The sequence below is a fragment of the Pinus tabuliformis genome, chromosome 3_1 (assembly GCF_031772625.1).
Source record: "Pinus tabuliformis cultivar Carrire ecotype Pingquan chromosome 3_1, CPIR1, whole genome shotgun sequence".
Taxonomy (NCBI): Eukaryota; Viridiplantae; Streptophyta; class Pinopsida; order Pinales; family Pinaceae; genus Pinus; species Pinus tabuliformis.
In genome coordinates, this window is record NC_142301.1 from 252,447,048 (window position 1) to 252,519,136 (window position 72,089).

The 72,089-nt window shown below is 39.4% G+C and overlaps 1 protein-coding gene and 1 pseudogene across 1 annotated transcript; one reads left to right on the forward strand and one right to left on the reverse strand.

The window, feature by feature from the left end:
- Positions 1-26,870: 26,870 nt before the first annotated feature.
- On the forward strand, positions 26,871-56,177 carry LOC149186744 (double-stranded RNA-binding protein 2-like; annotated as a pseudogene).
- A 2,581-nt stretch (positions 56,178-58,758) lies between these two features.
- Positions 58,759-62,067, reverse strand: LOC149186745 (uncharacterized). Its single transcript, XM_089409434.1, has one exon. The coding sequence runs from the start codon at positions 62,065-62,067 to the stop codon at positions 58,759-58,761; it is 3,309 nt and encodes a 1,102-aa protein (XP_089265560.1).
- Between the last annotated feature and the right edge of the window lie 10,022 nt (positions 62,068-72,089).

Genomic DNA, 72,089 nt, shown 5'->3' on the forward strand with positions numbered 1-72,089 from the left:
AACACATCGGCAAAAGATGACAAAAAACTGATATATTTGGCCTTTACCTTCAGTGGCAATGTTTTGGACAGCTTTACCATCTTCGGATGCTCGGTTGTTCCAATGTTCACCTCTTCGACTCCCTTCTCTGTTGGCTGCAATTTTGGTTTGCGGGCTACGTCATCATGATCAAAGAGTTCTTCCAAAGGTATCAAGCCTTTAGGAATCACATTATCCTTGAGCTGCAACACGTCCATTTGATTGATCTGCACATCATCTTTGCCATCATCATGTTCGACATCAATTGAGGTATCTTTGAACTTACCTTTGTTTTGCAGAAAATCATCAATCTCTCCATCATCTTGAAAAACTTTCCAATATCCTGAATTGAGGTTGCTGCTCTCCACGGAAATTAGGATTCTGGATCTGCGGTTCAGGCTTATCAAGTGTCAACCTTTCAATCATCTTTTCTACCTTATGGAGCACCTGATCTGAGGTAGAAGCTTCTTCCTTTATTGAGACTTTCTTCTCAGCTTTCATTCTAGCTCTCTTGTTATTCAAATTTGCCTCAACACTAACAGCGATTTTCTGCATTTCTTCTAAGGTAGCTGGATCTCTCTCTCTTAATTGATAAGCCATGTCTGGATCAAAACCATCTGGAAACTTAAGCAAAGCTGACCTTCTGGTTGGCTTTAAATCATCAGGAATTGCATTATAAACTGCATTGAATATAGTACAATAGTCTTGCACGGACTCACTAGCATTCCGCTTGATATTGGTATATTCAGAAGTGATCTGAAGAGGATCTTTCTTGACTTCCCAATGATCCAAGAACTGTCTATGAAGCTCTTCTAATGTGGGAATACTTCTGGCTGTTAAAGCTCTGAACCATTTTCTCACCTCACCTGCGAAAGTCTGCACGAATAATCTCATGGTAACATTTTATGCATCAATCTCATGAAGCTCAAAGAAATCCGCCATCTTATCCACATGTTGCTGTGTCGTGGTACTTTGAGGAGTGCCATCAAACAAAGGATTTTTACTTTGATAATCTGCAGGCATGTCACCCAAAACTTGAGGCAGCGCAAGTGGTGCAAACCGAGCAACCATTGCTCTTGGTGGATTTGGTCTGGGGGATGTTGGGGGAGAGGGTGCAGCTGATGTGTGAGGTGTATGTGGAGGTGAAGCAATTTTGGATGTAGAAGGAGTAGATGGAGGTGAATTTACAACAGACTTTTGATCAACAATATTAGGCTGCAGGGGAAGGGTGGAAATGAAAGGAGGTTCGGTAGGGATTTTCGAAGTGGATGCCGTTACGGAAGATCCGAGAGATGCAGATGCGGCTTCTAGGAAATTAGCGATATTTGAAGCGTGAATTTCACTTTGGAGGTGCTTCAAAATAAAATTCTCAATTGATTTATTATTTATTTCAACTTCAAGAGCTGCAACAAAGTCAGGATTTGGAACTATAGAACCAAGAGCACTTTTGGATTTGGTTTCAAACAATGACAATTCAAATTTTTCATCAAAATCAAGCTCTTCAAGATACTTAAAAATTGCAGGACATGAACGAGATTTAAACACGGGAGTCACAGAGCTCTCTTGGCGAACAATTCTTGAAATCAGATTGGGATTTTCGTAGAAAGGAGGAGGATTTGAATCTGTATTAGCTCGGTATATCTCTTTGAAGCCAACATGTTATTTTCAAGAAATCAAAGGGACATAAACAACTTGTTCAGCCTTTCAAATTCTAAACTTATCATCCAAAAGCTTAGAATTCTTAAAGGTACTTGGGCGATTTACAGGCATAGTGTCACAATTACAAGGTAGACCGGAGATTGACTGAAGCAGTGTTTATCTACTTGCGCTAATGCAAAGCAAAAGAGTTTCGAAGGCTTCCTGACATAACTTTAGGCTCCGTATGTAGCTTAGAAAACCAATGAAATCAACAAGCAACCATTTTCTTCCCTAGTATGGTCGCCACTATGTTAGAGCCTAGATTTGTCTCAGGCTGAAAAGACAAGGTTCTAGGTCCACATCAAACCATGCTCAACCTCGTAGCCAGCCCTACGAGGACAGGAGAGAGCTCTCTCTGGGTTGATCTCGGCAAAAGACAAGCGATGGGGCTCGAGATGACTGAAATAAAAGCTAATCTTAGGCTAGGTATGAAGTACAAGGGTTTGATTTGAGTTTTTGGGGGTTTTTTGCTGGAAACAGGGAAAGGCAAATTGGGCTCGGGGATGAGGCACAGTTTCTGCAGAGTTCTGATTGGGGCAAGGAAGGCAATCATTTTGATGCTTTAAGGTGAGTGAATGGGTATATTAGATTGGTGAGGATCTAAGGAGAGCAAGAGAGTCTCAAGAATTCTCCTTAAACAGATGAAAACATGGAAATTTAAACAAATTCAAAGGCAGAGCATAGCAACTAATGGATTCTACCTTAATCACTCATTTGTTCAAATTCAGAAGAAAAGAGAGGAAATGATACACATAACACTAATGAACTTACAATTACTTAGAGAAGCACACCATCAAAACATAAAGCCACATGGATCCCAAACAGTGCTGCAAAACCCTGGTCTTTCCTTTGCCAAAATTGCAGAGATAGAATGTACAATGAAGTGCTTAGCAATCCCAAAAGTCCAACCCTGAAAATGACTTAGGAATTACATGATATAGGCAAGCCAAACCTATTTCCTTGCCTCTAGTGGTCGAGCTCATCATTTTAGGAGCTGTTTCAACCAATTCTAAACAAAGCACTAAAATCTAGGCAGTCAAAACAACTTGCCTTTATAAGGTAGGAAACTGATTCATTCATTAAATGTTCACTTTTTAGTGAATGAATCCTCTAGAAAAAGTAAATAAGTGCCAAAATTACATCATGTTTATCCAATTACATCAAGATAGATCAAAAATTACATCACAAAGAAAAACTAGCCAAACTGGCCGAATATCTGAGCTGGAAGGTGAAAAATTGGGCAAAAAGCCTCTGTGCGCCGCGCCAATTTCTCTGTGCGTCGTGCCACTTTGAGACTGCGTTTGAGGCACTTTCTGAAGTAAAAATTGAGCCCAAGTGTGCTTTTTGGAAAGACCTACCTATCTACTTTCCAACCCAAGTGGAATTTCTAAATTTGGTGCCCATTTGCCCCTTCAAAACTTCAATCTCCCAAGACTGCTTCCTGTGTGTCAAAATAGGGGTAGAGAGGTCATTTTTTGAGCATTTTTGACCTCCTGGGGACTCAAAACTTGCCCAAACTTCTTGGCCATGCACCAGCAGTCATGATTTTCCATGAAAAATCCAAAAATATAATTTTTTTTCCATTTTGAGCTTCCTATCATAAGCGCGTGCCACGTGGCACGACGCACAGGGAGGAAAACCCTTTTTTTGTACAAAAAAATTCCAAAATGTCAAAAATGCCCCAAATTTCTTAAAATTTAGGTTGGATCTTCTTCATTAAGTGTTATGCTGGGCTAAAGAGGCTTCGGCCAATATATAAATATGATCAAGCTCCCTTTGCCTCTTTTGCTTCCTTATTGCTTCCTCAATTTTGCCTTTAAATGCCTGATTCGTGCCTTGCAGACCTTGTTCCGTGCCATGTAGTGGAAAGCCATGTGTCTCAACAATGCATAGTCCTTATCAACCTTTTCCAATAGCCTCTCTAAGTGCATGTTAACTCTCTCGAGATTAGCCTCCTGATCCTCATTATTCTCTTGCTCCAATGACGTGAACTCAATTCTTCTCCTTTGTGCAGCTTGGCGATGCTCGCAAATGTTCTGTAACTACATGATTGCTTGCTGATCTTCAAGCTGTTTGTTCCTCTGCTCCAAATATCTCATGGTCCACTTAGCTCTCTCCAAATCAAGAGATAAGGCTTGGATATCTGTTTGCTGCTCCTGGATGATCTCCCTAAGTTTGGCACTTTGTGGGCCCATATCTGTATCATCATCATGAATGAGTATGAAGTCGGTCTCTCTTTCACCTGAAGGCTCACCTGAATTCCCCCTCATCCTGCATTGGCCTCTTGCCTTTGTCCGGTACTGGTGATGCTGATGGAGAAAGCGAGGCCCCTTCCATCCCGGGTGGAGATAACACTTGCTTTGCCGCTGCAAACAAATGTCCAGTGCCTCTCTGATATGTGATGAATACTGGCACACTAGCGGTCTCATGGCACTCATACTGATGAGAAGGTTCACCTTCATGCTTAACCTCTGCTAATCCCTGCAAAGCTTTGAAGAAGTCATGAGAGATGAAATCATCCCAAGTGATGCCTTGTAGTCCAAGATGATGAACCACCAAAATCTTAACAAGAGCAATATAATAGACACTGTTAAGTTGCTGCTGAGGTGTTTTTTGTTGCACAAGGGTGGTCATCCTCTCTATGTTCCGACAAAAGAAATACAGAATGTTCATCATCCGTACCCTGGTGAAATGCATGAGCAACCTGATATGATAAGCATAGAGATGAGAGAACCGTCCCTCACAGCTGAAATATTTCATGATCAACTTCATTAGTGGAGCATATTCATCTTTCAGATATCAGAATGGGAAGACTCCCTTGAGCTGCCTCAAGAAACCGGTTTTAATGTATGGCTCATAATGCTGCCGGTCAATCTTCTTCTTCTTGTGCCATGGTTCTCCAATGTTCGGTATGTCGGTTGCTAATGAGACAGATTCTGGTGTAAGCGTGAAGGTGACACCAGCTAAGATAGCTTGATCTCCATGTAAGTGCAGCACAAAAAGATGAGCTAGTTCATGATGAAATTGAACACTAGCCACCTTTTGACAAAACTCATAGCATGATTGATGCTGAAAACAAAACATGGCAAGAGGGCAGGCCTGCAATTCTATAAGGGTGATTGGTTCTTCTCTTACATGTCTGCCACTTTTATGAGGCCTCCAGGGTGCCTATTCTTCCAAGGGTGAGTCACTTTGGGTTTCCACTTCATAGTTCGATGAATGCTCAAATGCCATTACTGTTGTTTTTCAACTGCCTTAGAGAAAAATATACTGCTGTATGAAAACTGTTTTGACTGCTCTTTAGAGTGCAAAGTCTGCCAACAAAGGGAAAAAACAAATGAAATAGGGACTGTTAGGAAGGGGAAATAATAGTGAGGAATGGGAATTATTGGGAGAAATTTAATAGGGAAATATGGGAGAGGGTTTGATGGATTTATGTATGGGAATAGGGTTTAGGGTTTGGAATTGTTGTATAGGGTTTGAGGTGTGAGGTTGGAGGATTTGGGACAAATCATGTAGGAGAAGGGAATAATGAACTTAGGTGATAGGGAATTAGGGATTGGTGAAGACAAGGGAACAATGGGAAGGAGAAATGATTTTGGTGGAAAAACAGTGAGTTTTGAAACCTTGACAGCAAGTTTGCTTATGTTTATAGAAGGAGGGTTTGATATATATGTTCACCCATTTTCATCCATAAACCACCATCACTAATCACAACATTGGATGAAATATCAAAATAGCAACACTACCTGGCAAATCCACACAAGTTATGAGCAAATTGGTGAAATTTGAAACAATTTCGGGCTTTCAGGTGTATGCGCCGCATCACATATCTAGTGCACCGCGCCGTTTCAGTGTGCTGTGCCTATGTAAATTTACACTGGGCAATTTCTCCCAGTGCGCTGCCCTCCTCCAGTGCATTGCGCCACCTGTTGTATGCGCTGCGCCGGCCAAGATTCCTCCGATTTCATCCAAGTTACTCACTTGCTCATCTAATTTACTTTGAAATGCTTCCCTTTGACCTTGGCATGTAAAATGACATTGATCCTCATGGAATTATCTTTATAAAGACACGGAGACATGGATTTGATTTTTGATTTTCCAAAACCCATTTTTATAATGTTTTGAAATTGGCACTTTTTCACAATTAATACAATTTTGTCTTTTTGTTTCCTCCTTTTCTTTTTGGTTGAAATGATGAAATTCTTGGCACTTTTTTGCATGAATAGCTGACATGGAATTTGGCAAAGGAGACTAGGGTTGTGCCTGAAGAATTCAAGAACTATTTTTTTTTGAAAATTATTACAAAAAACGAAATGTTGACTTATCTTCAAAACATAGTTTTGAAGAAAAGTCATAATCCATCCATATGACGATGAAAATATTTGAAATGAAAACTTATTAAGAACTTTCCTCTAGCATGCTGGCTTTATTGGACATTGTGAAGACACAGTTTGTGAAACCCTAGACCTAGTGACTGAAAATAACTCTTGCTGATCAAAAAACACAAAAACTTGATTTTGATGAACAGACCTGAGCCAGCAGTGCAAAGCACGAGGGGAATGAATGACAAAAGCCCTTCCGACAGATTTATGGCATGCTCCTAACGGAATGCAACTGATCAAGCGAGATGGGACACCTAAAAATGAAATGAAAAAAGAGTTTTGATCTCTGACGGAGGGATGACCAGACCGACTCTAACAAGAAGAACAAAAAGCAGCTTTGAAGACCAAGCCAATAGAAGCCACATATATGATAAAGGTGATAAATTCAAAAAGTAGAGAAGAATTAGAAGAAATAAACATTTTTGACATAACAACTACCATCTTAGAGATTAAGAAGGTATTACAAAAGAAAAATTTGATCAACCAATTAGAAACAAAATGTCAAACCCTAGATATTTCTGTCAAAAGGTTTCATTCAAAGTTTAATATCTTGAATTAGAAAGGACTACTAGGATTGGTAGGTCTGAATGATAGATTGATCAAATTAGAAGATTATTGCAAGGAATTATATAATATTGCAGTGGACATAGCTAAATTTGTAGGAGTCAAAGGGCAGATAATAGGGAAGGCCTTTCTTGAAACCTTGGAGTTTGATTTGACCATAAATCATGAAATTAGACATTTATTCCTCACCAAGCCAAATTTTGAGAGGTAAATAGAAGTGGACGAAACATTTAGAAAGATGATGAATGTGGAAATCCCAAGTGAATAAATATGGGATCAATTGTGTGAAACAATTTAGTAATTTCTGATTCTAATAACATGACAACTCATCAGTGTTTTTAGGCTAGATCATCAACAGATTGGCAAAGGATAGAGCCACCTCTTCAACAGTTTCTCAGTTCCTATTTTTGTAATTTTGTACTATTTTAGTATGCTATTCCAAAAAGATCGTAGATATTTTTCAAATTTTGTATAAATAACTCCTCCTTTGAGTTATTATGGGTTTAACCCTTGTTGAAGCTATCAAGTAGATTTGTACTAAGCTGGAGCAATTTTTTTGGAATAATAAAGGATTCTAGATTAATCTCATATGGTTTGTTTCTCAGTCAGTAATATTTCATGTTGTTCATTCATTATGTTTTCTTCATATAAATTAAGTCTTTTAAAGTTATCAGATCCAAAATTTAATTGAGTTTCAGTCTCATTTTGAATCCTTTGTCAAATTGTGTTTATAAAAAGAGAATAATTTACAGAACTGTTTGTTATTGTAAGTTCCTCTTTAATTATAAATTACATTAGATATCTATAACAATTTAATTATATTTTGTTGATTAAGAAAACATGGCTTTCTTATTTTTTTCTTATAATTGGTTAAGTATTTAGTTTGAATATTGAATGAATTATACGTCTTCATGTTCTACCTTTCTACCCCATTAAAATCAAATTAACTATATACAGTTAAAGAACAACCTTTTATTTTACTTGGAAATCTATCTACGTTTAAAAGCACCTATTTATAAATTGTTCACTGGTCACCCAACCATTCAAAACAACAAAATATTATAGATGCTTTGACATAACTAATTGACCCATAGTTATCTCAAAGGACAACATCAGATTGGGCCGTTGCCAAGGAGCGAAGGATTGAAATATTTATTTTCCCCGGGGCAACGATTTTTCTCTTTTCCTTTAAGGTGAATAAAGGATTAGATATAGGTAAAAAACTTTCACCTGGTGATTCCACTGTTTCAAGCTGGTTCCTTTTAAGCATACTAGATCACACTCTGATTATGAGATTTTTAACACTCTACCATATCTAGAGAGAATTATTAGGGGAGCCTATTTAAGGAGAAGACGTCAAATATCTTCTTCTTCTTCAACATTACACCCTGTAGTTATATCATCAATAGATCCTTTTTCAATTATTCCATCTAATCCTGATTGGACTGAACTACCTCCTAAGGTCTTTGAACTCCATTCAAAATGAGTAGATCTTTCATCAACCTTTTTAATTCAGTCACTTGAGTGATATCAAGTGCTATCCATTCCTATAAAATCTTCTTCATCTGAGGAAGAGCTGGGTTTACATTTACATGAATTCAATTCTACAGATTTCATCTCTCTGACTCCTTATTCTGTGCCATCAACTTCTACTAATCTTGAAGAGACATTCTATGTTTAAATCTTTTGTTTGAAAATAAGGAAGAATTTCCATCTGGAGTTCAGAAGTTGGTTATTAAAACCCCTTTTAAATCTTCAAGGAGGTCTCCTTCTTCTCTCTTTCCTCCACACACTAGTACCCTTACTGATTCTTCTTCTTCACCTTCATCTTCATCATCTTCCTCTTCTTCATCATCATCTACTCAATCACCCCAGACTCCACCTTCCACTATGGATTTTCAACCCATTGTACAAGCAAGATATGCTACTTTAGTCCTTCCTCAACACTTAGCTAATTTTCCTGATGGATATCTAATCCATTTACCAAGGTTCAATGGTGAAACTGGTCCTTCAATAGAAGATCATGTAGCTGCTTTCCTAGATTTTGCTGATAATATGAACACAAAACATGGAAATGTTTATATGTTTATTTGTGTAATCCTTAGAAGGAAATGTTAGGATCTAGTTTAGACAACTTAGACCCGATTCTATTAGAACATGGAATGAGATCATAACTATCTTTAAGAATCAATGGGGTAAAGAAGGATCCTGTCTAATTTCTAACTGAATTTGAAGAGTTGAAAAGAAACCCTAGTGAACAAGTGGCCGAATTTATCGAGAGATTTAATAAAATCTATCATAAAATGCCTGTTGATTGTAAGTCACCAGTAGCAACTGCAAAAAGTTAGATTTTCCAAAGCATTCAAAGATGAATTTTTAGTCATGCTAAGAGAAAGAGTATCTAATAGATTAGAAGATATGCAAACAAATGCTATAGAGGTTGAAGCTAATAGGTTTGCTTCTACCAAACTTAAAGCTAAAGCAGAGAAAGAAGAAAGAAAATTAAAAGCTAGGATTGATGACTCATATTCTTCTAAATCTAAACTTGAAGATTAGAAAATTGATGAAATTACATATTTACTTAGAAACCTTTCTAATAGGATTTCTAAAATTAAAGAAGAACCTATAACTACTCAGAAAACTGTTGTTAGGCCATAATCTCAAACTCAATTTCGAAGAGCTCCTCAAATGCAGATTCTTCAGAGACTAGGTTCTCAACAAAACATTCAACCACCTTTGTCGATTGATGATCAAAAACCTGAGGATGTAGGCCCTTTAATTACTGAAGATATCAATAATCTTGATTCTTCAGCAGTGCAAATGGCAATAGTGCCTGCTCTTTCCTCTTAGTCTTTTGAACAAGAGCAAGGAGATACTCAACTTTCTAAATATCAAGCATTCTCTGAATTTTTGATCACAGAGTTAAATAAGAGATATGATCTAAGACGTAGATCAGACCCAGGTAGACCTTCTAAGTCTACAACTATAATTGAAACTACAATAATATCTATCCAAACACAAATTCCAACACCTCAAACTGCAGAGTCATCTACTGAAAAATTTTCATCTGATAAAACCATTTTGACGACTTTTAATATTGAGAAAGAATTGGAAAGAGTTAAGATTCCTATCCCTTTAGCTGAACTTTCCAAGAACCTTGGTTATAAAAAACAAGTGTCTAAATGGATATAGTCCTCTAGTGTAGATGCTGAGGGAGATATTATTAGTTTACAAGATGAAAAACCATTAGTAGTTTTTGGCCCTAATTCTGATATGATTGATGATATTGTTGCACCCTTTTATGTAACTTTAAAAGTCCATGATTTTCTCTTATATAACTGCATGTTGGACTCTATAGCTTCTCACAATCTTATACCAAAGGTAATTATGGACCAGCTCCAGTTAGAAGTTGCTCGTTCCTATCATGACCTCTAAACCTTTGATTCAAAGAAAGTACCATGCCTAGGACTGATCAAAGACCTAGTTGTGACATTAGCCCAAATACCTGTTAAGAGTATAGTCTTAGACATAGTTGTCACTGATATTCTTGCCAATTTTGGTATACTTCTATCTAGATCATGCTGTGCTAAACTTGGAGGATCACTTCAGATGGACATGTATTTTGCTACTATTCCAGTCTATGGAGGTGAACATTTAAGGTTATATAGGAAATTTAGATTCCTCCATACTGTTTGCAGGTCTGATCAAGCAAAAAATCACCCCATCTATGCAATAGATCAGGATTTTGATTGATTTCAATTGTAATTACAAAATTCATCAAAAACTCAACTTGCCATCGAAAATACAGTTTCCAAACCTAAAATTGTAAAATCAAACATCTGGAAACTTTATTTTGATGGCTCTTGCTCAAATGAAGAAGCAAGAGCAGGGATTGTTTTAAGTCACCAATAATGTGGCTAAGTATGAGGCTTTTCTTCTTGGTCTTGAATAGGTAAGAGTCTAAAGGTTCAAAACTTGAGTGCATTTTATAATTTTGAACTAATAGTCAAGCAAGTTAGAAACTTGTGTCAAAAAATGCACCCAAGACTTAGGTCTTATAGAAATGAAGTTTGGGATACAATGGAAAATTTATTTCAAGGATTTAACATAACTGCTATACCTAGAGATGAGAATATGCATGCTGATTCACTTGCTGTTTCATCAAGTTCTTTCAAAATGCCTAAGCCAATGTTGTTGGAATATTAGATTCAAGTCAAGTACAAACCATCAATTCCTGATAACCTTAAACACTAGAAGATTTTTGAGGATGATGAACAGTTAAAATCTTTTCTTCAAGTCATTGATGAATTCTCAAATATGCAAATTGAAGGAGATAAAAAGATGGCCAAGAATCAAAATTTCAACAAAGCCTAGAAACTTCATTTGGTCCTAAAATTCTTGATCATGATATCATTCAGTTATCTAACAATTTTATTCCAAAAGGATTGGTTCCATTGGAAAAGCTATTTGATAATTATGATGTCTCCAAAAACTCCTTATCTAATTCACTTGAAGAAGAAATTGAAGAGTGCAATATTGGAACTTTAGATGAAGTTAGGACTGTTAAAATATCATCGTCTTTGCCTTTGGATGTTAAAAATAAATATTTGAATCTTCTTAAAAATGATAAATATGTTTTCGCCTGGTCTTATAATGAATTAAAAACTTATGATACATCTTTGATTGAGCACAAAATTTCTTTAAAACTAGAGGAAAAACCCTTCCAACAAAAATTAAGAAGAATCAATCCCATACTTCTTCCAACCATTGAGAAAGAACTTTAAAAGCTGCTTGATGCTCATATCATAGTACCTTTGAGGTATTCTGACTGGGTGGCTAACTTAGTTCTTGTCAGAAAGAAAAATGGTGAAATTAGGCTATGTGTAGACTTCCGAAATCTGAACAAGTCATCTTTAAAGGATAACTACCCCTTGCCCAAAATGGATCATCTACTTCAGAAAGTTTTAGGTGAAAATATGATTTCTATGCTAGATGGATTTTCTGGTTACAACTAGATTATGGTGAGTTAGGCTAACCAAGATAAAACTTATTTTACTACTCCCTGGGGTACATTCACGTATGCTAGGATGCCATTTGGATTGAAAAACGCTGGAGCCACTTTCCAGAGAGCCATGGATCTAGAATTTGTTGGTAAGACATATGAATTCATTGTCATTTATCTAGATGATTTAACTATTTTCTCTGATTCTTATGAAAATCATTTAAAACACTTGAGGAAGGTTTTTGACAGGTGCAGAAAATATGGCATATCCATAGACCCAAAGAAGTCTTTATTTGCTGTAAAGGAAGGGAAATTACTGGGGCATATTATCTCCAAGGAGGGAGTTGTCATTGATCCAAAGAGAGTTTCAGCTATTCAAAATTTCTCTTTTCCAGGAAACAAGAAGGAGATACAAACCTTCCTTGGGAAAATTAATTTTCTCAGAAGGTTTATCCCTAATTATGTAGAGATAGTAAAAGACATAACTGATATGTTAAAGAAGAACAATGAAGTAAAATGGATAATTTCTACCAGATATGCTTTTGATTAGATAAAAAGGCTATATGTGAAGCCCCTACATTAGCCAGTCATGATTACTCTTCTCCTTTTAGCATATTTTCTTTTGCATCAGAGACAACCTTAGCAGTTGTAATTTTACAAAAGAATATAAATGGTGATGACCAACCCATAACCTTCTTTAGTAAAGTTACAAGGGATGCCAAGCTTAAATATGATATTATTGAAAAGAAAGCTTATGCTTTAATTCAAGCCCTCAAAGCCTTTAGAACCTATGTCTTGCATTCACACATTACAGCCTATGTCCCTAATCATGCTGTCAAAACTGTTTTGACCCAACCTGATACTGATGGAAGAAGAGGCAGATGGATTGCCAAAATTCTTGAATTTGATCTTGAGATCAAGACCACAAAGCTAGTGAAAGGTCAAGGTTTGGCCAAATTGCTGGCTGAATCCAATTGCAAAGTATTGGGAATAAATTTCATTTCTGAACTTTCATCTGAGAAGAATCCACAAGAACCTTCTCTAAATGCAGAAGGGGAGAATCCACAAGAACCTTCTCAAAATTTAGAAGATAATCCACAAGAACCTCCTTCTTCAGATCAAACCATTCTCATTCATATAGATCAGAAATATCTATTCTTTGATTTGTATTATGATATTGTGTAGTTTTGTAGAGATTTTCAATGTCCACCTGAACTTGACTTGAAGTAGTGTAAAGCTCTGAAGCTTAAAGAAGTTAAATACTGTATTGTCAATTGTAATCTATACTGGAAGGATCCTCTCAACATCCTTCTTCTCTATTTGAATGAAAATGAAATAGAGGGAATTATAGATCTGTTCCATTCAGGGTTTTGTGGTGGACACTATACCTGGAGAGCAACAACTTACAAAATTTTAAAGGCAGGTTTTTACTGGCCCACACTGTTTAAAGAAGTTGGAGCAAGAGTTATAAGTTGCACACAATGTCAAATATTTGCAGGGAAACAGACGTTGTTAGCACTCCCTCTTGTTCTAGTATTGGTTCAAGCACCTTTTCTACAATGGGGGTTGGACTTCATAGGGGAGATTCATCCACAATCAAGTAATCATCATAGCTGGATTCTAACTACTACAGACTATTTTACCAAATGGGTAGAGGCTATACTTGTTAAAATGAAACTGATATTATTGTAATTAAATTCCTTGAGGAAAATATTTTATCAAGATTTGGTTGTCCTCAACAGATTGTTATAGACAATGCAACATCTTTTAGCAGTGCTAAAATGTTTGAGTTCTGTCAAAAGTATTAAATTCTGTTACATCATTCTACACCATACTATCCACAGGGAAATAGGTGACCAGAGTCCTGCAACAAGAGCTTAGTTAAGGTTATTAAGAAGACTCTTGAAGAACATAAAAAGAGTTGGGATAGTCACCTAATACATGCAATTCGGGTAAACAGAGTTTCTCCTAAGAGGTTCACATACAAGTCTCCTTTCCAGTTAGTCTATCGTAAGGAAGTAGTTTTTCCCACTCATTTAGCTTTACCTATTATGAGATTCCTTTAGGAATATTATGAAGAAAAAGATGTTTTATCAAGGAGGATTAATCAAATCATTGAGTTAAATGAGGACAGGGATGAAATTCAGTACAAGCTAAGGAAATATCAAAACAAGATGAAGGAGCTATTTGACAGAAAGGCCAGAGAAAGAAATTTCAAGAAAGGAGACCTGGTGCTCAGATGGGATATAAGGAGAGAGGATAAAGGCAAGCATGCAACATTTGAAAGCCTCTAGTTTGGTCCATTTAGCATTGCATAAGTCAAAGGAAAAAATACATTCATCCTACATGTTATAGACATTTTTGTGCCTTACAGCATGAAGCATGAAATGTCAATAATCTAAGGGATCCAAAGTCCCTAAACATGTTGTTCCTACCCCTAGAGGAACAAGGTCAGCAAACCACAGCACTGAATATCAGTTCTCCACCTGAAAACACTCAAAAACAAGCTAATTATGGATCATGTCAACTGCTCCACTGAGCATCTGCGCTGAATGTCAAGAGCTACATTGTCTACCTGCGCTGAATGTCAACTGCAAAGAAGGCTACCTACGCTGGGCGAGTTGGGACAAGTGGCACAGTCATTCCTCAAGGTGTCAATTCCCAGGAAGCTTCCAAAATGACACTTGGATCAGGGAATTCGACTTGTGATGAGTAAGAGGGTCTAGATCTCCAAGTGGAAGCAAGAACCTCCAAGTGGACTCAAGAACTGAAGAATAACTGAAGTGGGAGAGGACACTAGTCAGCTTCATGCCAGCTACAAGCTGACTCATCCTTTCTCCAAATCTCCTATATATAGAGCTCTCTCATGAGGTCTATGGAGGCTGGAATCTTGTGAATGTAAGGAAGTGCTGTTGGTTTGAGTATAGAACTATTGGGTGATTTGCTTGAAGGAGGTGAAGAGGAGATTTCTTTCTGCGGGGAGGTGATGCTGGATTGGGCCTCTTATGGTTGTATCACTTCCTGAACTTTACTTCTTCCATTAATAAAGCATTTGAGGTTCTTCTATATGCATGTGTTTCAATGGTGTATTGTTATACTTGTGTATTTGATTTATTCTAATCCTTGAATCAAGTATGAATGTATGCTTCTTGTAGTTTCCCTCTCTTGCCATTTTGCAGGATCTTGGTGTAGCTGGGCCAGTGAAAGAGCAAGGAGCTGGGAGCAAGCAGCAAGGAGAGAAGATTGGATCAACCATTAGCGGAAGACATCAGTTAGTGGATCTCTTTCTCCCCTATTTTACTTTCATAAAGAAGAAATCTTAGATAGCTTTGCTTCGATTGTTGCTGAGGTACTATCACCCTTAGAGTGGGATAGGGTCATTCCGTATTGGATACTTTTCCCAACAAAAAATTGGCGACTCCACTGGGGATCGTATCTTGTTGGTTGTTTGTGTTTTTTGCTATTCATTTCATAAACACAGAGAGTACCGAATCGAACTGCATTTGGATCTTTCAAATGCAAAGTAGAGGGCAGCTACTCTAGCTCAGTTTCTGGGCAAGTTTATGATTTGAAGAGCTGATCCACAAGGACTCTGAACAGCTCTTAGTGATAGCTTTTCATCCTCCTTTTCATCCCTTAGTGTGTACTTGACTGATAGCTTCTGATTTGGCCAAAAACTGTGAATTTTTGAGCAATCTGTGACCTGGAAACTGAGAAAAACGAAAGTTTATCTCTTCAGTGCAGGCACTGTGAAGGCAGTCTGCATTTCAGCGCAGTTCCCGAAGGGGCTACCTGCGCTGAAGGTCAAACTGCCAGTGTACTACCTGCGCTGAACCAGTTTTGCCTAGTGCTACTGGGGTTCCCTCCTGTTTATTGCCCTGTTTTCATCCTTGTTTTTGCAGCCTGTTGTCAGTCAATGTACCTATCTGAAACCAACTTTCCTTACCACTATTCCGCCTCGGTTGTATAAAGAAACTGTATTTTTTCTTTTTGTATTTCTTATACCATTTGCAGTTTCCCATAACGAAAAGTGAACTAGTCTTGCTGTGGCCTCTTAGATCTAGACCTGTGATAAGTGTCGTTTTGATCTTAAGAGTTAGTTTGTTTGCTGTTCATAGCTGATTGAGCTTTTGCTTTCATCATATGGTTTGAATTTATATATTTCTAGTGTCGAAACAAGTAAATCTTAAGGTGTCTTTTGATTTTGGACAAGCTTGTTTGCTTTCACTTGAAACTGAATTCGAAATTATACAACAACTTTCTTTTTGTATTGCACCAACATTAAGAAAGAGAAAAGAAATACTTGAATTGTGCATTTTGACAGTTTGCATGTTGATTTAGGAAAAAGTGCATTAGTGTGTGCTCTATGATCTGTGTGAAAAGATGATGTCTTTCTTTTCCCTCAGTAGTTAAGATTTTCAAAGTTGAAAGATTGAAAAGCTTGCTTATCATCTTAGACTACATTTAGGAGTGTTACTATACATCTCGTGGTGATCCATAAAGGTAAACTGCTAAACAAGATCAACCTTAAAATAAATTGAATTTACATAACAACGCTTTGAAACATAACGCAAACACATAGAGGTCTAAGCTAGAGACGTGTTCCGGCATCGTTAAACGTAGTGACTGTCGATCTCGACGAAGGTGGGTGATTCCTCCTGAGAGTCGGTGGCACTAATACGGACTTGTGCTCCCACGTACCGTCGCGTATATATTGGGAGACCCCTATAGGCATATATCTTTTATCCATAGGAAGCCGTGTCGGCCGCCCTACTGATCGCAATGCAGTGAACACAACATTCACGAAGATCGACCACCCGTACCGTAAAACGTATTCTGTGGTTTTGCGAAAGGTTTGGCACACCCTCTGCCTAGATCTCCAGAGCAGTTTCTTTTGGCCTTTTTCAAACTCTATAACTGAAAAAGTCCATCCGAGCATTTGTCACTTCGGGTTCGTTAAAACATCGAAGGAGACTAGAGTCATCTTTAGCTTTTTCTCGACTCTTAAAAAGTGAAAAAGCAAGTTGTGTCTAAAAGCGTCTAATAAAATTCATTCAATTCGGAAACACAAATTTCCCCTTTTAATATTTTGGTTGATCGAGTAATCCGCAATCGTGGAAGAAAGTCAATTGAAACCCCGTCGTTCGCGGAGGCTTACGAGTCAACCGTCTTTGTCTCCGGAATCGAAAACAGTACGGACAAAGCGAACTCGTTTAACCGGTTCAAAATCTCCTATAAAAGTTAGAACAAGTGTTCCAACTGCATCTGAGGTTCCGGTTACTCCTAACATTTCTGGAAACCCTGCCTCTATAGAAGAAGTTCAACAGCCACAGAAGGACAGTAATACTGATCCTAGTCTGGGGGCAAATACTTGTATAACTGAACCAGTTCCATCTGTAACCGGTCCAGAGAGTTTTGTTCCTCAAACAACTGTCGCTGTCGAAGCAACCACTTCTTCGGCACCAGAAATATTTTACGGACCTGACGGTCTTCCCCTTCCACCGGGTTTGATTGCGATAGAGGAAATTGCAGAGGATCCGCAAGCAAGTACTCCAACTCATTTTGGAGTCGGGGTCACTCTATTTCCTTCATCAGAAGTTAATCCACCACAAGTGGAGGTTCCTGTAGAATCGCTAGGCAATCTATTGGATAGACTTAAAATGTCTGAACAACCATCATCATCTAGGACTGTGTCAAATGACACAGCGACAGCAGAAGCCCCTGCCGTCACTCCGACGATGTTTGCCGGCATACCAGCTGTCCCAACTAGCTCACAGCAGCTAGAAGGAGTCAACCAAGGGACTATTTCGACAGTATGGTCTGTTCCAGTTTGTTCATCCGGAGTAATACCCGGCAACTCTTATGTTGAGACTCGCCAAATTGATCCATTTGGAGGTCAGTTTGGGCAATCCAGTCCCCAAGGACAATCAATCCCCTTGAGTTCTGGATTGCTACCGTATGGGGGGCAGTATGCCCTTTCGTTACCCCCTCCGGGAGGGTACCCATACGTGAGTTCACAACAGTATTCAGGTTATACTGGAATTGCATCAAGTAGTTGGGTACCTATGCTACCTCAACAAACAAGGATTGTATATTCTATGCAACAGTGTGTACCTATGACGAACATCCCAACCACACTGGCTATTGTAACAGTGTCACAAGTTCAAGCGATGCCTGTTGCATGTCAACCTCAATTTTCTCAGGTTGTAATGCAACAACCACTTGACCATGGGTCACAACCACAATCGCCAACTGGTGGGGCGACACAGGTCCAAACGGGTACAATTACCCCACACCTTGGTCCAACAGTTAGCATAGCACAACAGAACATGGCTTCACAACCATGGCTTGTGCAATACCAACAACCGCAATTCCAGCAAGTGTACCAAGGTTCTGAGCAGCAGATCTTTGCGAACAGTGGACAACCGTATATCCAAAACGGTCAAAACCAACCACTTTACAGTGGTCAAGTCCACCAACCGTATCAGTCATACCAGAATCAATTACATTATGCTGGTATGCAAAGGCCCACTGCTCAAGCAATTCCATCGTACCCTGGTTACGCTTCACCTAACCTGAATCAACAATTACCATTCGTGGCAACTTTAGAGTTACCCGATTTACACCGGTTAACCAACGATCTGATTGCTTATGCCCCTTGGTGGCCAGCGATTCCTCATAAACTTCCATTTGACATTCCTAAATTCAATGGAAATCCAGGTGAAGACCCATCGAATCACGTGATGACTTTTCATCTGTGGTGTTCGTCGAACACCCTAAACGATGATTCGATAAGGCTTCGCCTTTTTCAGAGGACATTGACAGGTCCAACGGCTAAATGGTATATTGAATTGCCAAGAGCCTCTTTCGACAATTTTAGTTCCCTAGCCACGACTTTCTTAACCCATTTTCAATTACCGATAAGGTATGAAACGGGAACAGAAATATTAACCAACTTCAAGCAGACAACTGCCACCCATATATCTGATCATATACATGAGTGGCGTCGTCGTCGTAGGATGGTGAAAACATACGTTCCCGATCAGCTATTAGCTGAATGGTTTATAAAGTCGTTACTTCCTGCTATTACGGAAGATGTGGCCAAGGGGGGAGTCGTAACAGAGGAGCAAGTTATTGCTCGTGCACAATATTTGGACTTAGTTTATACTCAGTCCGGCACGCTCTACGACAAAATACCTGACGCCCCTAGACCAGAATTTTCAATTCCTCCTCCTCCTAAATCAAATAGTGACTCTCATGCCGGTGACGGTGTGATTGGCACGGCAAATGTGAAATCGATAAAGGCTTCGTCAAAGAAAGCCCGTAAGAATTCGGATCAAAATGCAAAAGAAGAAATTCTTGCTTCGGAAGTAAATGCCGTATCAGAAGATAAAGGCAAAGAAACCAATCAACCAGGAAGCAAGAAGAAGCAAAACAAAGAGAAGAAGAAGGAACAAAGAGAATCATCTCCTAAAAGATCTTCTTCAAACTCTCCTAGGAAAGGAAAACCAAAAAGTCCATGTTTTATATGTGACGAGGATCATTGGACAGCAGATTGTCCATACAAAGCTGAAATAAAAAGATTCTTTAAGAGTCCGAAAAATCCAGCTGTGTTGACTGATCCGTTTCCGAATCCAGGTCAAAATCTGGTTGATAGTGGAAATGCTTCCCGGTGCCAGGTGCTAATGTTGTCAACCTCCGAGCAACAGGATGATGCTTTGATTTCGACAAGAAGCAAAGATTGCGGGAATCCGCAGTTGTCGAACGGCAAAGGAAAAGATCAACCAAGCAGTTCGACGACAACTTCGGCAGAAGTTGTGCCACCATTCATTACAGGAAGCATTCCAAAGATCCATAGAAGCAATCATCCTCTCCAAAATATCGGAGTCATTTTCCTAAAAGACCCTACTTTAATGGGTACTTTTGCCTTACCGCCTCCAAGTAATCTGGCAGAAATGGCCACAGTGGAATATGAAACCTTCTATTTCTAATGGATCTAAAACTTCGAGGATAGTTCCTATCTCATGTCAACCTCGTTAAAAAATGAAACAAGGAGTCATGAGGATAGTTCTTTTACTACGTCAACCTCATTAAAAAAATGAAACCCTTTCCAAATCCCCGAGGTAAACCTTCATTCCAGCCACCAAGTTGAATGCAATGAAGCTTGGGGGGCGTGCACCTCGATTTGCATTATTATGCTGGGGGCATGCAAAACTTATCATCGAGCAGTTTTAGCATAAAGTTCATGCTCGTTAAAAAATAAACGCAAGAATTGAGCAGTTTTACCGCGGAATTTATGCTCGTTAAAAAATAGAAAAGCGAGATTCGAGCAGTTTTAGCACATAGTTCATGCTCGTTAAAAAACAAACATAAGATTGAGCATTCAAGCTCATTAAAAAATGAACATACCCCGGTAAATAACCACTGTGATCGTAAATTTATTAGCCATAAAAAGCCTTGGTCGTGTTTGCACCTGCCACCTCCATTCCATTTGGCCAATCGTTCACCTCCATATGATTGTTTACCTATTTTGAGGAACAACTGCGAAGAGTGATTTCACTTAGCCATCCTTGTGACACTGCCGTGATTGGAAAGTTCCAACCTGTACCTGGAATCTGCTGCTATCCCTGTTTATCACTCGTTCCTCAAAAGACGAGTCTTCTTTGAGCTCTTTTCATCTGACTCGTAAAATATGAAAAGTTTGCTGAGTTTTGGCCTTCCAGCTCGTTAAAGTGACCGGAAGAGCTATCCCTCCTCTAGATTTTAATCTTTTTGGACCTGAGGGATTATTACACAAAAAGGTCGAGCGCTTGTTTTATTCGGCTCGTTAAAGTTATCGAAAACTCATCCCTTCTGTATTGTTTTATAATTTTTTGGACTTAAGGGATTAGATGACGAAAAAGGAATTTTGGAGTTAACTTTCTGTACCTTTTCAGACTCTCTAAAAATGAAAAGGACTGAGTTTTCCTTGTCGTTAGACTCGTTAAAATGATTAAATAGCGACAAACTTGTCTTTAGACGAGAACGAGTTTCCCTATCGCTAGGCTCGTTAAAACATAGCGATGGGCTTGCCCGAAGGGCAGGTTATAGAACAAGCATATGTTATCCTCCTCAAGCTTGACAAAAATAAAGAGGTACTGGTCAGAAATGACTGGGGAAAAATTGGGAGAACCTCAAAGCTTTAATGGTAGCAAGTCGCTCTTGAACATGACACTTTTCCTCCGTATCACGTCGGGTTGGGTTGTTTCATTCGCCGGTCTCATCACCATGGTCTTCGCCAAACCATCCACATTTGGGGTAATGCTACCGATCCATCGCATCAGTGTCGTTATATGTTCAAGAGATGTTGTTCAGAAAGAGTCAACCATGTCCCATCCACTGCCATACATTATCCTTCATCCACCCATGATCGCCACCCTGAGTCATATGTCACAGATTGTTTTCACCTCCACTAAAATCATTAGCTCCATTCCGTGTCACTGATGTGGGATTCATTAAGGCCCTCCTTTGACGGATCGCTTCTTGTCGACTTCAGCTCATTATCCAAGAAATTGATCTAGGAACACCCCCCTCAGTACTTTGAAGCTTGCATGCCTCAATGGCAAGTTTCTCACTTCCGGCGACAGGTATACATCAATGACCTTCGACCAGAAGATTTTGCGTGGTGTTCGACGCCAAGTCCTTTATTCACACCACGTGAATTGTACTGCAGTACCTTGAGGGTCATTATCATTATCGGTGATTCCTCTCGCGCTTGTTAACGGTTTACATTATTGACCGGTAATCAAGCGATGTCTTTCCATGTTCGACTTCAGCGCAATTCTCACATGGATCGACTTGTACTTAGAGTGAAGATCGAACGAGTTTGAAGACCCCGGATCTAGTTTCATCCATCCGGGCTGCGATATATATTCAGGAAATATAAAAACATTTGACATGTACATCATTGCAGCAGATGATCATCCTACTCAAAGGATGATAATTTTAGCAGAGAATTATCAGTCTACCATCAGACGATCGTCTGTTCTATGTACTAAAATGAATTTATAAAGCTGAGCATGGGAATGCCTGCCTCAGCTAGATCATGAAAGAAGAATGAAAAATAATGTATTGTATTGTATTTTATTACAGGTCACCTCTCAGCGATTGAATGAACTTCGGATCCTCCTGATAAAGCATTTCACCCGATAAACGACCTCATACTTTAGGGGGCAACTGTTATAGACATTTTTGTGCCTTACAGCATGAAGCATGAAATGTCAATAATCTAAGGGATCCAAAGTCCCTAAACATGTTGTTCCTACCCCTAGAGGAACAAGGTCAGCAAACCACAGCACTGAATATCAGTTCTCCACCTGAAAACACTCAAAAACAAGCTAATTCTGGATCATGTCAACTGCTCCACTGAGCATCTGCGCTGAATGTCAAGAGCTACACTGTCTACCTGCGCTGAATGTCAACTACAAAGAAGGCTACCTGCGCTGGGCGAGTTGGGACAAGTGGCACAGTCATTCCTCAAGGTGTTAATTCCCAGGAAGCTTCCAAAATGACACTTGGATCAGGGAATTCGACTTGTGATGAGTAAGAGGGTCTAGATCTCCAAGTGGAAGCAAGAACCTCCAAGTGGACTCAAGAACTGAAGAATAACTGAAGTGGGAGAGGACACTAGTCAGCTTCATGCCAGCTACAAGCTGACTCATCCTTTCTCCAAATCTCCTATATATAGAGCTCTCTCATGAGGTCTATGGAGGCTGGAATCTTGTGAATGTAAGGAAGTGCTGTTGGTTTGAGTATAGAACTATTGGGTGATTTGCTTGAAGGAGGTGAAGAGGAGATTTCTTTCTACTGGGAGGTGATGCTAGATTGGGCCTCTTATGGTTGTATCACTTCCTGAACTTTACTTCTTCCATTAATAAAGCATTTGAGGTTCTTCTATATGCATGTGTTTCAATGGTGTATTGTTATACTTGTGTATTTGATTTATTCTAATCCTTGAATCAATTATGAATGTATGCTTCTTGTAGTTTCCCTCTCTTTCCATTTTGCAGGATCTTGGTGTAGCTGGGCCAGTGAAAGAGCAAGGAGCTGGGAGCAAGCAGCAAGGAGAGAAGATTGGATCAACCATTAGCGGAAGACATCGGTTAGTGGATCTCTTTCTCCCCTATTTTACTTTCATAAAGAAGAAATCTTAGATAGCTTTGCTTCGATTGTTGCTGAGGTACTATCACCCTTAGAGTGGGATAGGGTCATTCCGTATTGGATACTTTTCCCAACAACACTACAGAATTTGTAAGGACAATATTCCTCATTGCCAGTAAATGGGAAATATCTGAAACATTATATCTAGTATTAGATTTTCATCCATTCATTCATCATTTCTGAGTATCTAGAGAATTCATTTTGAAAAATTGCAAGTGTGTAATTGTTTCAGGAAATGATCCATAGCTCGAGGAGAAGGCACTTGGATCTGCTTGTTCTCTACATCCCACAAGGGGAAGCAGTCCCCAGCCGGAGCCGATGTTGTAACGTTATTTGGTTTTGATAATTTAGTATATTAGTCAAAAATAAATTCAAAATGTTAAGTTAGGATATGGATGAAAAAGAAAGAAAAATAATTTTTTTTAGGACAATTCTATATTTTATATGCATCCATATCAATAAAATGTTAGGAATTAGAAGCCCTAAAGAATGGAGGCAAAATAAAAACAAAAAAAATGTTAGGAAAGAAAAATAAAATAAAGGCTTTAGTTTCAAAAATTGAATAAATGCAAGGGCCGCTCATTTAAATGTGCCACATTAGAAATGTTAAATTTTTGTTAATTAATTATTAATTTCTTTAATCGAGATTATTATTTGGTTGTAAACCTTTGACATTGAATTTTATGTTACATAGCGCATATCTGTTTGATTAGGGCAAAGTCACTAAGCCACAAAATGTCATATTGGCCTCAAATAAAGGACGTGCATTATTGGACAGTCAATCGACTCCCTGCATAGATCAACGACGGGGAGAGACTTCACACCCCCCTCGACCATTTCTTGTTAACACAATGGGGGGACGGGGGTGGGTGTGTCTGCAAAGTGGTTGCAATGGCGAACGACCCAACCCTACGTGTCACCACCTTATAGCTCCGCACCCCTTCCCCCGCTCAAAACCATAAAATGTTCCCTACCCCCCCACAATCCGCTTATGGTTTTCCTCCACTAATAGTCCTCCATCTCGCGCCTTGACCATTATCCTTTGACCAATCCCAGGCCACCATGTCACACGCCCGTTGCCTAGTCATCCTATCCTTTTCCACCGCATGTACTTGTTGCCCTGCTGCCATACCCATTTCTATTCACCTGTTGCAGCGCTGCTCCTATGCATTAAAGTTTCTATGGTCATAAATAAAATTGTTAGCCCTTCTTGACATGCTATAAATAAACCCATATCCGTCTTTTTGTCACTTTTCTCTGAATTTTTACTGATATTTGTAGGTGAAACATTTTTCTATAGAACCTTTTCCTATTCAATAATCTCTCACCAGAATCGCTCTTCCTTCTATTTGTCAGTATGGACCCAAAAGAGAAAGCTAAAAGGCAGAGTACAGAAGGAAGCATTGTTACTACCACCGAGCTCGATCTTGACCATGTTCCTCTCATTGACTCTCTGTTCAAGATTACAGATGCCAAGTGTGAGTTCGATTTCTATGAACTACACCTATGGCTTCAACAAAAACACCTTGAGTAGCAAGACCCAATCAAATTCTGGGAATCACTGTTACCTTTCTTTACCTTCCCAAAAATACATGATTTCCATGACCTAATTACCTAGTACCAAGCCAAATATGACCCTGTAAAAAGAGCATTGGTGGCTCAGAATGGAGACATTCTAATTACCATCTCTGTTGAAACCATAAACTAGATGCTCTTAATCCCTCAATTAGACTCTCTTAGCCATTTTTCACCAACAACACTTATGGATATGTACCATAAGTTAACCTTTCCATAGAGAGCCCAAATATTTGAAATATTTTTACTTGAGGATGCAGAATTACCAAAAAGTAATCCACCCTACCCATCCTCCATGTTTCCTGAGGCCTCCAGAAATTGTATTTCTTCGCTTTCATATTTGTTAGGATATCTATATGATCAGTCTGTTGATGAAACCATCATTGGATTCCTTTAAATCTTCAACAAATATCAACAACCAACATTCATGTATAATTACAACCAATTCTTGGTTGATAATACACATGAACAATTCATGAATTTTATTGTACAGGAAGTGTTTAATTACAACTCAATAATACTTCACATGTTTCTGTTCCAGCAGGGAGATCTTTTTCCTATTAAGCTCAACAATCAAGATGAACAAGGGGTGAATCAATCAGTGATTCATTGGATCGAGATAGTTAGGATCACTTCAACTAGCTCTACATTTTCAGATTTTATAGATACATCAATACATCCAGTGACACAACTCCTCAACAGTCAGACAGAGCCAAGGATTAGAGATGAGATAAAAAGGATATTACACTTAAGTGAGCAAACTAAAACTGGTGACTGGTATTTATACCAGAACTATACAGAGATAAGGGTATATGGTTGTGATCTTGCACCATATATGTTGCCCAAGTATGCTCCTATGAGAATATTTTCTATGGAATATATTAGGCAGATGATCAACATGGATGAGATTTACTTTGTGTCAGGCAAAAGGAAATCTCAATTCAAGATCAAGACAAAGATTGGATCATTCATTTGTAACACTAGATCAGTCGGTGTTGAGGCAGATACATTGTTAAAGAAGATGAATTTCTAGCTTAGATTTACATGGTCTTATGACCCTTTTGGTGTTATTTCTGCCTTGAGATTTGAATTAAAAATGAATTCTTATAATCATACTCCAAGACCAGAAATAGAAAAATTCATGAATCAAGAGCAATGGGTTGATGGGACACTTCAAGAAGCAGATGAACAGGTTGTATCCACCCCCACTGAACATACTCCAGTTGCTCAGAGAAAGCAACAAAAAAGGCTGAGAAAGGAGACTTCATCTACTGAGGAGATTATGAAAGGATTCATTTTTCAACAGAAGAAGCCAAAGGTTGGCTTGGTCACATCAACAGAAGAAACTCAACTAGTAATAATTGATCTCGGAGATTCAAAAGTTTCTACATCAGCAGGAGTTAGTGTTTCAACAACTCCTCCTACAACTTCACCTTCTAAGGAGCCTCTAGAAATTATTCAGTTCACAGAAACCAATTCCTCAGATGATCAGAACATCTTCTCAAGGTTCCTTGAGATTAAACAAAAGAATGAGGCTTTGAAGTCTAATGTATATAGCCAATTCTGGAAACAAACAACAAATTTCCAGCATAGGCTTCTTTCTGCTTGTGTTAGTGAGAAATGAAGAATGAAAATGGATTTCTTGTGAGCTCAAATTCCATTTCATAAGTCTCCACCAGATTATAAAAAGATTGTGTTTTCATTTGATACCAATCAAATTCATCCAATTGACCAGATGGATATGCACAGACAGACTGGTGAAATGTTGTTTTCTACCATGACAACTACAACTATGTCTCTTTCCAAACTTAGGACTGCCCTATCCAATGTTCAGTCTCAACTCAAGTTAGAAAATATTTCTTCCTTAGCCAAAGATAACAGAATAAAGGCATTGGAGGACTTTGTAATTAAAGTAGGATATGATCCCAAAGATGTAAAAGCTACAAAGTTACTCCTCAAAAAGAAAGATGCAGACATTGCTGCACTCAAAAAATAGTTGAAGCTACCTTCTACAGAAGACCCTCTAACAAAGGACATCGTAGAAAATGAACAACAAAAGGAGGACATGCTCAAGCTCATCATTGAGCAAAATATACAGCTAAAGAAAATGGAAGAGCAGATTGAAGAGTTACTAAAGGAGAAGGAAACAACACAACTTGCTATGGTTCCAGTCACAACAGTCCTAATAGCAGTTGTAGGTACAGAGCCTAGTTCATCATCAACAACCATTGAGTCTACTTAAAAAAACAACTGATCCAACAAGATTATCACAAGAATTGGCCATACAAGAACAAGAAAATGAGAAATTACTGCAGAAATTTCAAAATTTAGAATTGTAAAAAGTCAAGAATGATACTTTATATGTGCAGGAAATGTAGAAGTCCCACATATTGGAACTTAAGATCCATAAGTTGGAAAGTGAGACCCTAATGGCAGATACTTTTGCCCAAGCCAAGGAATATATTTGGACACACATTAGCCAATCTATGACAGGTGTATGGCCATCCATAGAGATTATCTTTGAGCAACAAGAACTCATCACCAGATGCAAAGCAATGATAGAAGAACAAAAAGTAGCTTTGAAGACCAAGACAGCAGAAGCCACATATATGTTAAAGGTGATAAATTCAAAAAGTAGAGAAGAATTAGAAGAAATAAACATTTTTGACAGAACAGCTGCCATATTAGAGATTAAGAAGGTATTACAAAAGAAAATTTTGATCAACCAATTAGAAACAAAATGTCAAACCCTAGATATTTCTATCAAAAGGTTTCATTCAAAGTTTAATATCTTGAATCATAAAGGACTACCAGGATTGGTAGGTATGAATGATAAATTAATCAAATTAGAATATTATTGCAAGGAATTGTATAATATTGTAGTGGACACAACTAAATTTGCAAGAATCAAAGGGCAGATAATATGGAAGGCCTTTCTAGAAGCCTTGGAGTTTGATTTGACCATCAAGCATGAAATTAGACATTTATTGCTCACCAAGCCAAATTTCGAGAGGTATAGAAAAGTGGATGAAACATTTAGAAAGATGGTGAATGTGGAAATCCCAAGTGAACAAAGATGGAATCAATTGTGTGAAATAATTTAGTAATTTTTTATTCTAACAACATGACAACTCATCAGTATTTTTAGGCCAGATCATCAATAGATTCCCAAAGGATAGAGCCACTTCTTCAATAGTTTCTCAGTTCCTATTTTTTGTAATTTTGTACTATTTTGGTATGCTATTCCAAATAGATCATAGATATTTTTCAAATTTTGTATAAATAACACCCGCTTTGAGTTATTTTGGGTTGAACTCTTGAACAAGCTATCAAGCAGATTTGTACTAAGTTAGAGCATTTTTTTTGGAATAATAAAGGATTCCGGATTTATCTCATATGGCCTGTTTCTTAGTCAGTAATATTTCACGTTGTTCATTCATTATGTTTTCTTCATATAAATTAAGTCTTTTATAGTTATCCGATCCAAAATTTAATTGAGTTTCAGCCTCAGTTTGAATCCTATGTGAAATTGTGTTTATAAAAAGAGAATAATTTACAAAACTATTTGTTATTGTAAGTTCCTCTTTAATTATAAATTACATTAGATATCTGTAACATTTTAATTATATTTTTTTGATTAAGAAAACACAGTTTTCTTAATTTATTATTTTAATTAGTTAAGTATTCTTTTTTTGCTGAAGCAAGAGTCGGACATTCTATTTCATTACTCAGAAAATAAAATACATAAAACACAACATTCCTCAATAAGCTGTGAACCAAGGAGAAAACCTAACACTAACTATTAATGGGCCAAAGGCAAAAGCCCCAACCCTTACAACCAAACCTCAAAACTCTCAAAAGAAATACCCTACGGGAACTGGCTAACAAGAATCTAGAGTCGGAATCAAAAAGGAACAAATGTGACAATCTATAAAGATTTCATGTCCACATAACTCACAAACCCGCGAATCTGTAGAATGAATAAAAAAGACGCTTCCCGCCAAGAACATTTTGCATCCAACCAAGAATACAAAACAATAACTCCTCCCGCCATTTTCTCGACTTGCATCTTTAATCTCAATTGTTGAACCTCCTCGCTTGATCCCATGGCTATGGCCAATATCGTTGTGTTTAAAAGCACGACGTTTACCAATATGGACCCACCAACATGCTCGATCAATCCCAACCATAGATCTACCTTGCAAGATCCGACGGTTGAGGATCATATCGCACCGGTCTATATCACTGAACAATAGCTCGCGATGAGGGTGGTATTCCATCTGGCCCCACTGCCACGTGGAGCTCACTGAATGGAATCGCTCCCAAATTGGAAAAACCGCTTCCAGCTTGCAAGGCCTACGATCACTGAAAAACCGCCTTGGACGCAGTATAGCGAACAAAGAGGAAAAACCTAGGGTTTCGAGGCCACTGAGAGTTCCCGGTTTCTGGCCTCTCGCTGCCTTTACTCTACCTGAACCAATGTGAGATGAAGCTCCCGCCATCCTGCCTATCATCCAAAACATCGAATCGCCCGGGCTGCTACCTCTAGGGGTTGCTATGAAAGTACTAACCTAGGTTACCAAGGCTGACCATTGTTTGCAACCCGCTAAAGACCTGACTATGAACAAACTGCTAATCATAAAGCTACTGAGTCATCTGAACCCCGCCTCCATGGCTTTGTTCCGAAACACCATCCTATCTTCATCTACTTGGTCGTGACAATTCACCTTTAATCTGTTCTGAGGTAGCTCTTGCCAATTCATCGCAACCCTATTTTCTGTGCAGATCACTCCTTGATTGGCTAGAAGATCCACCAATTTATTGGCCGTTCTTCACACATGTTTAAAACTGACTGTTCAAAGACATTGGAGGTGACTCTGAATCCGTTGAAAGACCTGGATTAGCCTCCAATTTCTTGAGGCTTTTTCCGGCTTCGTACCCCAGCTAATTCTCTTGACCAAGTTAATGATTAACTTAGAATCAGCTTCAACAATCACGTTTTGGCGGTTATCCTGTACCAGGAAATCTAAACGTTGCTCCATAGCCATTAATTCTGCCATATTGTTGGTAGCTCTTCATAAATTGAAATAGAGGATAAAAAGAATACTTCTGTTTTCATCCCTTAACACCCCTCCATGATCAGCCGTGCCCGGGTTTCCTTTTGAAGCACCATCAATGTTGTATTTCAAAAAACCCTTAGGGGGAGGATGCTAGAAATCTAGCTCAGAATCCAATAATAAAACCTTCCTATCCAGGCCCTGAGGGATAAGTCCCTGTAACCCTAGCTGACTGAGAATCCTCAATTATGTTACAAAAGGTGGATCCTTAGGGAGATTTCGAACTATAGTGACAACCGTATCCTTAATATGCTTTAAGATCCGTTCATAAAGGAAATGGGATGACTTCTTTTCATTCTTTAAGATTCTATTATTCCTTTCTTTCCAGACATTCCAAATAATGAAGCTTGGTGTGAGAGCCCAAGCTGAGCCAAGAACTTCATAATCTGAAAAGTTTCTTCTCCAGTTGTTTAGGGTGTTGATAATACTCCCTTTGTCCCTGTCAGACTGTTGGAAAATGATGGCAAAAGAATCCTACAACTTGGAGGTAAAAATGCAGTTGTTGAGAATGTGCTCCATTGTTTCCTCTTGTGCTTCACAGAGCTGGCATCTGGAAGGCCCCAGGACACCCCTCTTCCAAATGTTATCCTAGGTCAAAATTTTCCTATGATGAACCAGCCACATGAAGAGTTTAATTTTCATCCAACCTTGATGCCTCCATAGGTTTTGCCAAATCCTATCCGGAGCATGGGAATCCAATTCAAGGAGTATGAGTTTTTCTTCCTTAAGATTAAAGGTACCCTCATTGTTGTTGCCCCATCTCAGCTGGTCATGTCCCCTTGACACTAAAATCTTCCTTTGTTCTAACACTTTCATTAGTGTCTCAGCTTTAGCTTTCAGGGGGCTGTCATCCCTGAAATCAAAGTTCCTCCAGGTTCTCCATTTTCCTATACTGTTGGTTTGGTCCCAAAAATCTCTTACCTTTGATAGCCCTTTAGTATCTACCTCTATCTTGAGGTCCCCCTAGTCCTCTTTTAACAGAATGTGTTCTTGTTGCCACCTATCCTCCCACAATAAAGCTAAGTCTCCTTCTCTAATTTCCCAGAAGCTGTTTTTTTGAACTAAGCCCCTGTTTTCCCAGGCCTTATTCCATATGTGTGATCCCTTTATATTTCCATCCATCCTTATGTGATCATTATCTTACCATGAGCTGGCATATTTCTCTTTCCAAATAATAGCCCATTGAGCCTCTAGTTCTTTTAGCCTCTGATCTTCATCCAGGAAACTAAATGTTTCATTCAAAAAATAAAAGAGATTCATAGCAAATGGCTCAATCGATTTGAGTTTCTGGAAGTCAAAGCAGAGAATACAGTAGGAGGCATACTCACTCTTTGGAACCCCCAAAAAATTGGCATTATAGATGCTGAGGCATCTAGGGATTATTTATCAGTGGTCATGTAGCCTGTGGGAGATAAGGAAACCTACCTGGTCACGAATGTGTATGGCCCCCAAAGAGTGGATGGCAAACTCAAGTTTCTAGATTCTCTAGAGGATCTCAGAGACAGACATACAGGCATACCATGGATCTTGGGGGGTGATTTCAACATGATCAAATCACTTTCGGAGAAAAAAGGGGGAACCAGAGTTCTAAGTAAAGACTCTTTGGCATTTCAAACTTTTATAGATAATATGAAGCTAGTGGACATTGTAATGAGTAATGGTATCTTTACTTGGAACAATAAAAGAGGAGGAGAGTCTCAGGTGGCCTCAAAATTAGACAGATTCATAATCTCAGAGGACCTTATGCTCAATGATAAGGAAATGGTAGCAAGAGTTCTCCCCTTTGGAGGCTCAGATCACTGGCCGGTTCAACTGGAGGTTTAGGGCATTGGTACCCCCAAGGACAGACCTTTTCGATTTGAGAATATCCGGCTTTCTCACCCAGATTTCATTAGCAACATTGCCAAATGGTGGTCAAAAGATTTGAACATCAAGGGCACAAGAATGTTCCTTCTTCAGAAAATACTAAAACACATCAAGCTCAGGCTCAAAGATTGGAACAAGAATGAATATGGCAATATTTTTGAGGAAAAAAAATCTGTTGAAGGTAAAATGTAGGAACTCAACCAAGCCCTCATCATGGATGGCTTTGATAAAGTTAGAAGTGATCAAGTCACCAAATATCATCAAGACTAGGAGAATTTATGTAAACAAGAGGAAATATTTTGGAGATAAAAATCTAGAGTTCAATGGCTAAAAGAAGGAGAACTTAATACCAAATTTTTCCATAGATCCACTATGGCGAATAGAGTTCATAATAGGATTTATTTGATCAAGGATGAGGGAGGTAATCATCTCAATTCTCATGAATAAATAGACGCTGTACTAGTTCAACACTTTTGAGGTATAGCAAAGGAAACTTGTTATGATAGAGAACACTCCATCAGGGACTTCACTAGACATATACCTAGGCTGGTGTCTAGAGAGGAAAATTTCAACCTTAACAGGCCAGTGACTGAAGAGGAGGTTAGTGAGGTCCTCAAAGAGATGTAGAATGGTAAGGCGCCAGGCCCGGATGGTTTCAATGTAGATTTCTTTAAAGCTTGCTGGAATATTGTCAAACAGGATATTCTGAATGTAGTAGAAGATTCCAGGATGAATAGAACTATTTTGAAGGTGCTGAATACCTCCTTCATCGCCCTGATCCCTAAACAGGAGTTGGCTCAAACTCCTGACAGGTTTAGACCAATAGCTTTGTGCAATGTGGTTTACAAGATAATATCAAAAGTTGTGGCCAACAGACTCAAACCTCTCCTTCCTACCCTAGTTTTTGTGGAACAATCTGGATATGTGGAAGGAAGGAAAATTCTTAATAACATCATTCAAGCACATGAGGTGGTGCACTCTCTGACTAGCAATAGGAAGGTTGGAGTGATAATGAAATTGGACATAGCCAAAGCTTATGATAAGCTGAGTTGGACCTACATCAGGAAAATTCTTATTGCTTTTGGGATGATCACAACTGGGTGAGATGGGTCTTGGCCCTGGTTACTTCTTCCAGCTTTTCAATTCTGGTCAATGGTTCTCCCCCGGAGACTTTTATTCCTTCTAGAGGCCTCAAGTAGGGTGACCCACTCTCTCCCTTTCTCTTCATCCTCATGATGGAAGGACTGGGTCAGTCTATCAAACATTCAAAAGAAGTTGGGATGATCAAAGGTCTCCAACTTTCTAATAATTGACAGGCCTTGACTCATCAACAATTTGTTGATGATACTATGTTGTAGGGAATCCCCACAGTCAAATAAGCTCTTGCGTATAAACAAAACCTAAGTGACTTTGCCATGGCTTTAGGTATGGAAGTTAATCTCTCCAAATCTAATATTTTTTTCTTTAATACCAATATTGCTATTCAGAGGAACATCTCTAGAATTTTGGGCTTTCAAAGGGAATCTCTCCCCTCAAAATATTTTGGAGTTCCTCTAACTACTAAACCATTCCATAAGAGCATCTAGGAGCCGGTGATTAATAAATTGCAAGATAAAATCAGGAAATGGACCATGAGATCCTTAAACTTGGCTGGTAGGTTGGTGCTTACAAAGGCTGTACTTTAATCAATCCCAGTATTCATGCTATCAACTTTCCCAACTCCTAAAGGAGTCCTGCAACAATTCAGAACCATTCAAAGAGACTTTCTTTGGGGCAAGGGGGAAGAAAGGAAGAAATGGGCCTTGGTAGCCTGGGAAAAAATCTACAAACCTAAAAACCATGGGGGTCTTGGATTGGATGATCCTGAGATTCTAAGCAAGGTTTTTGGTTAAGTATTCAGATTGAATATTAAATGAATTATACTTCTTCATGTTCTACCTTTCCACCCTATTAAAATCAAATTAACTATATGAAATTAAATAACAACCCTCTATTTTACTTGGAAATCTATCTGAGTTTAAAAGCACCTGTTTATAAATTGTTCACTGGTCATCCAACCATTCAAAACAACAAAACATATAGATGCTTTGGCATAACTAATTAACCTAGAGTTATCTCAAAGGACAACAGTCGGGGCCTGTTGGGGCCTTCATTTTTGAGATATTTTGTGGAGAAAGGGGTTACTGACAAGTCGCAAAAGTGTTCTTTGGGAAGTTGCAGAGTTGACAGTCGAGGGAAGACAAGAAACTGAAGGAAGACTAGAAATTTCGGAAGAGTGGTGGGAAGAAGCAGGGAAAACTGAGTGAGGAAAGAGCAAGAGTAGATAAGGATGAAGACATCCGAGTAGGGGAAAAGGAATTGGCAGTTCGGATTGTAGAAGAAGACAAAAAGTAGAGAGGAGAGAGGAGAAGGGGTTGGTTGGTTACAATGTGTTTCTAGCGTTTTCTATTCTTCCTATGTTGAGGAGTGATGGAAGTAACTCCATGGTTATATTTGTATTCATTTATATTCCGTTTGTAGGAATTCTATTGTTGAGGAACATGCCGAGAGCCTTATGTAATGTGCTTATTTTAATAGTAATGAAGGAGATTGTTATGGGATTATAGTGTGTTCATTGTGTATTAATCTATATATTCAAAAAAAATTTATATGTGTCTGTTTAGGTAGTCTTTTGTTGTGGCATAAATAGACTGTTGCGATCTGGTTGCTTTGAATGTTAAGTTACTATCCTTTTTTCTCTATCATTTGATATGGTTCCCCTTGATATCAGATTCCAACCCTCATCTAACTTAGGTCGCGACACGCCTTAGGTGAGACTCCTTACCCATCTCGGGTAAGGTGAAAATGACGACGTTGTGATAGACTACAATGGATCCTTGTTGGCCCCTTGTGCCCAAACTTGAGGTCTTAACCCTGTTGCCATTTTTGTGCCAACAATTTCTCCTTGTTATTTCATGAGTATTGTACTGGTTTATATGTGGATCATATGCCTATTGTTTCCTTGGTATTTCTGTTGTTATTATGTTGGTTATGCACATGTATTATAATAGTGGCTATGTATGTATCTCATCATGTTTTTACTTGTAAATGAATGAACAATGTATCTATGGCATAATGGATGAAACTGCAACTAATGTGCTGAGGCATCAATGTTATAGACAATTTTGTGCCTTGCAGCAACAAGCATGAATTGTCAATAATCCAAGGGATCCAAAGTTCCCTAAACATGATGTTCCTACCCCTAGAGGAACAAGGTCAGCAAACCAACAGCTCTCAGATCAGTTCTCCACCTGAAAACACTCAAAAATAAGCAATCCTGAAATCAAAGCAGGTGCTCCACTGGGTTTTTGCGCTGAAACACAACTGCTCCATGGTGTACCTGCGTTGCAAAGCAGGCAGAACAAAGCCCACCTGCGTTGGGCGAGTTTGGACATGTGGCAGAGTGAGTCATAGCTTTGGAATCTTCCAAAATTGACACTTGGATCAGGTATTTCGCCTTGTGATGAGTCAGAGGCTTTGTTTCTCCAAGTGGAAGCAAGGTTCACCAAGTGGACTCAAGAACTGAAGATCAACTAAAGATTAACTGAAGAGAGAGAGGACACAAGGCAGCTACACATCAGTTGCAAGCTGACTCATCCTTTCTCAATTCATCTATATATTGAGCTCTCTCCTATGAGCTCAGGAGGCTGGAATTTTGGGCAAAGTAATGATATGCTGTTGGTTTCATTCTTGAGTTATTGGGTGATTGTTTGAGAGAGGTGAAGAAGAGCAATTCTTTCTGCTGGGAGGTGTTGCTGGGTTGGAGCCTGCAATGGTTGTAATCCTCTCAGAACCTTTATTTCTTCATTAATAAAAGCTATTGAGGTTCTTCTATGTGCTCTTGTTTCAATTATGTATTGTGATGATTGCATGTTTGGTTTACACTAATCCATGAACCAGTTATGATTGCATGCCTCTTGTAGTTTCCTTCTTTGTTATTGTGCAGGATCTCATTGCAGCTGGGTGAGCAGAACAACAAAGAGCTAGGAGCAAGCGGCCAAAGAGGAGAGTTTGGATTCGACATTAAGCGCAAGGCAACGGTTAGTGCTTTCTCCATCCTCTTTTGCTTTCATAAAGAAGTAAACCTTCAGTAGTTTGTTTTACAGTTGTTGCTAAGGAACTGTCACCCTTAGAGTGGGTTAGGGTCATCCGAGTCGGATACTTTTCCCTACAACAAACTGGCGACTCCGCTGGGGATCGTATCCGTTTGATTGTGTTTGTAGTATCTTTGCTATTCATTTCCTGAACAAAAGAGTACCAAATCGAAAAGCTTTTGACTATATCAAAAGCGAAGTAGAGGGGCAGCTACTCTTGCTCATTTTCTGAGCAGATTCATGATTTGAAGAGCTGATGTACAAAGATCCTTGTAAGCTCTTAGTGATAGCTTTGCACCTTCTAAATTATCCCTTTGAGTATGCTTGACTGAATGCTTCTGATTTGAGCAAAAACCGTGCATTTTTGAGAAAATTATGACCCGGAAACTGTGAAAACGCAATTCTCGTTTTCCAAAGCAGGTAGTACACAGGCTACCTGCTTTGCAACGCAGGTCCCGAACTGACTACCTGCGCTGAGAGCCAGTTTGACTGTGCAGAGCCTGCGTTGACCCAAATTTGCTTAGTGCATTTGGGGTTTCCTCTTTTCTCTTGCCTGTTTTCACTTAATTTTGCTGCTAAGTGTCAGTCTTGTACCTGTTTTGAAACCAAAATTACTTGCCATCATTCCGCCTCTGTTATATAACGAAATTGTACTTGTTCTTTGTATTTCTTGCTCATTTACAATTTCCCATAACGAAAAGTAAACTAGTCATGCTTTTGGCCTCTTAGATCTGAACCTGTGTTAGGCGTTTTGCTGGTCCAAAGAGTTAGCTTGTTTGCTGTCCATAACTGATTAGTCATTTTACTTTCGCTAGTATGGTTTGATTTCATGTATTTCCAGTGATTAAGCAAGTGAATCTTAAGGTGTCTTTTGATTTTGGACAAACTTGTTTACTTTCGCTTTAAATCGAAATCAAAGTTATATAACCACTTTCTTTTTGTATCCATCCACATTAAGAAAGGGAAAAGAAAATACATGCATTGTGCATTTTTGCATTTGACTGTGTGCTTGACGATTTAGGAAAAATTTGCATTTTAGTGTGTGCTCTATGATCTGTGTGAAAAGATTTGCCTTTCTTTTCCCTCAGTAGTTAAGGTTTTCAAAGTTGAAAGATTGAAAAGTTTGCTTCTCATCTTAGACTGCATTCAGGAATTTGTTATATACATCTCGTGGTGATCCTTAAAGGCAAACTGATAAGCAAGATCAACATTAAAATAAATCCAATTTACATAACAACGCTTTGTAACATAACGCAAACACATAGAGGTCTAGGTAGAGACGTGTTCCGGCGTTGTTAAACATAGTGACTGTCGATCTCTACGAAGGTGGGTGATTCCTCCTGAGAGTCGGTGGCACTAATACGGACTTGTGCTCCCACGTACCGTCGCGTATATATTGGGAGACCCCTATAGGCAATTATCCTTTATCCATAGGAAGCCGTGTCGACCGCCCTACTGATCGCGATGCAGTGAACACAGCATTCACGAAGATCGATCACCCGTACCGTAAAACGTATTATGTGGTTTCGCGAAAAGTTTGGCACACCCTCTGCCTAGAACTCCAGAGCAGTTTCTTTTGGCCTTTTTCAAACTCTATAACCGAAAAAGTCCATCTGAGCATTTGTCACTTCGGGCTCGTTAAAACATCGAAGGCGACTAGAGTCATCTTTAGCTTTTTCTCGACTCTTAAAACATGAAAAAGCAAGTTTGTGTCTAAAAGCGTCGTTAATAAAATTTATTTTAAGCGGAACAAAATCACCTGTTATTCCCACGTTGATCTTTCAGTTGAAAAGTATGGAGCCCACCAACCAAGGAGGCAACCTTGGCGGAAGTCCAAATCCCTTCTCCTCTTGGGGAGATGTTGGTGCGCCTCATATGGCAACATTGTCACTTCCAGGATTGACAATTGGCCTACCTGTATGGCTCTTTTCAACTAATGTAGTCCAGATCGCCACTAATCCTGAGCAGTCGAATCAACAGTCAGACCAGTCTAGGACTACCCACCAGCCTTCCACTTCTTACAATACTTCTTCTGATCCTTCATCTTCGCGAGGTAGAACTGGCAAAAGTCAGCCTCCCAAGGAGAAGAAGGAAAGGAAGAAGAGAGAAAAGAAGCAGAAGGAGCCTATGGCGAAGGCGACTGGGGGCAAGCAAAAGACAGCTGACAAAAACCCACACACTGCACCGACCGGGCCTAAATCGCCATGTGTCATTTGTGAAGGGGCCCACTTCCATCGTGATTGTCCTTGTATTCCCCGGATACTAAGGGACTGGTCCCCAAGGTTGCACAATCCGGTAGCATCAACCTCTGGTAGTCATGTTGATTGCAGTCCGTCAACTAGCGAGAGTGAAGGACGAAGAGGGAGACCAAGATCACCCTGTATATTGTGTGAAGGCGAGCATGCCATCCACAAATGTCCATTCTTAGATGAGGCAAAGAGAGTTTTGGAAGATCGTCCGGTTTCGCCGTTACGACTTCCTCCTGGATACCAAAAACTCGCGCCTAATCCCTCGATAGTTGAAAATCCAGCTGACCCGCCCAAGTGGTCAGCTGAAGTGTCGGTCATTGAGAATGAACCTACTGAATCCAGACCAGACGAAAGTCTAAAGGTCGAAACGGCAGTTGACCCGGTTCTTCCTTCAGAGGTTTCATTGTCCAATGACTCCGTCATTGAAGATCCATCTTCAAATGACACCCTCACTGAAGAGGATAAGGATGACACCGTCCATATTCTTTTCATCAACACAGACTCTGATGAGCATAAGGGCAATGCGCCCATTCCTTTATCGCAGGAAGGAACATCGTCAAGGTCGTATCCGGCCGTATATTCGGTCCCACCACCAAGCAACCTAGTTGTATCCTTTGATTGGAATCAACTAGGCAGACCCCGGTTACCAGCCAGTATCCCATTCAGAATCATAGTCCAAATCTACAGAATGGTGATGGCTGGAACTATCATTGATGAAGGGGCATCTGTGAGTATCCTTTCCTCTGTTGCTTGGAAAGCACTGGGTTGCCCGGCGCTTTTACCTGAGATAAGAAATCTATCAGGTTTTGATAAAGGAACCAGTCACCCGTTAGGGATTCTCCCCAATCTTCCACTTACATTGAAAGGGAAGTCAGTTCGCATGAACATCATGGTCGTCCAGGGACCCTTGGCATATAACTTACTCCTTGGACGAGAATATATATATTGCATGGAGGCAATAGTGTCCTCACTCTTTAGAGTCATGTGTTTTCCGCACGAAGGAAGAATGGTCCAGCTCGTAGACCAACTTTCATTTCCAGGATCACGCATTGCAAATAGTCAAATACCATCCCTTAACGGTTTATTCACTCAAGGAATGCCACCGCCTCCGGTTCTACTTCCCGATGAATGCGAGTAATTCGGAAAGAAAGAACTGGGACCCAGGGGGCATGCACCCTGGCCTGCCTTGGGCAGAGAAAACCTTGGGTATAAAGTTAATTTCCGCAGAAGAATGGACTAGTCCGTACCCCGTCCGGCAGTGGAAAGGAGGGTTGTTCTAGGATAAAATTCTTTTGTCAAAGTTATGTGAGCGAAGCGGTCGCTCCCTTTGTCTAAAGAAGTGGGCTCTCCTAAGGAGGGGGTCTATTTGTGGCAGCAAGAAGCCACCATCTTTGAATGTCAAGCCTCACCCATTAAAACAAGCTGTTTTGAAGGATAAGTAGGGGCAGTCTTCAAAGAAAGAGATGAAATTGCTGCAACAAGTGGTCACCATCCTTAGCAACCTAATGATAGACATCGCCGAAAAGAGAGTTTAGCTTGCGGCAGCAAACAAAACCATTTTTCGGATAATAAGTAAGAGATGGCAGAATCTCGAAATTATACTTTATACCTGGGGGCATGCAAACCTTTTGGAATGCAAGCACGGGACGACTATTTATTTTTTTAAATTTTTAGGTCCTCCCTTTAAACCTGTAGGTCTAACCCGTTAAACTCGTAGGATTAGCCGTTTCTAGCTTGCATAAAGAAAGGATGAAGGGCAAAAGTTAAAACCTGCCAATTTGGAGTAATTAGTGAGGTATCGCTCCTTAAATAAGATTACCTCACCTAAAGCATTCCTTGTATTAAGACTGGTATAAATCGAGCAGTTTTTGTGCAGAAGTTCATGCTCGTTAAAAAATAAACGTAGATTGTGAGCAATCTTTCCCTAGCAGTTCAAGCTCACCCAGAAAAATGAACCGGTAAACAACCTCGAGAAATGTAACCTTTGAAAGCCATATTAAAAGCCCTTGGTCGTGTTTATATGCCATCACCTCCATCTGTTCATTTGGCCAATCGTTCACCTCCATATGTTTGTTTACCCATTTTGAGGAACAGCTGCGAAGAGTGATTTCACTTAGCCATCCTTGTGACACTGCCGTGAATGGAGAATTCCAACCTGTACCTGGAATCTGCTGCTATCCCTGTTCATCACTCGTTCCTCAAAAGACGAGTCTTCTTTGAGCTCTTTTCACTGACTCGTAAAATATGAAAATTTTGCCGAGTTTTGGCCTTCCAGCTCGTTAAAGCGACCGGAAAGCTATCCCTCCTCTAGATTTTAATCTTTTTGGACCTGAGGGATTATTGCACAAAAAGATCGAGCGCTTGTTTTGTTCGGCTCGTTAAAGCAACCGAAAAATTCATCCCTTCTGTATTGTTTTATACTTTTTCGGACTTAAGGGATTAGATGATGAAAAAGGAATTTTGGAGTTAACTTTTCGTGCCTTTTCAGACTCTCTAAAAATGAAAAGGACCGAGTTTTCCTTGTCGTTAGACTCGTTAAAATGATTAAATAGCGACAAACTTGTCTTTAGACGAGAACGAGTTTCCCTATCGCTAGGCTCGTTAAAACATAGTGATGGGCTTGCCCGAAGGGCAGGTTATAGAACAAGCATATGTTATCCTCCTCAAGCTTGACAAAAATAAAGAGGTACTGGTCAGCAATGACTGGGGAAAAATTGGGAGAACCTCACAGTATTAATGGTAGCAAGTCGCTCTTGAACATGACACTTTGTCCTCCGTCCGCTTCGGGTTGGCTTGTTTCATTCACCGATCGTAGAATCATGGTCCTCGCCACACCATCCACAATTGGGGTAATGCTACCAATCCATCACATCAGTGTCGTTATATGTTCAAGAGATGTGGTTCTGTAAAGAGTCAACCCTGTTCCACCCACTGCCATACATTATCCTTCATCCACTTCATGACCGCCACCCTGAATCATACATCACAGTTCGTTTTCACCTCATCATTATCACTAGCTCCGTTCCGTGTCACTGATGTGGGATTCACTAAGGCCCTCCTTTGACGGATCGCTCCTTGTCGACATCAGCTCATTATCCAAGGAGTTGATCTAGGAACACCCCCCTCAGTACTTTGAAGCTTGCATGCCTCAATGGCAAGTTTCTCACTTCCGGCGACAGGTATACATCAATGACCTTCGACCAGAAGATTTTGCATGGTGGTCGACGCCAAGTCCTTTATTCCCACCATGTAGATTGTACTGCCGTACCTTGAGGGTCATCATCCTTATCGGTGATTCCTCTCGCGCTTGTTAACGGTTTACATTATTGACCGGTAATCAAGCGATGTCTTTCCATGTTCGACTTCAAGAAATTCTCACATGGATCGACTTGTACATCGAGTGAAGATCGGAAGAGATTGAAGACCCCGGATCTAGTTTCATCCATCCGGGCTGTGATATATATTCAAGACATAAAGACATTTGATATGTACATCATTGCAACAGATGATTATCCTTCTCAAAAGATGATAAATTCGGCAGAGAATTATCAGTGAAGGATGATAAATTCGGCAGAGAATTATCAGTCTAGCATCAGACGATCGTCTGTTCTATGTACCAAAATGTATTTATAAAGCTGAGCATGGGAATGCCCGCCTCAGCTAGATCATGAAAAATGTATGAAAAATAATGTATTGTATTGTATCTTATTACAGGACACTTCTCAGCAGATTGAATGAACTTCGGATCCTCTCAATAAAGCATTTCACCCGATAAACGACCTCATACTTTAGGGGGCATCTGTTATAGACAATTTTGTGCCTTGCAGCAACAAGCATGAATTGTCAATAATCCAAGGGATCCAAAGTTCCCTAAACATGATGTTCCTACCCCTAGAGGAACAAGGTCAGCAAACCAACAGCTCTCAGATCAGTTCTCCACCTGAAAACACTCAAAAACAAGCAATCCTGAAATCAAAGCAGGTGCTCCACTGGGTTTCTGCGCTGAAACACAACTGCTCCATGGTGTACCTGCGTTGCAAAGCAGGCAGAACAAAGCCCACTTGCGTTGGGCGAGTTTGGACATGTGGCAGAGTGAGTCATAGCTTTGGAATCTTCCAAAATTGACACTTGGATCAGGTATTTCGCCTTGTGATGAGTCAGAGGCTTTGTTTCTCCAAGTGGAAGCAAGGTTCACCAAGTGGACTCAAGAACTGAAGATCAACTAAAGATTAACTGAAGAGAGAGAGGACACAAGGCAGCTACACATCAGTTGCAAGCTGACTCATCCTTTCTCAATTCATCTATATATTGAGCTCTCTCCTATGAGCTCAGGAGGCTGGAATTTTGGGCAAAGTAATGATATGCTGTTGGTTTCATTCTTGAGTTATTGGGTGATTGTTTGAGAGAGGTGAAGAAGAGCAATTCTTTCTACTGGGAGGTGTTGCTGGGTTGGAGCCTGCAATGGTTGTAATCCTCTCAGAACCTTTATTTCTTCATTAATAAAAGCTATTGAGGTTCTTCTATGTGCTCTTGTTTCAATTATGTATTGTGATGATTGCATGTTTGGTTTACACTAATCCATGAACCAATTATGATTGCATGCCTCTTGTAGTTTCCTTCTTTGTTATTGTGCAGGATCTCATTGCAGCTGGGTGAGCAGAACAACAAAGAGCTAGGAGCAAGCGGCCAAAGAGGAGAGTTTGGATTCGACATTAAGCGCAAGGCAACGGTTAGTGCTTTCTCCATCCTCTTTTGCTTTCATAAAGAAGTAAACCTTCAGTAGTTTTTTTTACAGTTGTTGCTAAGGAACTGTCACCCTTAGAGTGGGTTAGGGTCATCCGAGTCGGATACTTTTCCCTACAACAATCAATACTTCTTAGCAATTCTCAGATGAGTATTGTTAGGATATTCCGACACATAGGATATAGTTAAGTTCAACTTGGTCTAGTATAGAGTTAGGTTAGAGTTAGGTAAAGTGTGTTTCTTTACCGTTGTACATTTTGTAACTTACAATCCGACGGTCATGATATATAGTGATCCGACGGTTCACTCTCACCTCGGTATTACCGACACTTGATCCGTGGCTTGACACCCGATTGGTCCATGAGTTCTATTTAAAGCGCATGGAGGGTCATTGTTCGGGTAATCCGTGCATGAGAGAAGCTTATGTAAATTTTCATTCTTTGATTAATAAATTGCCTGTAGTACCCACGTTGGGACAGGCCGTGGACTGTTTCCCTCCTTGCACTTTGAGGGTTTTAACCACGTCAAAAATACTGGTGTATTGATTTGAGATCTGGTTGTGAGCGGTGTCCTTTTGGTATTCTTTCTGTGGAACTTACCCTGTAAATTCCTACATGGTATCAGAGCTATTTGAGGGCCGCATCCGTTGGTGATCCAAATCTGAAGCCGGTAGAACTGCATGCGGCTGTCGTTTCCTAGATCTGCTGTTTCTGACTGCTTTCAGGCCGAGAGGACTGCTGTGTTGCGTTCGGAGCATCTGTTCCAGTGAGGAACCCCTTTCGTTTCACGCGAAAAGGTTTCCGGTAGCCCTAGCTGCGTCATTTTTCAGATCGGGAGGTATACAGTGTTTTTTTTGCAGCTTACTGTTATTTTCTCTCTGCTTATTTCGGTCTCAGTTTATTTAGCCTTTTTTTTTAACCGGATCTATACCTTTCATTTCTACGTATGCTCTTTTCCCTACGACTCTGTGTGATCTGGGCAAATCAGAAACAGAAAGGAAGGATTTTTCTCATGCGTATGCTCTTTTCCCTGCACCTTAGTGTGATCTCGGAAAATCAGAAACATTGAGAAAAATATTTAGTTTTTCGGCTAAAGCTAACTTTGAGATTTTTTTTTTAAATTTCTAGTTTTTTGGCTAAAGCTAACTTCGAGCCGCAAGGTTCGTTTTTCTTTGCATATTCGTGTTGGGTTTTGTGTTTTGTGTTTTGTAGGGAAAAAGAGCTTTCTCAAGGCAAGCACGCAAACCAAGCCCCCCCCCCCTCTCTCTCTCTCTCTCCCTCTCTCAAATTTTTTGTATGGATCAATTGGTTCAAAGCTATTTTAAGAGAGTAGAGGTCTTGGGTTCAAGTCTCCATTTTGTGGAGGCGGATTTTTTTCATTTCCGCACATTCGCACACTTTGCCGGCAACGTCAACAATTTTTTTTAAAAAGCCATAACTTCTTCATCCGGAAGTCTTTTTCAGAGCCGTTTTTTTTAAAACCGCCTATTTTTTCGAGATCTATCCATTGGAACACTTACTTTCAGCATCTTCAGCTTCAGTTTTTAAAAAAAAATGGAAAGTCCATGCCAAGTCATTCTTGACAGCACTAACTACTTCCAATGGGTAGCCTACATGGAAGATTTACTCAGAAGTAAAGGTCTCTTCAGAATAGCCACAGACCAAGAGAAGAAACCAAAAGATGAAGACAAGGCGGCAAAATGGGAAAATAGACAAGATCAAGCACGTGGTTTGATAGGGATGTCTATTTCTCCTGATCTTAGATTCCACATTGCAGGACTTGAGACTCCTCATGAAGCATTAGAAAAACTTGCTAAAGTTTTTGGGATTAAAAATGAAATTAGAGCCCATCAACTTGAAAATGAGCTGCTTACTTTGGATCCTAATAATTTTTCTTGCATTGAAGATTTCTTGTCCAAATTCAAGACCCTTAGATATCTCTTGGAAGGTGTTAAAGTTAAGAAAGAAGATGGTAACCTTATTTATTCCATCCTTACTAAGTTGGGACCAGCCTACTCTGTATTTGTTTCCACTTTCCATTCTACAAGGGAAGCTTTCATTTGTCAAGGACAAGACTACAAGGCCCCTTCCTTTGACTCCTTTTGTGATTCCTTAATAAGAGAACAAGAAAAACTCTTACACCTTGGTCTTTTTAATCTTGGAAACTCTTCCACGAAAGCGTTAGCCGCCCAACAACAACCAAATTCAAAGAATCCTAAGAAGTCATATCCTCAAAAGAATGGTCCTAAACCATCTCAGCCTCAAAATGAAAGATCATTTCAGCAAAATGATAAGACCAATAAAAACAAATGGAAGAAGACTAATAGACATTGTAACTTTTGTAATCGAGATGGCCACTTAGAATCTAAATGCTTTAAGAAGATGGAAGCCTTGGAAGCCGCAATGAAGAAACATAACATCCATGTGGAGCCTACTTCAACTTCAACTTCCAGAATGGCACTTTCTGCATGTCATTGTCAATCATCTCAGTCTGGTTATGCATTAAATGTATCTTCTTCTTCTTCTCATTCTCATGAGTGGCTCATTGATTCTGGAGCCTCTTGTCACATGGCCAAAAACCAAGCCATGTTTTCTTCTTTAAATGATTGTAACACCAAAAATATATATATTGGTGATGATAGATCTCTTAATGTTGTAGGGACTGGAACTGTTCATCTAGACAATGGTCAGTTTAATAATGTATTATGTGTTCCAACCTTATCCTGCAACCTTCTATCTGTCTATCAGATAACTCATTCAGGTGAAGGTAAAATTGTTGAATTTTCACCTCATGATGTTGTAATCAAGGATCTAAAAGATCCTAAACAGATTCTAGCTACTGGTCTTGCTGATGATTCCAAAAGGTTGTATAAGTTTCACAACTTTGGGTCATCAAATCTTCCCTCAGTATTTGTTGCTCATAATGATGAAGTGAGCAAACTTTGGCATGAGCGATTTGGTCACTTAAACTATCGCTCCCTTTAGCATCTATGTAAAGAAAATATGGTGACAGGTCTTCCTATGGTATCTTGCAGAGATGGTGTTTGTTCCGGATGTGTACTCGGAAAACATCATCGGGACAGTTTTGACAAACGTGCCTCTTGGCACGCCTCAGCCCCTTTACAGCTTGTGCACAGTGATTTATGTGGTCCTCTTCCTGTTGCTTCATTCTCTTGCTGCAAGTACTTCTTAACTTTCATTGATGATTTCTCCAGACGCACTTGGGTATACTTCTTAAAACTCAAGAGCAAAGTATTTAACACTTTTTTGGCCTTCAAAGCCTTTGTTGAAAAACAATCTGGACATCAAATTCTTAAGCTAAGAACTGATAATGGTGGAGAATATGTTAAAAACACATTCATCAACTTTTGCACCGAAAATGGAATTCAAATGCAACATACTGTTCCATACACTCCACAACAAAATGGTGTAGCTGAAAGGAAAAATCGCACCTTAAAGGAAATGGCTAATTGTATGCTGCAATCTAAAGGACTCAGTCTTAGTTTTTTGGCCGAAGCAATTAATTGTGCAAATTATATAATCAATCGCACTCCTACTAAGGTTCTAGAGAATATCACTCCAGAAGAAGCTTGGAGTTCCATTAAACCAGATGTAAGTCACTTTCGTGTGTTTGGAAGTGAAGCATGGGCCCATATTCCAGATGAAAAGCATAAAGCTTTAGAACCTAAGAGTGAGAAATGTACTTTTGTTGGATATTCTGAAGATGTAAAAGGTTATAGACTTATTCCATTTAAGCCCAAAAATGTTATCATTAGAAGAGATGTAAAATTTGATGAAAATAAATCGGCCTGCGAGCCTAGTCCGACGGATGTGCCACCTCTTCCTATCTCTTCTACTTTTGAAAACATTTCTTCTTCAGATGATGAAAGTGAGGATGATAATCCTCCCCCACCTTCTCAGGATCCTCAACTTCCAAGATGGGTCCGTGCTACTCGGGATGCAGCAGGTGATCTTGCCGGTGATCCTACAGATCAGCGACGTACACGTTCTCAGTTTGAAAGAGCCTCTTCTTTACTGGCTCAAGCTCCAGTAAATCATGATCCTGACACTTTTGCAGAAGCTTCAGGCCATCCACATTGGGAAGCAGCTATGAATGAAGAATATCATTCATTGATGACAAATGATACATGGGATCTTGTTCCTCTACCAAAGGGACGCAAACTTGTTAGATGTAAATGGGTTTACAGAACCAAGTATGGACCAGATGGGAAAGTTGATAAACATAAAGCTCGTCTCGTTGCTAAGGGCTTTTCACAGGTCGAAGGCATTGACTACACTGAAACCTTCTCCCCTGTTGCCAAGTTGTTCTTAAGGGGGGATGTTAGGATATTCCGACACATAGGATATAGTTAAGTTCAACTTGGTCTAGTATAGAGTTAGGTTAGAGTTAGGTAAAGTGTGTTTCTTTACCGTTGTACATTTTGTAACTTACAATCCGACGGTTCACTCTCACCTCGGTATTACCGACACTTGATCCATGGCTTGACACCCGATTGGTCCATGAGTTCTATTTAAAGCGCATGGAGGGTCATTGTTCGGGTAATCCGTGCATGAGAGAAGCTTATGTAAATTTTCATTCTTTGATTAATAAATTTCCTGTAGTACCCACGTTGGGACAGGCCGTGGACTGTTTCCCTCCTTGCACTTTGAGGGTTTTAACCACGTCAAAAATACTGGTGTATTGATTTGAGATCTGGTTGTGAGCGGTGTCCTTTTGATATTCTTTCTGTGGAACTTACCCTGTAAATTCCTACAAGTATGAGACCCCCATTCTTATATATGTTCTTTACACCTATAGATTACATATTCGTGATATGTTTGATGAAATTCCTGTCACGGCTAGTAGGGGTCTAGTCAAGGGTTCATTCAAGTAATTGTATTTGTATCATCCTTCCATTGTTATCTTTCTATAATGAAGGTGTCATTTAGTTATGGGCAACGACTTGGGATCTAGGCCTGAAAAAATGGCTCAAATCCCGGGGACACTGACATACCATGCTATGGAAGCATCCAAAGCAATTTGGACACATGCATGCCCATATCATGGGAGCGTCTGGGGGTTAATTGGTCTAAAAACTCAGTGGGACTTAGGGGCTAGTTACCTAAGAGGTTGGGATGGTTCCTGAGAGTCTTGTTGATAATGTGGCAGGAATGTATGGTGTGTTTTGGTTAGTTCCACTTCCCTAAGGTGACTTAGGAGGTAAAATCATATCATAGTAACTTCTTGTCACATGTTTACGCTGGTTGACCAGTTATTTGGGTAGATGTGGGAAGAGGGTGTTACACTGTGTGCTAGCATTTATCCTCTGCTTGATCTATTTCATTTTGTGAGTCCATTGTGGGGCATAACCATGTGACTCTAACTCAAACAATCATTTTGGTGCCTTGGAGTCCATGAAGATATACTTATTCAAATACTAATCAATAATGGATGAGAATAAAGAAATCAGAGGGAAAACACCATTTTTTCTCCTACAATGGCCATACACAATAAAACTAGATGTAGAACTAGCAGGGATAGTCTCAATTCATAAGAAACTTAATATAGAATGATCAATATATCTATTTCCATTATATAAAGAATTGTTCATGTAGGTAACAAGCGTATAAATAATTTTTTCAAAGGAAAAAAATTCAGATAAATAGTTTTCTAGTTGTTTCCACACAATAATGCGAGAGTCCAGAGCTTCGTTTGAGTGCAAAGAAGTTGATTGTGCGGGAGTGTGGAGAAATGTGTTTTCTTTGCTAACCTGTAAAATCAACTTCTCCACACTCAAATGAAGCTCTGCACTCTTGCAAGTGTTCCGAGAAAAAAATTACCCTTAACTTAATCCATATAACAAATGATTTAAACTTAATCAATGTTGAGCTATCCTTTCCCTTGTGCAAAGAAGTTGATTGTGGTGCTTTGTTTGCGTTCTGAGAGTGAGTGTAGAGAATTTGATTATGCGAGAGTGTGTAGAAAACACATTTCTATGCACAATCAACTTCTCTTCACTCACTCTCCACACTCAAATGAAGCCCTGCACTCCCACATTATTGTTGTGGATACACTTCAACTCCCAAGTGGAAGGTTGTGAAGGAGTGTTTCACGTGGTCATTCCTATGAACTTCCTTGATGTATCTAATGAGGTAATTATTAATTTAATATGCCATGTAATTATGTTTAAACAAAATTTTAATGCTTCCTTAAGAATTTGGACTTCAGATCTTCTAATAACTTTTTCAAAACAATTTCCTGGATAAGAAGATATTGTTGAGCCAACTGTGGAGGGAGTATTGAATGTATTGAACACATGCTCACAAGTCGAATCAGTGAGGCACATGTAGTTTTTTAATAATTTGATCTCGATGATAGATGTTATTGAGATCATGATACATGGATCAAATTTTAATTTATGGAGACCTCTAGATGCTCTTGATGCACCTATAGGGAAACATGTGATACCTCTTATTAAAAAGCAACATAAGTAGTCTACCTTTAAACTAAAGAAAGAGAATTTGATACAATGTTGGGAAGTTGAATACAAAAATAGAGTCATCGAATTTACATTTCCAATTCTTCCAAAGGAGCATTGGACACCCAATTTAAACATCTCAGAGAATTTGTGAAACTTTTTTCACATGGAGTGGAAGATATTTTTTTGAAATATTCATCTTGTTATCGTTACTTCAGGAAACAACTATTATATTTCCCTTTGTTTTCAATTATTCACCATGTGCAGAATCCTAGTGATGTTTGGTTGCTTGGACACTTCGCAAACCAAGCGCGTTCGGGTGCTCGAACTCTCCAACGATTTTGACAAAACTCTACTCCAATATGCTTCCATATGTGTGTGGCAAACTATATAAAACTAGACAATGCATTTCGTTTCCAAAAATATTACATTTTTTTTTTTTGTTTCAGTACAAAGTATGATCCTTTTTTGTTGTGGCCCTCAGATCGAATATTTGTTTTAACATAGGTTCATTTTAAGTTTTAATATTTTTTCTTTCTTTCATGAGCAAGATGGGCAAAGATAGGAAAATAGACAAATAGTTGTTTTCAATCTATGTGACATTTAACAATTTGCTTACCACTGATGTTGTGTTTTATTTGGGAACTATACATCACTTCACATTATGTTTTATTTGGGTGGTACACATAACAAGTTCATGCTGTATTATTTGGGCACTATACATCACACCCATGGTGATTACATATGCATATCTACATGTGTTTTTACTACAATATTAGTATGGGCTATCAATGACAGTGATCCCTCCTACCTATTACGACAATAAAGACTAGGAGGAGCAAGTTAAATTTTAGATATTAAATTTTGAAATTATATATGATTAAATTGATAACTATTTAAATGCTATGTTTGCATATTCAAATATATGAGTGAATTGTTTATTTCAACGGGTAATAGAATTTGTGTGCTAGTTTATACATTAAACTTCAATAGTTATTTGGTTGAACATTCAATTTAACATTGCGGTAAATAAACCAAGCATCGAAATAAAAACACTAATACAAGTTTCCATACATGTCATGTCATCTATGAACTTAGATTTACATTAAGAAAAAATCCATGAAATCGATTTTCAAGATAGGGATCTCTATATAATTCTGGGGAAAGAATGTTAGAAAATTATATATTACAAAAGTAATTTTCCTATATAATTCTGGGGAAATAATGTTAGAAAATTATATATTACAAAAGTAATTTTCCTTTAAACTAATTAAGTATCCCAAAACTTAAATAACTTTTCTATAAAAAAAGATGATATTCATAATCCACATTAAGACCCATGCACATTTGATTTAAAACCTAGTGATAATCAACCGTCAATAAAAAATTTCACCTCATGTTTCATATTTTTAGAGAAAAAAGTAAATTTAATGCTTTTAAGTATTTATCATTTTTAACTATTCATGTAACTATGATTATAAACATAGTACCATAATCAATTCTCAGTAAAAACATAATTCAAGTATATACAATGAATGATTGAATGATATTTTAACGTCCACGATACTAAAAAATTCTTTGGGACCTCCAACCTCCCTGTTTTTCATCTTTTGCAATTCAATCATTTTCTTATTCAAAGTGGTGATGAGTTGGCCCAACCTTCTAACATTCTCCTCATTGAAAAGACAATGCTAAGGGACCGATGCTAACATATTTCCATAATATTCTCTGATGTCTCTGAAAACATTACATAGTACTTCTTCTTTCTACCCAACTCTTTTCCCCATATACGCTTACAAAACTTCTCCATAACAAAATTATTTAACTCGCTATTTGTGGGACAAACATTGAGGTATATATTCCATGTTTGCATCCATTTATTTTTTTGTCTCATCCATATTTTCTTTCTTTCACTGATGCCTTCATTGAAGATAACTTTAGTCCATCTACCTACTCCCATTTGCTCAATTCTTTTTATATATCTTATGAGAATCACCATAGCAATTTCTTTGATAGGAGGGTCTCCTATTTCACTCAACATTATCTCATAAGGAACCAAACTTTTTATTTTGAACTTGCTCATGATCAAGCGATTTTAGATCTTTTCAATTTGTTTCCATTTTGAGATAGGGGTACTGCTAGCCCATAATTCACATCCATATAGCATCACTAGACAAACTAAGAGTCCAAAAAGCACTTTAATAATTTTCCAATCCCATAACTCTGCCTCTCTACATCTATTTTGAAGAGCATATAATGCTTTCCACCCTCCTAAAATTCTCTTCTTTCTGCAGTCCTCCCAATTAAGCTTGTTTTTGAAATCAATCACGAGGTACTTGTACTCATTTACTTCTTCAATAATTTTTCCTTCAAAGAAGAACATATGTTGGCTCTGCTTCCTTTTATTAGAGAAGATCATTATTTTGGTCTTGTTGGTATTGACTTGCATCCCCACTGCACTACAAAAATTCTCAAGGGCATATACGTGCATATGTAATCCATGGGACAATTTAGTAATCAATACAGGTCCATCAACATATAAAAGAAGCTTTATCACAAACTCCCCCAACCAAACACCATCTCCACCTTGCAGATTTAACCGCTATAAAGGGCAACCTTGCTTGAATCCAATGTCACTTCTAAAGCTTTCCAAAATTCCTGTTGAAGTTCTAATTTTAACTTTCACCTCTTCATATATCCTATGAGCAACGAATCTATAACGCAAAGGAATTTCAAGTTCTTCCATTCTACGCCACAACTTATCTCTTGGGACCATGTAAAATTCCTTTTTCAAGTCAACAAAGAAACAAAACACTTCTTCTTCCCCCCCCAAACCTTTTCAATAATGTGCCTCAGCGTGATGCCATGATCCATTGTAGAATGCTTCAACCTAAAACCTACTTTTCATTTTTTCCTCTTTTCTTTTACTTTACACACTTACTGATTCTATTTTCTACCATGCTTCCAAAAATATTTGCAAACAAAGGATTGATCATAATGGTTCTATAGTTGGAAGGATTATTAATGTCTCAACTTTTAAAAGGGGGTATTACTAGGCCAGTTGTCGAGTAACTTGGGAATCATTGTTGAATAATGTTGTTGAATATTTCCATGATGTGCGGTGCAAGTGTTTTCATTCCCCACTTTAGATACTCTGCTTGAAGTTCAACCAAGTCCTTTTCCTTTCCTGTTTTCAACTTCTTAATTCCAATCTCCACCTCCTATAATGTGAAAATATTTGTAATTGTGTTGATCCTGGGGGGTGGCTCAACCTCTAATTATTTCTCATAGATTTTCCTTGCATAATCAAACCATTGATTTGATATAATATTATTTTTAGTTTGCTTCTTCCTTGGTTGAAGTTCCTGCCAAAAAAACTTTGGGTTATTCTTGCCTAGATATGTTAACTCTTCTTGCATTGTTTGCATGAACTCATTTTTTTTACTTTTTAAAATATGATTATATAGCATTACATTCATCTTCTCCTTGCCATTTTTCATTCCTCATCGAACCAAGCATTCACAGGAAAATAATTTGATTATGATTTCCTATTTTTTTCTCTTTTGCACTTCTCAAGTGCACCTTGAATTATATTTGTTAACTCATGACCATTGAGGCTTTGGGTGCTAGTTTTCTCCTTTTGAGTTGATCTCTCTAACATTTTCTTGAAGATAGTACAATTTTCTTATGTTAGAATAATTTTGCCCCTTGATAGTGATTATCAAGAACATTGGGTTTTCCTCCTATATTGCCTTTCTTCTAACCAAGATAGCTTTATATAAATTGCGTTATGGTCTAATTTTAACTCCCAAATATGCTCTCCATTATTAAATTCATCTATCTTTTCTATTAAGCTTTGTGAACAAATCACATAGTCAATGCCACTTCTCCATTGTATGTGTTGCAAGTGAAGTTTCCAAACCTTTTCCATCTATCTAGACCATTGCAAATAATTAAGTTGAAAGCACCACATAATGTAAGTAACTCATCTCCAAAATGATTGCAAGCTTTGTCATCTTTAGAACATATAAACAATTGGGGATTCTCCTCTTCAGTGAACCAAATAGGATTGTGATCCTATTTTCAACAAAGAATACTTACTCTCCATCTTTTGAGCCTCTCTAGTGTGGTGTACTTTGGTGGGATATTGAAAACATTGTCTCCATCTGGTATGACATTTTGGATCAGTATTTCGACAGCAATGTCTTCATCTAGGGTGAACTTTTTGGGTGGGATATGTGAAGCGCTGTGTTGCATTAATCCTTCCTCGTTGTTGTTGTGGATCCGATTGTACTTGTTGGCACATGATATTTCGACAGATCCAGGATTTGTGACACAATGGCCAATAAAAACCCGCTTAGAATTAACCCTTTCCACAAGACACATGAAGTGAGTGAATTTTCACCCGAGACACTAATGGGTGATTGTCGGAACTAGGTTTCCATACACTGACAGAACTGTCTTACGGCTCACGACGCACTACTCCTAGTTGAAACATGTTACAATGCCTAACTGTTACCGCACACTACATAGGGTGCTAAACTAATTTATTCATTTAACAACACAAGTCCACAACAAATATGCATGATAGATGACCTCAAGCACAAACTCAGTTCAATGAAGGTAGAGTCGACGCCAGACCCTGACAACTCCACTGGTGACACTTGACATTACTTAAAGCTTCGACCCACTTTCGGTCATTTGAACCTTCATACTCATTCAAAAAGGTTCAACACATAAAACATTACGGGTCCATACCAGACCATATCATCACCATATACAAAAACCCATACCATATTATTAGCATACCCATTCAGATTATTAGCCAAAGTTATAAACCATTAGCTTATCACAAGTGATACCATAAACTAACACACAAAATATTCACATATATATGGAACAAGAGGCTAAAATAACTTCTCCAATCACTTGTTTATATTCATATTAGTAAAAAGGACATTGTATCTTGATTACATGCATTAAATCCGTAGGCTCATTGACCTTCCATAACAACACTATGTAACACCAACAACCTAACTGTAAACATCAATAATAAGCTCATGTATTTAGGGACCAATGCCATTACAACAAAGTTGTGTAACAATGACAGACTTAACCACATACCCACAAATTACATCTAAAAGACTCAAATATCATATACAGACTCTATGAATGAACTTCTCATATGCTCGGTCGTCCAACAATAATTGCTCATCATTCCACCATTATTAACTGGTACTAATGGTTCCACCCCACCCTTTCTTTGTCCTCAGCGAGCAATATCATAGTTGCCTAGAACCCTCTTGAATCCTCTCAACTTCTCACCTAACCGACCAAGTTGTCCAAAGAAACTGTTAAGATATTTCCCTCGTCCTCCTGAGATGTCCCATGTGTATCAATGGCTATCCAAAATATATTCTCCACTGTTTAGATCCACTTCACCTCATCTCCTCCTTCCTTAAAATATCTCATGCTACCTACTCGTCATGATCTCCCTGGTCAACTCCATCCTCTATAAAATCATAACTATCAATATTACTCTGCACATGTCTTCCTTCCTGAGACATTATTGTCATCCTTTTGTGCAACGTACATGTTCACCACGCTATACCTACTGTTCCAACACTATGTTGCGATCCATCTACTACACCAGCTGTTACATGAAATTTTGTCACATTTGTCCAATAGGCTTGAAAACCAGATCAATCAACATCCTTGAACACTTTGTAATAATCCCTTTGTAAAGCCATAAACATCATCTCTCCAAAAGTATGAGTTTCTGGATCAATTAGCTCAAAAACCATGTTTTTAGCCCCAACAAACCTTGCATGCTTGTTCACTTGCAATGGTTGCAAGTTGCATAACTGAGAATCTGCACTAATCAATGTAGGTTCCTCTACTTTATAGGTGCACTAATTCTAGAAATTTGGGAAAATTAAAAAATATTTTTGAATCTTCTTATTACAAAAGCTTATAAGGTGGTTTTAACCATTTAACATTGATAAATATCTCTAATTCCTATATGATCCTACTCTAGTGGTCTTATTTCTTATCCCCAGAGCTTATCCTCCCTCATATGTGGATCTCAAGCCTAGATTGGTAAATCCTAAACTACCACTTTTACCCTATAAATTTACTACTTCCCATAGAGTTTGGGTTGGATTTTGGAGATTATTAGGTTGCCTTTTGGAGATTACTAGTGCCCTCATGCTACTGCCTTGTAAAATAAGCCGGATAAACATTGAAATCCTTGATTCATCTTGTTTTCGGGTGGGGTTTTCTTCCAATAGCCCTCGATTTCTAGGAATGCAAGTGGGGTTTGCTTCCAATCACCCCTGATTTCTAGGAATGACACTAGTTATGGGTTAAGGTAAGGTTGAACTCAAGGGATTTTAGTTTGATTCACTTGTATAAGAAAAAATTCCATGATCGATTGAGTCTTTATAATGGGAGGAGTGACGGAGTCAGGTGGTGGCCTCTTACTCCTAAAATTCTCTTTTTCCCTATTTCTCAATTTGCCATCATACTCTTGTATTAGAGAGGGGTCTGATCATGCGCCTAGATTCAAATCTATTGTTAATTTCAATGGAGAAGTCTTTGAGAGCCCAAACTACTGCAGCACATTGAGACAAGATGAACATGTCACTACAGAGGTGGCACTTAATACTCTTTCCTAGAGAGGCCCTTCCCGAGCTCTTGCTGCAAGAATCCTGGTATGGATTTTGTTTTGGTGGTGTTTTGAAACTTATTTTCTAGATGATCTATTGCCTTTGATGGTCATCACATGTGGTTTAAATAGGATGAGATAGGGGTATACAAAAATTTGTTGCAAGAGATAGCTCAGAGAGAAGGAGCAACACTGCTTGTGTATACTACTGCACGGTTTGGTCTAATCCATCTACCCTATTTTACTTGCACTGTGGAGTTAGCTAGGTTAAGCTATATGGGTCAATGGCCAAGAACAAAAACAGGTCGAGAAGAATGCTGCCATGATTTCCTGGTCAAGTTTAAAACAATGTAAGTGCTTCTTAAAATTTTACTGTTTTATATATAGTTTAAGATGTATTTTTCTTATAATAGGTATTATAGTTCCAAGCTTGTGTTTTTATGTGAAGTTTTAGAAACGTTTTTATGCCTTGCTACTAAATAGTTTAGTATGTTTGATTTATATATGCTAATTTTATTGGTTTTTGTGGGATAGTAGTGGCACACCAACTTGGGTTTTTCTCACAAACACCAACAGAGGGAGAATGTAATGATGAGCAAGAGAAAATCACTATTTCCAGAGAATTTGCACAACATAGGTCCAAGGAGATAGCATTGGCCCAACAATTGAAACAACAACACTCAACATCTAGGAGAAAGATGCTCACCTAGAGAGAGAAAGAGTAGTAGCAATTCTTTTGAATACTAACATTATGAACCCTGGGTTGGAGGAGCATCACAATGGGTTTCTTCTTATTTTCCCATAAAATATTGTTCCAACTTCAGTTCTAGTCACAATCATCATGGTCAGTAGTAGTTTCATCGCCCTTCTTTTTCACCATCTAGGTCTAGCATTTTGCACCTAATTAGGTCAATTTTTTCGCAGAGCAATAGATCGGGCTCTCTTCATGATTCAAATTCATCCTCCTCTCTCTCAAGGGAAGCTATTGCAACTAATATATCTCCTGTTGGTGACTGTGTTGGGAGCTCTCTGCATGAGCCATTGCCATTAGCAATGTCTTGGGAAGCTATTGTAGCAAAAAAAGCTGGTGCAAATGCTAGAACTATACATAGAATATAATATCAGCAAGTGCCCACCCATTTGAAGAAAACGATAGAGATGAAGAGGAATAGATTAAAGGTTATCTCCCAAGGGATAAAAAATCTCTATAGAACAAAGAAAATTGTCACCTATTTCTAGTATTGATGACAATTTCAATACAGATTATTGAAATTGTCACCTATTTCTAGTAGGATGTCATCTACTTCTGTTAAATATTGGAGACATCCTCTGCAACCTCTAGCTTCTCCTTCTTCCCCGTTACAGGAATGGCGGATCTACATTCTTCTCTGAATGAAATCTTTGGCAGGTTTGGTTTTTGTATACTTGTTTATTTTTTAAGCTTAGGAAATATTCTGAAATTGACCAGATTGTGACCATAGCCTATGTATATTATGACACTATAGGAAATGTTTTCTGAAAAATATCACAGAAAAAAGCACTTTTCTCAATGTCCAAAATCTTTGTTAGACACACCATATCCACTGAATGTTCATGTGTGACAGTAGCTTCTGAAAGCGATGGGGATTTTCTTTAGAAATAATGGATATTCTCAAGTCATCCACTGTTGAAACTTAAAAATTTGGATGGTGCTAGTATTTTAGAGTTAAGATTTATGTGATATGCTTTAGGTGGACAAATATTTTCCAGATACACCACTTCACAGGTTTGTTGTCAATATTTGGCGTTAATATTATCAAAAAAATTTGTTGATGAATAATTTTCACATTCACAATTACTCCCACCAACTTTATCAATATGAAATTTGGTTTTGAGATGCAAGTTTCTATGTCCTAGTCTTGTTGTGATGGCATATTCCCTTAGAATACTAACATCCCATGCCTTATTAACTATGTGTTGTGGTTGTTATTTGATATTCAATTACAATATATTGTGAACTCTTTGTTATGGTTATTATTTGTGATGCAATTGTAAGCTATAACTATAGTGGTAAATCCTTATGGTGGTTTATGCAACCTAAATGTCAAATTTTCTAGTCATCGTGAGCCAACAAAGTGTTGAATTCCCCACTTGTATGTCAACTGAGCTTCAAAGAGAGGAGGTTGCATGTAAGTCCCAAATAATTTTGTCATATCAAATGCCCAAATCTGTTGTTTCCAATGCAGTCCTTCCAAGCATGTTCTTTGAAATGCTTCCCAAAAAAATAAGTTATTGGGAAACAAATGGAGTTGTGATTATTGATAGATCACTTTAAAATTCTGTTTTGAGAAACACACATACTCAAATTTCTTGTCAGTTAAATAAGTTGCAACATGCACTTTGAGCAAAGGAAGACCATTAAATCGTTATTTATCATCCTTCAAAAAATCACTAAAGTATGTCAGATTAATAAATTTTTTCATATATAAATGTTATTTAATATCATATTTCAATTAAATTTTATATACAAATGGTTCTTAATTGAAAATTTATTGTTCAATGCAACACAATCTGTTTGATTTATGATATTATGTAGGTGCTAGTTTTGTTTTTAATTTAGTGTTATGATTGTTGTTTTTTTCCGAAGAAAAAAAACCAACTTTTTATTAAGCATAATAAAAAGTTACATACTATGAGCCGCTTGCAGTCCAGATGCAAGATTTTTCTACTGTAGAAAAACACAAAATTCACAGTCCTTTTTGACTGTTTGTAGAAGGTTAATATATCTGACATTCCTCTATTATGGTCGTATATAATTCTGTTTGGTCTTCATCCTGATAACGAGTCTTTGGACACTAGACATATATACATTTTTGCAGGTTTGAGGTTTCCTTCAGAGAAGGAAAACAAACTCTTACAAAACTATTCATAGTTCTTCAGACGTGCTGATATGATCGGTAAAAAAAGGACACTATACTTGAGTTCTGGCATCAAACTGAAAACATAATAAAAATAAGACAGTGAACGGGGCTGTAATGACGGACATATCCGTGGCCAAAAAGCAAAAAGAAAGATGATGACGTTCTCACTGAGGCTGTTCAAAAGGTGGATCTGTCGAAACAATGGTCTGCCCCTGCCTGTATTCAGTTATTGACCAGCTTCCCAAAACTTGTTGAACACCAGCCTTAGAAAACCTGTCGGCATCCTCGTTTCTGTCCCTGTATACATGGCATATGATGAAGAAGTTAAAAGATGATTTTAAGCGCTGTATTTCCTCAAAAATAATCTTCAATATTTGATTTTGACATGCAGCATTTCCGTTGACCCAGTTGATGACGTTCAAAGAATCACCAAAAATTTGGATTGAGAGAATATTTCGATGAAGAAGCCAACATAGAAGAAGGCGTAATGCAGATATCTCAGCAAAGTTATTTGAGCCTGATCCAAGGCCTACAGAGGCTTTAAGGGAATGATCTTGATTAAGGTGAATACACAGTCCTGCCCCTGCCTTGTTGTTCTGGGAGGCCCCGTCAAAAAAGGCCCAAGGAATACCCTCCTGGATATTAACAGGCTTTGAGAATTTTTGAGGAGGTTTGGGATCGGGAACAGGAATGGCAGAGTAGATAGCTGCACAGTTTATCGCTGTGACTGCGACGGGGGTGTCTTTATCTTGAAACAGGCTCTTATTTCTCGCAATCCACACCCCCCAGAAGTAAATAAGAGGAAGAATTCTCATATTCCCTTCCGGGAAGGTTTTCCACCACCTACTCCAAACTGCTTCCAAAGGTTCATCGCCCAACTGTGCCTTGATGTTGAGCAAACTAGATATCTCCCCCCAAATCTTTTTTGATTCAGCACATGAGATAAAAAGGTGATTAATAGATTCCTCTTCTGTTTTGCACAAAGGGCATCTCCCTGGTCCAACTAGATATCTGGCTCGCAAAGTATCCCAGGTTGGAACTTTCCTCTTTAGCATGCACCAGAGGAAAATCTTGGCTTTTGCAGGTCCATTAAGCTTCCATATAAGTTTCGACCACCAATCTGGATTGCCCCAACCTTTCTTTTGCATTAGGAAATTGTATCCTTCCTTGGGGGTATATTCCCCTGTATCCCCCTGCACCCATATCAACAGATCAGGTTCGTTATTGAGCCTGACATTTGAACGGTGGAGTTCTTGAATGTAAGAACACCATTCATTCTTCCACCTAATATTTATTCCCAGGTCTTCTGCATTCTTCCAAGCCTGGCCCCATATAGAGGATTGACCAATTTTCTCCACCTGGTTTAAAGTAAAAATTCCCTTGTGATCAAGATGCCTGAGCAAGCCTAGGGATAAGGCATAAGCTTCACTACGGCCTACCCAAGGATCCCTTCCAATCCTGCAATGTCTTCCGTCACCTATCTTCCAAGCCAGCCCTTGTTCAATCACAGAGAAGGCTTCCACCGTTGCTTTCCATACAACTGAAACATTCTTTTTCCTCTTTTCCTGGCTTCTGATCCAGTCCTCCAGAGGGACAGGGTCTATATATTTTCTTCTGACCACTCTGGTCCAAAGCTTTTCTGTCGAAATAAATCTCCAGCCTAATTTGGCTGCCAAAGAAAGGCTAAACTCAGGGAGCCTTTTTATTCCCCATCCTCCCCATTCTTTCGGTCTTGCCAACTTGTCCCAAGCTACCCATGGGAGAACAGAACTTTCTTTGGCTCCTGCCCATAAGAATTTGCTACAGATCCTCCTGATTTTTTCCATCACACCTTTCGGAACCCAAGTTAAGGCTGCCCAGTAGACAGGGATGGCTAGAAGTACTGATTTAATTAGGGTTAATCTGCCTGCTCTGGACATCCATTTGTGACTCCAGTGAGAGATTCTAGCTTCAATCTTAGCAATGAGCCAGTTCCAGTCCTCTATCTTGTATGCTGATGGTTTTAACCAAAAGCCCAGATATTTAAAAGGGGATTCCAGCTGTTGATGATGGAAGGGGAAAAGATTTAGCACCAAGGATCTTTCCCTTCTCTCAATATTTGCCATAGAGACCTGAGATTTCCTGTGATTAATCTGCATGCCAGTAGCTTTCAGAAACAGATCAATTATGCTTTTAATCTCCTTAATTTCATTGATAGATCCATTAGTGAAAAGCAAAACATCATCGACAAAAAGGAGATGGGTAATGAAAAGATTAATTGCTACCTCAATACCTTTTACCTTCTCCTCTCTTCTGGCTTTATGAATCAGCCTGCTTAAGCCCTCTGCCACTAGGAGAAAAAGAAGGGGAGATAAGGGGCATCCTTGCCTTAATCCTCTTTGGCTTTTGAAAAAAGGGGTGGCAGCTCCATTAATAAGGATCGCAAAGCTGACGTTGGAGATACAACCCATTATCCAACTAATGAAAGAATAGTTGAAGCCCAAGTGAGTTAACAACAATCGTAGATAAATCCAGTTTATTCGGTCATAGGCTTTAGATAGATCAATTTTGAAGACCACCCCTTTCTTTTTCTGCTGCCTGACACTGTGAATGACTTCCTGGGCTACTCCTATGGCCTCATGGATTTGTCTCCCATCCAAAAACCCGAATTGTTCCATTGAGATATTCCTTGACAGAATGGGAAAAATTCTTATAGCTATCACCTTTGCAATAATTTTGTATATGCAGTTGCATAAGGATATCGGCCTGAAGTCTTCAAAGGTCTCCGGATCATCCTTTTTAGGAATGAGAGCTATGAATGTTGAATTGAAGGGCCTGTAAACTTCTCCTTTCTGTCTTGATTCTTCAACTACATCAGTTATTTCAGAACCTATTAGATCAAAGAAAAAGAGGAAGAGTTCAATAGTCCATCCGTCCGGTCCAGGGCTTTTTTCTTTAGCCATGAGTTTCATAGCTGCTTCAACTTCATCCTTGGTAACAGGGGCTGATAAATCCTCTGCTTCATCCTCTTCGACAAATCTTGGAAAACATTGAGCAGTTCTAATAACCTCAGCTATTGTGGCTTCTCCCGATTCTGAGAAAAGGCTCTGGAAGTGTCTCTGTCCAAGACCGGAGAGGCCTGAGAAAGTATTTACCTCCCTGCCTTCTTCATCTTTTAGGCTCCAGATGGTGTTAACAGATTTTCTCCCTTTTGCAAAGTTATGAAAAAAGCTGGTATTCTCGTCACCTGCTTTCAACCATATAGCCCTGCTCTTGAGCCTCCATTCTTCCTCCTTATCCAAAAGAATTTTATTCTGAAGCTTCTCCAATTGAAGGATTTTATCCTTGGAGGCCTGCGAGATATAACCGTCCTCCTCAGTACTTTCCAGAATTTTCAACTCCTCCCTGATTCTGATTAATTCTTCATTCTGTTTGGACTTCCTATCCTTTGCCCAGGAAATAGTTGCCTTCTTCAGTCTCTTGAGATTCTCCATGAATAAGAAACTTTTGTCCTCCCTTGCATCCCTGCCCGGATGAATCCATGTTTCCACAAAAAGATTTTTAAAGGAGGGATCTTGAAGCCAGGAAGAGTTAAATTTGAAGGGGGAAGGAGGCTTAGGGGGAGGGCAGGAGATATCAAGGAAAATAGGGAAATGATCAGAGTTGCCAATTTCCTCCACCCATTGCTTGAAAATAGGAGCCTTTGAGATTAAACCTTCAGAGAGGAGGAACCGGTCCAATCTTTTTGCAATTCGATCCTCCCCAGTCCTTCTATTCCTCCAAGTAGGTTTCAATTTAGAAGGGGAAGGGTCTATGAGATTGTTATCCAAGAGAAGACTGAGGAAGAAATCCGACAGGGGGTCTTCCCTTGCTGAAGGACCCCATGCTTCTGCGCGCCCTATTGAAAAATTTAAATCACCTCCCACAATCAATAGGGGCGATTTCATCAAAGATTTGTTCAGCAAATCGTTCCAGAAAGACTCCCTACCTTGGCAGGGGCCATAAATATTAACAATCAAAAAGGGAAGGGAAAAATCTGGGGAAATGATCTCCATACCCATTACTTGTTTCGACCCCCATAGGTTCATGACCTTAATTCTTCCTTCTTTGTAGCCTATTGCCAACCCCCCGGAATGGCCTGATGAGTCGATTGCTGTAAATTTCCAACCTGGGAGGAGGGAGTTTAACATATTTTCCACTTCCGACCCTTTTCCCAGAGTTTCTTGAAGGAAGATAATGTCAGATTTAGAGGAAAGGAGCCAATCTCTAAGGGCCAGTTTTTTAGGTTTGCTGGCCAAACCTCTGCAATTCCATGAAGACAGGATCATTTGATTACTGAGCCGGGGTTCTGCACCGCTCTAAGTACCCCAGGAATAGAGTATTGTTTCCGATCAGCTACATCCAACTTCGCTTTTAGTTTTGCCTTTGATAGGTCCGAGATTCTACCTCTCTTGTTTTTTGGTACGCTTTGGGAGACCATAACCCCTAAACCACCTACAGACGGCCCGGACTTCCCAACCATTGATCTGAGATTATAGGGGCATGGAGTCTGAGGGATCGGATGACCAAGAGGAGGCCACTTATCATCACTATTTAAATCTAGGGAGGGCATGGCGGCCGAAAGGGTCTCGATGTCAGGGGAGTCCGCCATTTGATCAGAGGTTTCGTTTATAACATTATTAGGAGAAGAATGCAGCGAAGGAGAAAATTGATGGTTATCAGATATAAGCCCAGGAAAAATACAAGAGGAATGAGGAGGATCTGTACACTTACCCTTCTCAGGTACTGAGGCATCGGGCTGATCATCACTTGAAACTTTTGCAATCTCCTCCTTAGAATCCTCCAGTTGTGCTTCTGGGTCCTTGACCACTTCATGGGGCTGGGAATCCACCGGTACTTCTGCGTTCTGCCCCCCCTCCGTCTCCATGTCTTCAGCGTTCTGCTCTGTCATGCCTTTTTCCTCTTGAGGCACGGGTCCTTGCCTGAAAACTGGTTGGCTTGGAAAAGGGGTCCTCCGGAATCGCCTTCTTCTTCTGGCCTGCGTGCAATCCTTGGCAAGGTGACCATATTCATGGCATTGATGGCATCGGAAAGGCAGATGCTCATAATCCAATATCTATTCGAAAACGTAATCTTTGTATTGGAGATTGATTTTTTGCGCAAGACCGTTGCTGGGATTAAGACTCACCAAAATGCGTGCCATCGCTCTATCTTTGGTCTGCAAGAAAGACATATCTGCCTCCAAGAAAGTTCCCAATCTGTTACCGATGGATTTGAAAACTGCTTCGGTCCAAAGGAACGACGGAAGACCCGGGGCCCTTACCCAAACCGGGAAAACATCGGTTTTTTCTTTGAAAGCATCAAACAAGGGACTCCACTTTTTCAACAGGACTGGAATATTGTCGATAATCCAATTCCTGCCAAGCACCCACTCCGCTGCCTCCTTGTCCTCGAACTTGAGCATAAACCAGCCCTTAGCTAGTGCTAAGGCTTCAAACCCCAGGGGTCTGTCACGGACAAAACGTTGTTCTCCCCATGTCTGCAAGAAGCCTGACGAAAACTTCTTACCTCTTGCCCTGCCTACCAGCGTGCACTCTGCCATTACTAGGGTTTCATCGATAGAGACCTCCATGCCGAGGATCAGGTTGCCCTCCAACTCCTGGGATCCAATCGGCCTTTGGGTTTTCCTTTTTCCCCCTTTTTTCCCAGAACCCTCAGCTGAAACCCTAGCTTCCTCAAAAGGACCAGTCCATTCTGGTTCCTCCAAGGGCGGAACCGATAGATTCTCTACCTCCGGAAAAGACTGATAAGGCCCAGTGTTATCAGGTATCAGGATATCTGCTTTGAATCTCCCATCCGGCGGTACATTGAAGCCTTCCGGCTCTCCCTCGAGGCTGCCAAACTGGTTGCTACGTCCTCCATCGTCAGTTTCATTTGTACTTGAAGGGTTTCTCAGTAGAGAGACCCTAGATAGCGAAGAAACCCTTTCAGAACCCCTGTTTCTGCCTGACCCAGAAGCAAGCCCTAAATTTACCACATCCTCAATGCCTCCTGAAAGAAGAAATCTTCCCGACCCTGCTTTGCCCTTAGAACTGGGAGAATGACCCGCTGTGAACACTCTACCCGCTGCTTCTCCACTGGCTGGCTGCTTTTGGATTACTTGTCTGTGAGCCTGAGTGGCAAAACTGTCATGGGCCTTTCCGGTTTGCTGAGACAACACCCTACTTCCTTGCGAAATCGGGATTAACTTGGAGTATTCGAACCCCCCGAAATACCGCTCCATATTTTGTACTGTCGGTTCCTTCCCCCAGACAGACAGGATGTCTTCCAATTTCGGGTCCAAGTCGACCAATTCATTGGGGTTTACCATAGTTACGGGAACCGTTCCGAGATAACCGCCTGAGACAATGCTAGATGCCAGCAAAACCTTGACCTTACTCTGGTAAAACGGGAAAAGCGAAATTTACCTTTGCGGTTGCTGATGGAGGGATAACACCCGTCTTACTGCGAAAACACTTTCGAACAACCTCCAGCTGCCAGTCGAATCAGATAAACCTATTCCTGCTCCTGCTGCTGCACACGGACAACGACATCTTGCTCCCTACCCGTGCCCTGTGCGAGGTTCCGCCCGTAACCCTAGCTGCCAAACCCTAGCCATCTCCTCCTCCAAATGTCGAAATTCCTTATGATTGTTGTTACCTTTGGAATATGACCTAATACTTTTGATCTATATGACATGAAAATAATTTCTATATAGCTAATAGGTTATAACCTTGAAGGGTCCTGCCCCTGTATGCACTCAATGCAGTGGAAATTAATGTGATAGATGAAGAAATCTTTATAATGACATCTACTGAAATGTCAATTATTTAAGACTTGGCATATTCTTAGTTATACACTTTTAAGCATTATTTTTTATCTCTTAGTTAAGATTCCATTGAGTAAAATTTTGATAATGCTTTATCTTGAAGATTCCATTTAAATGAAATTCTTATCAATGCTTTATATTATCTTACAGATTTGAGCATTGGAAGTCAACCTATCATATTTCATTTATGGTTTCTTTTGTTTCCTTTTTGAATCTCCTATCAGTGTTTCACATTATATCCATCAAACAGTGAGCATAGTGGGTCTGCTTGCAAGCAAGGAGAAAATCACTATTTCCAGAGCATTTGCACAACATAGGTCCAAGGAGATAGCATTGGCCCAATAGTTGAAACAACAACACTCAACATCTAGGAGAAAGATGCTCACCCAAAGAGAGAGAGTAGCAACCATTTTGTTGAATACCAACATTAAGGACCGTAGGATGGAGGAGCATCACAATGAGTTTCTTATGATTTTCCCGCATAAGGTTGTTCTAGCTTTAGTTCTAGTCATAATCATCATTGTCATCAACAATTACATCATCTTGCTTTGCCATCATCTGGGTCTAGGATTTTGCCCCTAATTAGGTCTATTTTTTTACAGAGGAATAGATCAAGCTCTCTTCATGATTCACCTTCATCCTCCTCTCTCTCAAGGGAAGATATTGCAACTAATATATCTCTTGTTGGTGACTGTGTTGGGAGCTCTCTGCATGAGCCATTGCCATTAACACTGTCTAGGGAAGCTATTGTAGAAAACAAAGTTGGTGCAAATGCTAGAACTGTACATAGAAGAGAATCTTAGCAAGTGCCCACCCCATTTGAAGAACATGAGAGAGATGAAGAGGAATGGATTAAAGGCTATCTCCCAAGGGATAACAACATTCTATAAAACAAAGAAAATTGTCACCTATTTCTAGTATTGATGACAATTTCAATACAAATTATTGAAATTGTCACCTATTTCTAGTAGGATTTCATATGCTTCTATTAAAGATTGGAGACATCCTCTACAACCTCTAGCTTCTCCTTCTTTCCCATTACAGGAATGGTGGATTTGCGTTCTTCTCTGAATGAAATCTTTAGCAGGTTTGGTTTTTGTATACTTGTTTAATTTGTAAGCTTAGGAAATATTCTGAAGCTGATTAGATTGTGACCATAACCTATGTATCTTATGACACTATAGGAAATGTTTTCTGAAAATTATCACATAAAAATTACTTTTCTCAATGTCTAAAATCTTTGTCAGACACACCATATCCACTGAATGTTCTTGTGTGACAGTAGCTTCTAAAAGCGATGGGTATTTCCTTTAGAAACAATGGATATTCTCAAGTCATCCACTGTTGAAACTTGAAATTTTGGATGGTGCTAGTATTTTAGAGTTGAGGTTTTTTCTATATGATTTAGGTGGAGAAATATTTTTCAGATACATCACTTCATAGATTTGTTGTCAATATTTGGTGTTAATATTCTCAAAAAAATTGTTGATGAATAATTTTCACATTCACAATTACTTGCACCAACTTTATCAATATGAAAGTTGGTTTTGAGATGCAAGTTGCTATGTGTTATAGACATTTTTGTGCCTTACATCACTGAGCATGAAATGTCAATAATCAAGGGATCCAAAGTCCCTAAACATGTTGTTCCTACCCCTAGAGGAACAAGGCAAACTAACCACAGCAATTCACTGAAGTTCTCCACCTGAAAATACTCAAAAACAAGCCAATTCTGGATCATGTCAACTGCTCCACTGAGCATCTGCGCTGAATGTCAACTGCTACACTGGCTACCTACGTTGAATGTCAACTCCAACACTAGCTACCTGCGCTGAGCGAGTTTGGACATGTGGCAGAGTCATTCCTCAAGGTGTCAATGCCCAGGAAGCTTCCAAAATGACACTTGCATCAAGGAATTCGACTGGTGATGAGTAAGAGGTTCCAAATCTCCAAGTGGAAGCAAGAACCTCCAAGTGGACTCAAGAACTGAGAGAGGGAGAGGACACTAGTCAGATCTCAAGCTGACTCATCCTCTCTCCAAACATCTATATATGGATCTCTCCTCCATGAGATCTAGAGGCTGGAATTTTGTTATTGCAAAGAATTGCTGTTGGTTTGTGGCTGGGAACATTGGGTGCTTAATGCTTTGAAGGGAGCTGAAGAAGGAATTCCATTCTGCTGGGAAGGAGATGCTGGATTGGAGCCCTATGGGTTGTATCTCTTCCTGAACCCTGTTACTTATCAATAAAGCTATCTTGATTCTTTCCTATATGCTGGTGTATTTTGTATGATTGCATTAGTGTATTTGATTTACTTCTAATCCTGAATCATTTATGAATATGTATATTTGCCTTTGTATTGTGTTCTTCTCTTGTCGCAAGTAGCTGTTCTCTCTTGTCACAAGTAGCTGTTCTCTTGTGATCTCGTGGGATTCAAGTAGCTGTTCTCTTGATCAAGCGAGGAGGCAAGTCGCTGTGGACACACAAAGAGAAGAGGATCTAGTTCGAGGGACAACCGGAAGACAACGGTAAGTCTGCCGATCTCCCCTCTTTCACATTTCATAAAGGAAGAAATCATGATAGCTGTATTCGTTTGTTGCTAAGGCACTGTCACACCTTAGGAGGATAGGATCGTCCTGCATAGGCATTTTTCCCCACAACAAATTGGCGACTCCGCTGGGGAAGAACTTGTTTATTCATTTCATTTGTGTTTCCGTCATTTGTTTACTTCATAGAATTGACAGGAACTATTGAACTGCATCTTTCCCGGATGCAAAGTAAAAGTTGCTGCTTTGATCTAGTTTGTTGGACTTGTCTATGATCTAAACTAGATCCACAAATGATTTGATGATCCTTGTGATAGTCTTTAGTACCCTATCAAAGCATCCCTCTGTTTATACCTTGCTTGTGTTTATGATTTGGCCTGAAACAGTTGATTTTTGAGCATTTTGTGACCCAGAAACCAAGGGAAACGAGAGTTTCTCTCTTCAGCACAGGCACTGTGAAGGCAGTCTGCATTTCAACGCAGGTCCCGAAGGGGCTACCTGCGCTGAATGTCAAACTGACAGTGTTAGACTTGCGCTGAACCAGTTTGGCCTTGTGCAGCTGGGGTTCTTTGTCCTCTTTTGCCCTGTTTTGATCTCTGTTTTTTGCAGCCTTTAACCAGCATAGGTACCAGTCTGATAAGTCTTTTCTTTGCTTAGATTCCGCCTCATTTTTGTACAAAAAGATTGTGAATGTTTTTATGTGTTTGTGGCGTCATTTACAGTCTTCCTTTGCATGAGTAAAATGATCATCCTGTAGCCTTTGATTCAGATCTGATTGATAGTGATCTTAGAAGAGAATTCATTGGCTGTTTGTTCAGATTGATTATAGTTTTACTTTTGCTTATTGGTTTGAATTTGTCTCTTTCAAAGTGTCAAAACAAGTCTTTATTTCGAAAATCGCAAAGTGATTGTAATCTCTTCTACCCTTGTTGATTTCAAAGAAAGTGAACTTGTTTGTATTGATCATCTTAAAAGCAAATTCAAAGTTGTGCAAAAAGCTTTCTTTGTAGGCATTTATACTAAGAAAGTTGAAAACAAACATCTGCATTGTGCATTTTGCATTTGATAGTTTGCATGTTGGATTTAGGGAAAGTGCATTAGAGTGTGCTGATTGCTCTTTGAGAAAAGATAGTGTTATTCTTTTCCCTTAGTAGCTAGGGTTTTCAAAGTTGAAAGATAATAAAGCTTGCTTATCATCTTAGACTGCATTTAGGAATTTGTATCATACATCTCGTAGTGAACCTTGAAAGGCAAACTTTAAAAAGATCAACCTAAAATAAACTGAATGAACCTAACAACGCTTTGTAACATAACGCACAACATAGAGGTCTAGGCTAGAGACGTGTTCCGGCGTCATTAAACATAATGACTGTCGATCTCGAAGAAGGTGGGTGATTCCTCCTGAGAGACGGTAGCGCTAATACGGATTGTGCTCCCACGTACCGTCGCGTATATATTGGGAGACCCCTATAGGCATATATCTTTTATCCTTAGGAAGCCGTGTCGGCCGCCCTACTGATCACAATGCAGTGAACACAACATTCACGAAGATCGACCACCCGTACCGTAAAAAGTATTTTGTGGTTTTGCGAAAAGTTTGGCACACCCTCTGCCTAGATCTCCAGAGCAGTTTCTTTTGGCCTTTTTCAGACTCTATAACAGAAAAAGTCCATCCGAGCATTTGTCACTTCAGGCTCGTTAAAACATCGAAGGGGACTAGAGTCATCTTTAGCTTTTTCTCGACTCTTTAAAACTGAAAAAGAAAGTTGTTTCTAAAGCGTCGTTAACAATTTATTTTAAACGGAACAATCACCCTTTAATTCCTGCATTGATCTTTAGGTTGAAAAGATGGAGCACACCAACCAAGGAGTTCCCTTGGGTGGAAATCCTAGTCCCTTCTCCTCTTGGGGAGATGTTGGTGCGCCCCACATGGCCACATTGTCGCTTCCAGGATTGACAATTGGCCTACCAGTTTGGTTCTTTCCAACCAATGTCGTTCAGAATACCACCATTCCTGAACAGTCGAGTCAACAGTTAGATCAGACAAGAGTTGCCTCCCAGCCTTCAACTTCATCTTCCTCCCCTCCTTCCTCTTCGCTTGAAGGGACTGGTTGAATTAAAAACCAGGTTCCTAAGGAGAAGAAGAAGAAAGAAAAGAAGAAGAAGGAGCTGAAGGCGACTGGGGGCAAACAAGTGTCATCTAACAAAAATCCACACACCGCACTCATAAGGCCTAAATCGCCATGCGTCATATGCAAGGGAGACCACTTCCATAGAGATTGTCCCTGTATCCCACGGATACTAAGAGACTGGACCCCCCGTTTGCACAATTCGGGAGCATCGACCTCTGATAGTCATGTCGACTGCTCACCGTCAACTAGTGGGAGTGAAGCTCCAGGACAGAGCGAGAGAGCTAAATTTCCCTGCAGACTGTGTGAAGGCGATCATGCCATCCACCGTTGTCCCTTCTTAGACGAGGCAAAAAGAGTTCTGGAAGATCACCCGATTTTACGAGCGCATCTCCCTCCTAGATATCAAAGACTCCTGCCAAGTCCCTCACTAGTTGAGAATCCGGCCGAGCCACTTAAGTGGTCAACCGAAGCACCTGTCATTGAAGAAGAACCGTCTGGATCCATGCCTGACGAAAGTCAAAAGGTCGATACGGCAGTTGACCCGGTTTTTCCTTCAGAGGCTCCATCTTCAAATGACACCATCACAGAGGAGAATAAAGACGACACCGTCCAGATTCTCTTCATCGGCACTGACTCTGATGATCAAAGGGGCAATGCCACCATTCCTTTATCGCAGGAAGGAAGTTCATCAGAGCGCTATCCGGCCGTATATTCGGTCTCACCACCAAGCAACCTGGTTGTGTCCTTTGATTGGAACCAACTAGGCAGACCCCGGTTGCCAGCCAGTATACCATTCAGAATTATTTGTCAAATATACAGAATGGTAATGGCTGGCACTATCATTGATGAGGGGGCATCTGTGAGTATCCTTTCCTCTATTTCTTGGAGAGCGCTTGGTTCGCCAGCACTCTTACCTGAGATGAGAAATCTGTCAGGTTTTGATAAAGGAACCAGTCGACCTTTAGGGATCCTCCCCAATGTGCCTGTAACATTGAAAGGGAAGACCGTTCAAATGAACGTGATGGTCGTCCAAGGACCCTTGGATTATAACCTACTCCTTGGACGAGACTATATATATTGCATGGGAGCTGTAGTCTCCTCACTCTTTAGAGTAATGTGTTTTCCGCATGAAGGAAGAATGGTCAAGCTCGTAGACCAACTTTCGTTTCCCGGATCACACATCGCAAATAGTCATGTACCATCCCTAAATGGTCTATACACACAAGAAGTGTCTCAACCCACGGTCCGTCCTCCTGATGAGCGCGAGTAATCCGGGAGGATATGACCGGAACCCAGGGGGCATGCGTCCTGGCCTGCTTCGGCAGGAAAACTTTGGGTATAGAGTAGGTTTCCGCGGGAGAATATGACTAGTCCGTACCCCGTTCGTGGATGGAAGAGGGGTTGTTCTAGAATAAGATTCTTTTTTCAAAGTTACGTGTTTGACAACAGTCATTCACCCTTGTCTATTTCGATAGACATTGCCGAGGAAATGTTTTGTTTGAAAGATTAACGAGACAATCTTTGGGTAACCTGAAAGAGGTAAGCCTCTCTCGATTAAAACAAATGTTTTGGCGGAGGGTAAGTAGAGGTAACCTTGAAACTCTGTTTTATACCTGGGGGAATGCAAACCTTTTGGAGTGCAAGTAAGGGGCGACTATTTATTTTTTAAATTTTTAGGTCCTCCCTTTAAACCTGTAGGTCTAACCCTTTAAACTCGTAGGATTAGCCATTTCCGAACTTGCATAAAGAAAGGAGAGGGAGCATAGCTTTGGTAAGGCGCAAGCTCTATAAAAAATGGGATCTTTCATGAGACACTCTTATCTTATGACTGCGTAATCGAGCAGTTTTAGCATAAAGTTCATGCTCGTTAAAAAATAAACGCAAGATCTGAGCAGTTTTAACGCGGTCTTCATGCTCGTTAAAAAATAAATATAAGCAGTGAGCAGAGTTTCCTCCAGTGTTTAAGCTCAT

What these genes read in the sequence shown, in the direction of transcription:
- LOC149186745 (XM_089409434.1), bottom strand. Translation starts at nt 62,067, where the DNA reads ATGGAGAATCTCAAGAGACTGAAGAAGGCAACTATTTCCTGGGCAAAG.